A 72,089-nucleotide genomic window follows, 5' to 3' on the forward strand; every position below is an offset into this window, starting at 1 on the left:
GGTACCTCTCTCTGCCCACTCACCGCCAATGCTCCCAAACAGAATTTCAGAAAAATCATGTTCTCTCCCTCACTGAAAGTTATTTCAAAGGTTGCAGGCCAAAACATATTCAAATGGTATTCATTTTAATTTCTCATTCATGTGCCCAGTATTGAAATTGTTCCACTTCAAAAATATTTTTGCTTTGCTATTTTTGTTACTACTTTTTGGCCGGCATTCATTTCTGTCAAAGGAAGGAAGCAGAAAAGCAGTGTTATATGTGTCAGATGGAGGGAATCTGCTAAGTGTCATTGAAATAAAAGACAACGGTCTATATGCTGCAGCTGTTATGCATGAGCACGTAGTCCTGAAGAACAGGGTTAGGGTGAAAGTAAATTATTCCTGAGAAATAGCTTGTGCACACATTGTAATCACCAAATAGTGTCTAATAAAAATTAAGGAGACTTCTCATTTGATCTCATCCTAAGTAAATGGGTGTTTTCCCACTTAGTGTTACTTCAGAAAATAACTTTGTCATATCTTGCAAGCTGAAATACCTTGTCAAGGTGGATGGCAGAGTTCTACAATAAGTTACTCTTGCAGACAGAAACCACAGTGGCTGGCAAACAGAATAAAGTATTGTGTGCACTCTTCTTTTCTTTTAATTTAATTTATTGTTTTTCAATTACAGTTGTCTGCATTTTCCCCCCACTGCTACCCCCATCCTATCCAAATGCACCTCCCTCCCTTGCTTCCATCTCCCCTTTGTCCCCTTTGGTTTTGTCCATGTGTCCTTTATAGTATTCCTGAACACCCTTCCCCCCATTATCCTCTCCCACCTCCCCTCTGGTTACTTTCAGATGGTTCTCCCTTTCAGTATCTCTGGTTACATTTTGCTTGTTTTTTTTTCTTTTGTTAATTATGTTCCATTTAAAGGTAAGATTATATGGTATTTGTGCCACACTGCCTGGCTTATTCCACTTAGCATAACGCTTTCCAGTTCCATCCATGCTGCCATAAAGAGTAGGAGCTCCTTCTTTCTTTCTGCTGCATAGAATTCCATTGTGTAAATGTACCATAGATGTTTGATCCACTCATTTACTGATGAGCATTTAGGTTGCTTCCAGCACTTGGCTATTGTAAATTGTGCTGCTATGAACATTAGGGTGCATGGGTTCCTTTGGATTGGTGTTTCAGGGTTCTTAGGATATAATCCCAGCAGTGGAATTGCTGGATCAAAAGACAGTTCAGTTTTAGTTTTCTAAGGAAATTCCATAGTGTTTTCCACAGTGTCTGTACCAGTCTGCATTTCCACCAACAGTGCACTCGGATTCCCTTTTTTCCACAACCTGGCCAACACTTGTTTGTTGATTTGTTTATGATGGCCATTCTGACTGGTATGAAGTGGCATTTCACTGTGGTTTTAATTTGCATCTGATGGCCAGTGACGCTGAGCATCTTTTCATACGTCTCTGGGCCCTCTGTATGTCCTCCTTGGAGAAGTGTCTATTCAAGTCTTTTGCCCATTTTTTAATTTTTTTTTTTTTTGTCTTCCTGAAGTGGAGTCATGTGAGTTCTTTATATATTTTGGAGATCAAGCCCTTGTCCAAGGTATCATTGGCAAATATGTTTTCCCATGTAGTTCATTCTCTTTTCATTTTAGTGCTGTTTTCTTTGACCATGCAGAATCTTTTTAATTTGATGAGGTCCCATCTATTTATTTTTTCCTTTATGTCCCTTGCTTTAGGGGATATATCAATGAAGATGTTGCTGCATGGAATGTCTGATATTTTCCTGCCCATGTTTTCCTGTAGGACTTTTCTGGTGTCACAGCTTATATTGAAGTCTTTTATCCACTTTGAATTTATTTTTGTGTATGGTGGAAGTTGGTGATTGAGTTTCTTTCTTTTTTTTTTTTTTTGCATGTAGCTGTCTAGATCTCCCAACACCATTTGTTGAAGAGGATATTTTTGCTCCATTTTATGCTTTTTCCCTCTTTGTCAAATAATATTTGACCATAGATACTTAGGTTTATTTCTGGGCTCTCTGTTCTGTTCCACTCGTCTATGGGTCTGTTCTTATGCCAGTGCCAGGCTGTTTTGATTACACTGGCCGTGTAATATACTCTGATATCAGGTATTGGGATCCCTCCTATTTTGTTCTTTCTCAGATTTGCTGAAGCTATCTGGGGTCATTTATGGCTCCATATAAATTTCTGATAGGTTTGTTCTATATCTAAGAAATATGTCACTGGTACTTTAATATGGATCGCATTGAATCTATAAATTGCTTTGGGTAGTATGGACATTTTGATGATGTTAATGCTTCCAATCCATTAGCATGGCACATGCTCCCATTTGTTTGTGCCTTGCTGAATTTCTTTCTTCACTGTTGTGTAGTTTTCTGAGTGCAGGTCTTTTACATCCTTGGTTAGGTTTATTTAAATGTATTTTATTTTTTGTTGCTACATCAAATAGGATTTTTTTCCTGACTTCTGTTTCTGATATCTCATTGTTGGTATACAAAAACACTTTTGGTTTCTCAATATTGACTTTGTATCCCACTGTTTTTCCAAATTCACTTACTTGATCAAGTAAATTTTTGGTGGAGTCTATAGGATTTTCAATGTACACTATCATGTCATCTGCAAACAATGACAGTTTTGCTTCCACCTTTCCAATTTTGATGCCTTTTATTTCTTTTTCTTGTCTTATGGCTGTGGCTAGGACTTCCACTACTATGTTGAATAGGAGTGGTGAAAGTGGGTATCCTTGTCTTGTTCCTGATCTTAGTGGGAAAGCTCTAAGTTTTTGCCCATTAAGTATGATGTTGGCTGTAGGTCTCTCATATATGGCCTTTATTGTTGTTAAGGAATGCTCCCTCTATTCCCACTTTGTTGAATGTTTTTATCATAAATGGGTGCTGTACTTTATCAAATGCTTTTTCCGCATCTACTGATAAGATCTTGTGGATTTTGTCTTTCCTTTTGTTTATGTGATGTATTACGTTTATTGATTTGAGAATATCATACCATCCATGCATCCCTGGGATGAATCCCACTTGGTCATGGTGTATGATCTTTTTAATGTATTGCTGGATACAGTTTGCCAATATTTTGTTGAGGATTTTAGCGTCTATGTCCATCAGCAATATTGACCTAAAGTTTTCTTTCTTTGTTGTGTCTTTATCTGTTTTTGGAATTAGGATGATGCTGGCTTCATAAAAAGAATTTCAGACTCTTCCATCTTCTTGAAATTTTGTAACAGTCTGTGAAGGATAGGGGTTAGCTCTTCCCTAAAAGTTTTGTAAAATTCTGCTGTGAAGTCATCTGGTCCATGGCTTTCTTGTGTTGGAAGTTTTTTGATTGCTGCTTCAATTTTATCTTCTGTTTTGGTCTTCTGTTCAAGCTTTCTGCTTCTTCTTCGCTGAGTTTTGTGAGATTATATTTTTCTAGAATTTGTCCATTTCACCCAAGTTTTCAAGTTTCTTGGCATATAGTTCTTTGTAGTAATTTCTTATAATCCTTTGTATTTCTGTGGTATCAGTTGTAATCTCTCCTCTTTCATTTCTGATTGTGTTTATTTGGGTCCTCTCTCTTTTTTTTTTCTTGATGAGTCTGCTTGAAGGCTTGCCAATTTTGTTTCTCTTTTCAAAAAACCAGCTCGTGAATTTATTGATCCTTAGAATTGTGCTTTTAGTCTCTATGTCACTTAATTCTGCTCTGATCTTGGTTATTTCCTTCCTTCTACTTGCTCTAGGCTGTCTTTGTTGTTGTTCCTCAAGTTCTTATATGGGTAAGGTTAGGTTGTTTATTTGAAATGTTTCTATCTTTTTTAAGTAGGCCTGTATTGCTAAGAACTTCCCTCTCAGGACTGCCTTCACTGTGTCCCATAAGTTTTGGACTGTTGTGAGTTCACTTGTTTACAGAAACCTTTTTATTTCTTCCCTAATCTCATTCTTGAACCATCCATTGTTTAATAGCATGCTATTCAATCTCCACTGAGTTTGAGTTTGGGTTTTTTTTTTTTTTTCTTTGAGGTTGGTTTCTAGTTTCAGTCTCTTGTGGTCAGAGAAAATGCTTGATAGGATTTCAATTTTCTTGAATTTGTTGAGGCTTGTCTTGTGTCCTATCACATGGTCTATCTTTGAAAATGCCCCACGTGCATTTGAAAAGAATATGTATTTTGCTTCTTTGGCATGAAAGGCTCTATATATATCAGTTAAGTCATTTGATCTAGGACATTGTTCAATGCTGCAATATCTTTGTTGATATTTTGTTTGGAAGATCTACCTATTTTTGAGAGTGGGGTGTTAAAATCCCCTACTATAATTGTGTTACTGTCAGTAACTTTCTTGAAGTTCTCCAAGATCTTCTTTATGTATTTGGGTGCCCCTATGTTGGGTGCATATATATTTACAATGTTTATGTCTTCTTGATGGATTCTTCCCATGAGTATTATGAACTGACCTTCTGGGTCTCTTTTTATGGCCCTTTTATTGAAGTCTATATTTTCTGATATGAGCATTGCTACCCCACTTTTTTTTCCTGTCCATTTGCTTGGAATATTTTGTTTCCAGACCTTCACTTTCAGTCTGTGTAGGTCTTTTGTTCTGAGGTGGGTCTCTTGTAGGCAGCACATGTGTGGGATTGGCAACATGATTTCATGATTTCATGATTGGCATCATGATTTCTTATCCATTCAGCTATTCTATGTCTTTTGATAGGGGCCTTTAATCCATTTATATTTAAGGTTATTATTGATAGGTACGTACTCATTGCCATTTTTTCATACCTGTGTCCCTCTCTCTCTCACTGTTTTTCTTCTTGTTCTTAAAGCAGGCCCTTTAACATTTCTTGTAGAGCTGGTTTGGAGGAGGTATATTCTTTGAGGCTTCTTTTGTATGGGAAGCTCCTTATTTGGCCTTCCATTTTAATTGAGAACCTCATTGGATACAGTAGTCTTGGTTGCAGGTCCTTGGTATTCATTACTTGGAATATTTCTTGCCATTCCCTTCTGGCTTGGAGTGTTTCCACTGAGAAGTCAGCTGCTAACTCTATCAGGGCTCCCTTGTATGTTACTTCCTGTTTCTCCCTTGCTGCCTTTAAGATTCTTTGTCTTGGAATTTTGCCATTTTAATTGTGATGTGTCTTGAAGTGGGCTTCTTTGGCTTCCTCTTGACTGGGACTCTCTGTGACTCCTGGACTTGTGTGACTTTTTCTCTCATCAAATTAGGGAAGTTTTCCATCATTACTTTTTCAAATAAGTTTTCTATCCTTTGCTCTTCTTATTCTCCTTCTGGTATCCCTATTATATGCATATCATTACATTTCATGTTGTCCTGAAATTCCCTTAACCCCTCTTCATTCTTTTTGATTTTCTTTTCCTTTTCTTGCTCTTTCTGGGTGTTTCTTTTCACCTTGTCCTCCAGCTCTCTGATCTGATCCCCTGCTTCATCTGGCCTGGTTTTGATTTCTTCTACTGTGTTCTTCAATTCAGATATTGTATTCTTCACTTCCCTTTGGCCCTTCTTGATACTTTCTATTTCCTTTTTCATGTTGATATAGTTTTCAATGAGTTCACTGTAGTTTCCCTGTAGTTTTTGGTAATTCTCTGTGAGCTCATTGAGCTTCCTGATAACCATTGCTTTGAACTCAATATCTGATAGTTGACTTGCCTCTATTTCATTTAGCATTCTTTCTGAGGCCTCCTCCTTTCCTTTCATTGTTGGTTGCTTCTTTGTCTTCCCACTGTTTGTGAGTCTATTTTTGTTACCCTCTGCTTCTTAAATTTATCTGTTTTGACTCCTTGGGTTTCTGGTGTGAACTTCTATGGTAGAAGACCTGTGAGATTCAGTGGTACAGTCTCCTTGGTCTCCTGAACTCACTGGTCTTGGGCAGTTGTTTATGTTGGTTCTCTGTTTATCTTTGGGTTTTGATTGTTGTTGGTCTTTCTTTGATGCATCCTTCCCTCCAGCTGGTTAACTGAAGGTCACTCCTCCTACCATGTCTTGTATTCTGTTTTGTAGGTGTGGACGGATTGTGTTGAAGCTGGTTCCTCTGTCTGTATGAGGTTTTGAGGCTTCTCTTTCACTTCTGTTCAGTTGTTTGTTCTGGGTAATTTCTCCACCATTTAGTTGTATTACCAGATGGGTCCTGGGTGGAGGTTAGTGTGGCTTCCACTCCCTCTTTCACCTTCTTCCATTGTTGTCTGTTGGTGGTTCCTTTGTTGGTGGGTTTCCTCCTCCAGCAGGTATACTGGTGTTCACAGCTCCCACCTACGCTTTTTTGTGATTCAGATTCACTCCGTTTGAGCTCCAGAACAAGGGAGCAGCTTGAAAGGCACCAGTGGCATACAGGGAGGTACTGAAGTGTCTGACATCAAGACAATAGAAGAGGGACAGCTTTCTCCCAGGCAGAAAGAGGTCCAGAGCCACAGAGCCAGCAGGCAAGTGCCATATCTGAGACTCCACCAACCTGGCTCTGTGTGCATTCCTATTAGGAGAATATCAACCAGGAATTTATGCCTAAGCTTAGGAGATGTATAAACAAAGTCATGTCTTCTAAAAATATCATAACCCTACATGTAATGAGGGGTTAAGATAGCTGTTAAACTGAACTGTGACCATCTGCAAAAGTTGCTCTTTTTACTTATTTAGGGCCCTCCTTAAAGATTTTAAGAACTGACCGTCCACTGCCATGCAAGGTACCAGGAGAAGTAATGCAATATTCTTCTACTTTCCACAGGGAAAAGGTCAAGCACAACAGTATAAAGGAATATTTTGTCAAGAGGAAAAATATTTACAAATATTTGCATGTTTGACATCATCAAACATGACATCCTTTGATTGGTTGTGCCTGAGGATCCCCTCAAAAGAATGAAGTCATGGAAAAAATAGAATTGGTGAAGAGAGAAGGTCTTGGTCAGGGTAGAGCAGGGAAGAGGGAGACCCCAGGCACAGAGAGCCCTGAGAAGACTGCATTAGGTCAGTGCTGGCCTGATGCCCTCATGGAAGGCTGAGTATAGGAGTGGTATAGCCCTCTCCAATGAGGAATGTGAATATTGGCTCGATTTAGTCCAATTTTTGCTACAAACTGGGTATTCCTCATCTGGGAAACTCATCAAACTTATTTCATATTGGAAGATGACATTACACAGAAAAGTAAAATGTGATACATAAAAACTACCCATTGAGAGACACACAAGAGGGTTAGAACATAGGTCTTTTGCAAACAGACGACCACTACCCCAGTCTCTGGGTGGTCAGTCATCTCTCTCCAATATGATTTTTCCATAGGTGGGCAAGATAAGAATTAGAATAAATTCTTATTGGAGCCTTAGTAAGTTCACATCATTCTGAGAAAACAAGGCCAACACATCCTGCCAAAGTGGGAGGAGTTTTATCTGAATAATGCAAAAGCCACTGAGGGACAGGCAGTCACCACTGCTGAGGTTCTCTATTGTCTAGGTTCCCAAAGGGAAGTCACTTGGTGGCCTGCCCTGGCTTTCCTGCCCTTAGGCTGCAGGGCCCATTTCCTGTTGGATAGGTAGATTTTTTGCAAGAGGTGATTAATTTCAGTCACACAGAAATATACAGCCTCAAATAAGAGAACAAAACTTTATTAATATCTCTGAAATTGCCTGTGAACCACAAATAACTCCTGCTAAGCTTGACTGACATATATTAGGAGCTTCCACATCAGGATGTGAGTTTCATGACAGCCTTGGGCTTGTCCACCTCATCATTGTCTTATAACCCCTAGAGCACAGAGCCAGCAAATCATGCTCATTATGTACTTATTAAACTAATACACTGTATGTTACAGTTATTTATTTAAACTAAAATTTTCATTCTGGTATCCTGAATCATATTTCAAGGATATTTTCCTTCCATGAGCGGTCAGGTTTCCCTCTCCCTCCATCACATACATTCACAAAACAGCATTATTGTACATAAACCCTTGCTATAATCTAACCCTGGAGTCCCACAGAAATTAAAATTTCCTGAACATGTTTGCCCTCTGAGCTGTCTGGGGAACTGCCACAGTCCATAAACCCTGAGTAGAGAACACCCCTGTGCTTGGCTACAGTTCACCTGGGATGGGAAGCTTCTCTGGGACACATGTGCTAGGAGGAATTGGTTGGTGTTATAAATACTAATGAGTGTTCTAAAAATGTCTGGAGCTCTCTTCATGATGAGGAGGAAAGGTTCAAAGGACATCTTTCACAAACATACCTGAAAGTCAGTAATAAATTATAAGTCTGTACTTGGTCACATATAATTTAAGTACATTTTCAGTATACTTAGATAAAAAGCTTTAGGCCTATCTCTCTAAATGTTTGGAACTTCTAATAAAATAAATTTTATATCTTTAGTTAATTTAAAAATATAGGACTTTTCTAAGTTAAAATTTCTATTTATTCTAGCAAAGTAAATTTGGTGGTTAAAAATAGGCTAGGAAATTATAAAAAGGATTATTCTTTTTTCCATAGTATGTATGATTTATTTGACATAAGAACATTGACTAAATGATGAACTAAATATTATTAGTGAATGTATCAAGTAACAACAGAAAAGACTAGGAGCAAAAATAAAGTGTTAAATTGAATGATATAAATTAGAAACAAATCCATAGATACATTAATTAATTAAAAAATGTGAACCCTGAGTATGACACAAACATTCTGCTAGGTGCTGCATATAAGGTCTTATGTACCTTAAAATCCATTGGGGGAGACAGACATTAATATAATAACAATTAATAATAATTTAATAATAATAATAGTAAATATAAAATTTCAAAATGTGATAAGTACTTTCAAAGAAAGTCAGGTTGTGCTCTGGCTGCCGTGCCTTAGTGGACTGAGCACCAGCCCATGAACCAAAGGGTCACTGGTTTAATTCCCAGTCAGGGCACATGCAAGAGGCAACTGGTTGATGTAGCTCTCACACATCGATGTTCTCTCCCTCTCTTTCTTCCTCCCTTCTTAAAAAATAAATAAATAAAATCTTTTTTTAAAATGTCAGGTTGTTCAGATAACACATAATGGGACCCAATCCTGTCTGGATTAATGCATTAATGCAGAGAGAGGAGGGGTGTTGAGGGGTGTCTTTCCTGAGGCATTGACTCCTACCAGGAGAGCTGAAGGGTGAGGGAGGACAGAGGTAACCAGGTGAGCCAATGGTTATGATAAGGAGAGCACAGTACACACAAAGCCCACGGTAGGAGGTGACTCCTGCTTTTTGTGACCTGGGGTTGGCTAGTGCAGCCTGAGCAGAGAATGAAACACAAGGCAGTGTAAGGAGTGCCTAAGACGTCTGCAGGTCATGCAGGGCTCTGAGGTCATGACAGAGATTTTGGTCTTTAGACTCAGAACAATGGGAAGACTTGAAAGGTTTTTAAGCACAGATGATTCTCATCGGAAACAGACTTTTCTGCTTGCAAAAAGGGGACTGAACTAGACTGTAGCAACAGAATTTGGGAGATAAGTAAGGAGGCTTTTTCCTTGGTCCAAATGAACTAGGATAGTAATTTAGACTGGCATGGCAAAAAGTACATGGATGTGAGCAACATTTGTAAGTAGTACAGTAAGAAAAAGTGGTACATCCTCCATATATTAGACATGGGGGATAAAATAGAGAGGTGCCAAAGGTACTTTCAAAGTGAAAAACACTAAAGAACTCTGAGGCACCATTATGGGTTGAAATGTGTCTTCCTAAAAAGATAGGTTGGAGTTCTAACTCCTAGTACCTCAGAATGCGGCCTTGTTTGGAGACTGGGCCTTATAAAATAATCAACTTAAACCGAGGTCATCAGAGTAGACCGAATCCAATGTGATTGATTAGATGCAGAGACAGGCTAAGAGGCAGGACAAAGTGGAGAAACACACAGAGAAGATGGTTATCAACCAGCCCAGGAGAGAAACTTGGAACAGATCCTTTCATCACAGACCTCAGAAGGAACCAAATATGCCCACACCTTGAATTCAGTCTTCAAGCCTTCCAAACTGTAAAATAATAAATCTCTGTTGCTTAAGGTACTCAGCTTGTGGTACTTCATTAGACAGCTCTACCAAACCAACAGAGGCATGTGCAGGCTAAGTGAGTCATCCTTCCTGCAATAGATACAAGTGAGACAATCATAAACACAGAGCTCTCTTTTCTTTATGTGAACATCTTACATAACCAAAGCACATGAACCCAAAACTAAGAAATTAACATGGTATATTACTATTGACTAAAATGCAGACTTTACTCAAATTCTACCAGTTTTCCAATCTTTTTCATGTTCCTGGACCCAATGCAGAATTCCACATTGCATTTGGTTATCATGTCTCCTTAGCCTCTATTTGTGATACTTTCTCAGATTTTCCTTTTTATTTATGAATTTGACAGTTTTGAAGAGCACTAATCAGGTAGTATGTAGAATATCCTCAAACCAGTTTTGCCCGCTGTTTTCCTTTCATGATTATGCTGGGGTTATAGGTTTGGGCAAAGAACACCAGACAGGTAGCACACCCTCTTCGGCACATCATATCAGGATTAATGATACTAACAAAACTTATCACTGGTGATGTTAACCTCAATAACCTGGTTAAGGTAATGCTTGCAAAATTTCTCCACTATTAAGTTACTATTTTCTCTCTCTATATTCTTTTCTTTGAAAGGAGTCATTATGCCCTGCACACATTCAAGGCAAGGGAAAATTTTAGATTTTATTTTTTCAGGCTAAAAGAAAATTGTCTTCATCACGCATCTATCTGTCTGTCTATCTGTCTATCATCTATCTATCCTTACTACTGACCCAACCCACCCATCAACACTACACTAAAGTAGCAAACATAGTGTGATCCAGCTGGATTAGAGCAGAGCTTCTGGGTGCTAACTACTGCTTTCAGATGGCAAGAAAAGTACTCATGACTGAAAAGCAATGTGGAAATTGCAAAGCAGAATATAAGATCAACTGAAGATGTTGAATATGTTAACTACATAAAATTATTTACAAATATTTGCCTATATGCCTAAAGGTCAGCGTATGTTCTTAAATGACAGTGCCTTCAAATAAGTTCAGGAAATTTGCTAAGCTTTGACAGTCTTGGCAAGAATCAGCATGATTACTAAGGATAATTAAGAGTGGTGGTGAACAAGAGACATGGGATCTACTGTGAGGAGGTGCCCATCACTCTTTACCCCTCACATAGGTTCTATTTTGTATCCTGTCACAAGTGCTGTGCAGTGGTCCCTTTAACTGTTGAAACCACCCAGTGGTCCAGCCACAGGATGGGGGTCCTTAGACCTTGCTTACTGCAAGCATCTCATGATGCAAGTAGGGAACCAAGGTCCATAAAATGTAACTGGCATTCTCAAGTTTATAGGAACAAATTTTATCCTAGAAGAGACTAGAGTGAAGATTCCTGACTTTTCTCAAGTATTTATCCAACTACCTCCTCATGCCTCTTATTTCAGACTCCAGTCTGAAGCCAGGAACAAGGTCCAGGGGATTGTATAGCAGCTGGTCCAGATGAATCACACAGATGCAGTGAACATAGTCTTAACCTATAGTAATGGTATGCAGATAGATTCCATGCTGCCTTCAGCTTTAATTAAACTCCTTGTATTCACCCAGCCTTTAGACCTCTGTTACATAGCTCACAATTAAAGAATTTAGCTTTGTCTTAGGCCAAAACTTGTTCCCACAAAGTTAATAAATCAAAAAATAAGGAGCACCAGGGTCTGGACAATATATAATCTACCTAAGATATATTTTATTTTTGTTTCCCAGTATCCACAGTGTGAATAAGATTGTCCTCATAAACACTCAAAACAAATATCAGCTCTTCTTATTCTATATTTTTATATTATTTTTCAACAGGGAATAACTGAGGAAAGTCTTTTCCACATGAGAAATCTTAAAACACCTACTTAACCTTAGACAATTAAATTCACATTCTAAAAATGAGAAGAGCAGCAAACAAAATGGCTACCACATATTAGGTACCAAAAATCTATTTAGATTATTTATTAAATTATCAATAATACTGACAAAATTGCCAGGTGTTCCATATGTTTGGGTGCAAATTGTTTCAACTAAATAAATCTATATTGTTTATCTTTTAGTCTGGTAAGTAGAGTCATATTCTGAACTTAAGACAGTTCCTGAATGTCAGAAATTAGCTTATGTTTGGACACCTAGCAGTGTACTAAATGGGCTACATTTCTGTAACTCCATGCTTGCATTCACTCATGTAACTTGAACAAGGGAATTTATATAATACAGTAATAAAGAGTTCCCCTCTTTTTGCTAGTTAAATCAGCCCAGCAGGGAATATACTTCCCTTCTTCCTACTCTCCTTCCTCATCTTTCTACCCTGTCTTATTTTCTGGTATCTTCCCCATAATCATCACCTTCACCATCACATCCTTCAACCTACTGTCCTCTATCATCATTCCCGGTTTCTTTATATTCCTGCTATTTGTGCTGCCTCCTTCTCTTCTTTCTGAGCAAACTATGTGAGACTAATTCCAAGTAATCCAGTACTGCACTGGAGGAGAAATGGAATGATTCCTCCACACTTGAATGGGCTGTAAAGAGTTTGGCATCTGGAGGACACCATCCAGATCTCTGGATCTGTTCTTAGAATATCCTCTGAGTGAGACATGCTGATCCTTCATGTTTTCATCCAATGTGCTTTAAAGTTATCTCTAGGTTTCCTTTTAATTTTTTAAAAGATTATTTACTTGGAAGCACATTCCTGAAATAAACTGTTATGATAATTATGGGAATTCTCAAAATAATATAATATCTACTGCCAAGGTAACACAATATGGGCAGATAAATGGAACAGGGGCCATCGATTATTTTCAAATTCTCAAGCTGTAGGAATAGTGTGAAAAATCATAACATTAATTAAAGCATATAAAGGCCCTGACCTATGTCTAAGGCAACTCAAATGTTTCCCCAGACACAATAATATTTAACACTCTTTAGAAAATATTTTTTCAGTTCTTTGGCTTAAATCAATGTTTATATCCTCCACTAACTTATGTATAAATTGTTATATGATGTCTACAAACTTTACCTACAGCCTTGTTCACTTTTATTGGTTTTCCCTTTCATTGATATTGTGGTGGATACACTCAATCCTGGATACATAGATCATAGGGAAGAACATCAAACTCACATATATTGTTGAACATACCAAGGGATGCTATGAGTATCCAAAGTCACAGGTAATCAAACAAACAAACATGGATCTGACATTCAATTTATCTCTGTATGTTGCCAACCTGTCACAGCCTCACAATTGAATATTTTCATACTATAAAATACTAAAAGCATTAAATGATATCCCATTTTATTATTTTTAAATACTTATCCTGTGAATAAATGTGACTATATACCTCAGTTCTCAGCATACTTAGAAATGAGGATTAATGACATTTCCTGATATTATAAAATATGATGGAGGCATTTTAATTTTAATGATTAACTGTTGTACCCTGGGCCAATTATGTTTTAACTGGTCTAATATGTTTATAACAGATAACAAGAACTTAAAAAATAGCTGTGGCTGGTGTGGCTCAGTGGATTAAGTACCAGCTTGCGAACCAAAGAGTCATCGGTTCGATTCCCAGTCAGGGAACATGCCTGGGTTGCAGGCCACATCCCCAGTTGGGGGTGCATGACAGGCAACCACACACTGATGCTTCTCTCCCTCTCTTTCTCCCTCCTTTCCTCTCTTTCTAGAAATAATTTTTTTTAATATTTTAGAAAATTCTAAAATATATTATTGTTATGACTGTCACCAACTTACTGAATATATCACTACCAAATAACTTCATGGTTCACTCACAAAGAATAAAAGCTCATGGCTTTCCAAGTTCAAAGAATATACAAAATCACAGATGTGGGAATTCTAAGGGATTAATATCAAACTAGTATATAACAGTGTTTGTACATATTTACAACATATTTGTCCCCAGATGCTCAACAAAAGAAAATGTATATGTCCAATAAAATAAAGTAATTCAAATTCTAATAAGTGACTAAAATACTGGAAAGACATATAAGGAGAATGGAAATTACTTCATCTGATAGAAAAGCTATGCCTTAATAATTTATATTTCCATGTTTATTAATTAAACTCAAGGGCCCAGACATTTGGTGCCCTAAAGTAGAGAAGGAGTATAGTGGGTGGCTACAACCCAGAAACATTCACAGTAGGTGTTACTGAGGGAGCTGTCAGCAAATACAAACAGGCTCCCATGGGGATTCACCATGTCTAGGACCCCTCTTATTAACACAATGGCCCTCTGAAGCAAGCAGGAAGGGACCCTACCCTGAACATTTATAACCCTTAAAGGCCCTTTCCAAAGACAGAGCCACCAGATTTTCTTCAATCAGACTGTATAACTTTGAGAATTGGTTCAGGGAAACACCAAAGTATGAGCCTTGTAAAATGTGTGTGAAGAGAGGTGATAAAAGGCATTGAATAAGTAACAGCAAGGGCTGGGTGGAAAGGAATGTTCTCACCTTTGCTGGGTCCCCTAACTTAAGGGAAGAGAAAAAAATTTCTGTAACAAATTTAGAACAAAGACCTATACTCTCCTTAGACATATGAAATAAAGGGTAGAAGAAAAAGAGCAATGGACTCAAAATTACAAGGACTGTCAGGATTTTAGTCTTTATTTTAAAAATAGCAGGTTTGCTAAAAATGTGCAAATTATATCATCTTCCTGTGCCTTAATTGTTTTCATCTAGAGCCTTTGGGTCACCCATTCTTTGATTTTAAAACAGAAGTATCAGGAAAATTCTTTGAGGGCAGCTATTATCCTTGTTGTTTGTATTTCCCATCAGGGTCCACCGTGTCTCCTTGCTCATGGAGAGCTGCAAAATGAATAAACAGAGGAACCAGACTCATACCTCCTGGGAAGCCAAACACATGACTTTTCAATGTTTGGGACTCAGCTTTTTCCCCCCTCTTTCCCTCCAACTTGGAAGGCCATTTTGCCCTCATTCTCTCATTTCTATGTGTTTCCTATGACCCATTTTCTCCTGTAGAGAAACATTAGTTTCCTAAATAGATTGATTGCCTTTATTATTATTAAAAAAAATAAGCCATGGGCCTAAGTAAGGTCAAAGTTTTTGTAGAGGCTCCTTAAATAGTGTTCCTCAGTCCCTGTTTAAAATATCTCCAATGCATCCCCAAGTGGTCCTGAGACCATTTAACTTCATAGGTGAAAAGCTAGTGGCATAGAAAGGCAGATGCTTGGAACTTGACATAGCTTGTGAATAGAAGAACAAATGCAAGATGCCAGAGTTAACTGATGTCAGTAGCCCCTAGAGGCTTCTAGCTAGCTGGTAGTGCTGACAAAACATTTCATGAGTCAGACATGAAGACTTTAAAAGTACTCCATAGTTTAGCTTTGGTCAGGCATGGCAGAAACCAAAAACCTAAAATTCCTAGTATGTATGCATCTAGAATTAATCCTTTAATCACCGAGTGACTTACGTAGGTTGGCAGTGTTCCCCATTCTGAATGAGTGCCTTAATGACTGGCCTCAGAAGACAAAGTTTATTGCAAAAAGAACTCATTATAGCACTTCCTTGATTGGAACTCAGGACTAATTCTCAGCTCTGTCTCACCCCCTCTACCACCTTCAAGCTGGGTGTCTTACTGAGGAAGGACAAGATGAAGAATAGGTATACATTCTGGTTATACCATGCAACCAGTAGAACTTTACAAATTTGACACTACTTGAAGGTGCCAAACCTTACTGAGTCTCCAGCCCTTCTCCAGTTCCAGGAAGAAAATGAACTTCTAGACATGATCATGAGGAAATGTGCAGAACATTCAAAATCAAAAAGTTAATTTCCTTGCTTATGATTTTCTACTTTTCTTTTTTGCTATTAACACCAGTAATTAATCAAAATATTTATGTTTGAGTGAGATTTCTGTGCCTCTCTCTCCATTTTCAATGTTGGCTTTGAGATCCCAGAGTCTTCTCTATTTGTGAGGAGCTAGAACTACACCTCAAGGTGCCATAGCTTAGAAGGAAACCATGAATAAGGCCAGAGAAAAAGGCAAAGAAAGCATGGAAAAAAAATCTAGCCTCTAGAATAAAATAAACTTGTTTCAACTAAGGATTATTTAATCAATAATACTACTGTCTCTTGACTGAATTGAATTTATTATTTCAGTGCCAATATGTATACATAAATTACTTGTCTCTGAAAACTTGCTTTATTTCACCCAAATGCAAGGTCCTTGTACTATACAAAGACATTCAAGGGCATGCTATGTGAACTGTAGAAGAAACACTTGCAATGTGTAGCTCATAAGCAATATCAATATGGAGCCTACGTATATTGCTGTTAACTCCATAATCCAGTCTCTATAACATAATTTTATTTGATTCTCATAGCAACATGATGATGGGGTACACAGGTAATGAAACAGCCTTTGCCAGGCCTCGGAGCAGTTAGAACTATTTAATCAATGTGAACCCAAAGGCAGTGCTCCTAGGGACTTTATATTGTGACATAGAGGCCTGTAGGATTTTCTGTGGGTGAGATTATGTGCAATGTGTGATCACAAGATGTGAGCACTGGGTAAGAAGTCAGTAAGTATGAACGTGAATTTGAGTTTTAATGTGCATTTACTATACAACTTTCACTACATCATCAGTTTCTTTATCTATGAAATGGGCAAAACTGTTTGACCTGAATCCTGGGTTATCCTGAAAACCAAATGAGAGATAAACACATACTAGCACTTAGAAAACTAATAGCTATGAATATAAAGCATTATTATTTCAACATTATAAAGAGACACATAAAAGCCTAGTTACTTAAATGATAGATGAGGATGCAAGTTTGAACAAAAGAAAAGAGTTTTGCAGATACAAGGAGCAGTAAAGGAGATAATACAGAATAAGAGAATCAAGATCCATTCATGGGGAAAACATATGAGAAAGCTTGGTGGGCTCCCATGGCAGAGGGAGCTCCAGGTATCCCGGCACAGCCCAGAGGCAGTGCCTACCACACAAGATTCAGAGGAATCAGGCCTTCCTGGGCCAGACAGAGAAGCAAATCTGCTGGGCCAGAAAATTATTTGATATCCTCTGGACTCTTTCAACCTATCCCCTGGGATATAGAGAAATATTAATCTGATTGTCTGTTAAATCTTAGATAACAAAAAATACTGTGTGCAAATAAAGAAGTGAAGTAAGTCTGGGATGTGATTTGAAATAAGAGCAGTCCAAGCCTTGTTCCAAATAGGAAGGTTTTATGTGTGTCAACGTGGATGTAGTTAACTTTCTGCTCTTGAACATTAGCCAATACTAGTATCCTCCTTTTTTAAAATATCCATTCTCTCTTTAACCCCTTGTAATTCAAATTCTATCACCAGCAGAATCGAATTCTGATTTTTTCCCATTTCTTAGACTGGCCCATCTCTGAAAGCTTTCTTCTTTTCCTCCTGACGTTCAAGAGAGGCTGTAATGTAGGCTCATTTCTTGACTCTCTGTTCTTTTCCCTGCACATCCTCAACTTTCAATATGTTGTCTCAGCTTAAGACTTAATACTTGTATAAAAATGGCTTTAAGCATTTAGTGCCAACCTGCCACCTTTTCTGAGCATTGGTTCTGCATGAGGACCACAACCTTCTAGTTCAAATTCTGCTGTTGCCTATAGCTTGTTGTTCATCCTCTCTATTTCCTTATAAATACCTCTGCTTTTTGGCTTTTCTTCATATTGTCAGTTATGTCACCATTTTACTAAACAGCCAAGGTCAAAACCTCTGAGTTGATCACATCAAAATATCAGCCCCTTTGATACAACTGGAAGAACTATGTAGTAATCAGATGAATTTCACATTTAACCTGTATATCACACAGGTTAAATGTGTGATATACCCCTTCTTCTTGGTTCCACAAAGTAAATGGAGCTGCTCCATTATTTCTGTGTAGTATTTCTCTTACCCATTCACCTACCCATCTTTACCTCCCTTTCTCATTGTCACCACACTAATTTAGATTCCTTAACTTGTCTTTGGGTAATTTACAGATTTTTCTAATAGAAACCAGTGTCTCTCACCTTTAATATTTCCAATGTATTCCCCTAATAAATAATACATTGATTGGCTTGCTGATCTTAAGAGGACAGATGTCACCCAGGTATGTCATTCTTTTCAGTTTTCTCTAATTATACCCCACCAAAATACTTAGGTTCTCTCAATCCAATTTTTTCATTGCTTTTACACATCTTGTACAATAATTCCCTGACTTGTACCATCCATCTCATGATATGTCCTAACTTTTCTTTTGTGTACTTATAACTTTTTAACTTTGAGGCATTATGTCTCATAAAAACTTTAAGTCCTGCTTTCATTGCCTTCCATTTGATTTTCTAAAACTATAATCATCACACTTGTTCTATATTTATCTAATTAAATGTGTAATTTACAAAAGTAAATGCATATTATTAAACAAGAATAATTTGTCCCAAAGAGTCCTATCATGATGTAAATTCAGGTCCTCTGAGCCTCACCTGGTAGTTCACTGTCAATTTGAGAAAATACATAGACATTTCATGACCTGAAGGTCAATCCACTCAGGTTCATGAACAATAGTCCTATGTAAACAAACTCAATGTCTCATCTTATCTTCTTACCCATCCATCAAACTAAGAATGCTTAAGCTGTCACAGATGCTTCCTATGGCCACCTCCCATATCTAGTATTCCTAACCTTGGCAGTGATACCTCCTTTTCTTTCATCTGGTAAGAGAAATGCTGTTGGTAGATCACAACCTCAAAGTAGCAGGAAGACAGTGCTGGACTTCAACGTGCCTCCTTGGAGACTCAGCTACAGAGCAAGGCACCTGCTGTTGGACAGGTGCCCAGTGCCAGGGAGTGCTTGTCAGCACATGAGGCAGAGCCCTGCCAGAAATCAGTGAGGTTCCATGTTTCCATCCATAAGTTAAGTTGCAAATACAGCAGAAACAGGAACAAATATAGAACTAACCCCATGTGTTTTGGGGAGTGGTGATAAGATGAGAAGGTAAAGACAAGGAAGGACACCACAGACTATAGGGAGGTGGCCCAGAACACTGCGTCAGGCATCTGAAAATACAAGCTTGAGTTAATTTTCACAGGAATCAAGTCTCATCTGTGAAAAACAAGACTGCTTTAGACAGTATCCTGGTTTATTATCCCTCTTTATATTTTTATAATCATAGGAAGGAAAGTATCAGAGAAAAGAGAGAAGGAGAAAATCTGATTGCACTCTTGACTGGAATCAGGTAGACTTGCCCACATCTATTCACTCCTACAATCTTCTCCTATCTTCCCTATATTAAGAAATTAATGAGATATAATTGTACAAATGTACCACTCCTTTTCTTCTTCTTTTTTGTCTCTTTCTTCTCCCTTGCTTCGTTTGTTCTTCTTTTCCAATACCAGCTTCAGCTGCCAGCAAAAGCTCACTGGGGTCCTACAGAAACAAATCTTGTGGTGAAAGCTCTCCTTGCCAAGTGTAAACAAAGGTTATGTTGAAATGGCAGCCAGGAGATTGGTACTGGCTGAAGTAAGGATCAAGATGAGAACAGCAAAGCAGCATTTATTCCTCGACCTGAAGCCAGCTCTTTTCACATCCCTTATTGTCCCCATGTTATATTCTGCCAGGACCTGAGGCTGAGCTTGGCAATGGTAAACTATGACCAAAATGCTTTCAAATTATCAGGAAAGCAATGTAGCAGTCAGCCAGGCCCGCACTGCTTGTCTAATGTTTCCTGATCCTCTCTCCTGCATTAGAAATATTAAAGTAGAGAAGTGTGACCTCACAAAATCCTGCATCTCAAAGATCTTCTGATCTTTTTCTCTAGATCAGAGTGGCTTAAGCCCTAAACATGACACTTGAAAGAAAATCCTAACCTTAGTTCATTAGCAAATCATTGTTTTTCTCTCCATTTCCGATCACATTTCAGTCAGCATCAGTAGCTACTTGTTTAAAGTATGTGCTTTGGCAAGAGGCTTTTCAAGATGCTCCTAAGCTAAAGTAAAATGATAGGAGATTTATATTTCACATAGCTTTGTGAATAATGGTTGTGTATAACTTGGGGTTAATAATGAGAATATAAGGATATCACCAGAATTAATGAAGGTTGCTAATCATTATGACCTACTTTCTGCCACGGATCCTTACATACCCTCCCTCACTCAGCATGCAGCTTTTCTGTGTTTCCAGAGGAGAGAAAGTGGAATATATATGGGATCGCACACACACATTTCTTCCATGCCCCTACGTACTCACTGTCAGGAAGGGAGCAAAAGATTGTGATGAATAGACTCCCAGGAAAGAAGTTTAAACAGGATCTAGAAAAAGCAGATTTTGGATAGCTTACCACCCAATCCATTCACTTAAGTCAAAGGTAAGCCTAGTTTGTTTTTTTTCCTCAGTATTTCTTTCCATTATTCCACAAAGAGAGTAAGAAACTGCATAGTTAAAATACATTTCTTAAACATTTAATTAATTAATTTATTTTTACAGAGGGGAAGGGAAGGAGAAAGAAAGGGAGAGAAATATCAGTGAGTGGTTGCCTCTCACATGCCCCCCACCAGGGACCTGGCCTACAACCCAGTCATGTGCTCTGACTGGGAATTGAACCAGCAACTCTTTGGTTCATAAGCCAGCACTCAATGCACTAAGCCACACCAGCCAGGGAGTTAAAATAAATTTTATTTGTATAGGAAATATTGTGTACAGTACTATTAGGCACCCACAGGTAAATTACTTGTCCTGTTAATTTATCTTTTGTGTAAAGTCAAAATAGGGACCTTCCAGGATGTCCACTATAGGTGGTTGCAGAATGGGAAATGCAAACAAACACTTAGGGTGGCAGATACTGAAGACAATAAAGATGATGATAACATACCACATATGACGTAGTAATTTATCAAATACTTACCACATGCCAGTCTTTGTGCTAAAAGCTTTGCATATATGGCTGTACCCTTATAATACAGATACACACACACTAAAAACCATGGTCATTTCAATCCAGTGAACCCACTCCTTATATTTTGTTTCTGATGTTGCCAGTATACTACACAGACTGAATGGTTAAAAGGTATTGTGCTAGATTTGCACACACAAAGTTCAAATTCTAGTACTGGTACTCACTATTTATATACATATGAAAAATTCTTTAACCTCTCTACCTACCCCATTTTCATTTTACAAAAGAAAATATTAACATTTTCTTTCAAGGTTATTATAAAATTTATGTTCATCACCTCACAGACCTTGACACAAACTATCAGATTTGGGTGCTTAAAATTTTTGATTATGTTTTATATTCAGATTTGATTTCTAATATGATTCTCCAATCAAAGGAACCAGGGTTCATTGAAGAGATGGCTTGTTCTAGGACTGGAGCAGGTAATAATCAGTATGAACCTGAAACATTTTACAGTGCCAGAAAGAAAGGAAATTCTCATAAGTAAACACACCAAAAATCCATAATGATGGTGAGATATTAAAGAGACACAAGAAACAATTCAATGACCTCCCAAAAGCTAAGGCTACACAATTTAAACAACAAAATTAGAGTAGTATTGGATTATAATCCAAACTATAAAATAAACATGTATGAGTCCATACTATTATAAATGATTGAATAATTAATAAATTGGAAACATAGATAAATTCCATGTCCAGAACAGTTGCAAAAAGTGACATACGTGCTGCATCTTCAAGGAGACTGAGCATAATTTCCCACTCCTTGAGTGTGGGTTGTGGGCAGTGATTTTCTTCCAAAGAGAATAGTGCACAAAGGGAAAATGGCAGTGACTTTACAGTAAAGAAACCTAACAAACACTCCCTCAGCCAGGTGATCAAGGTCAACATCAACAATGATAAGTCATATTGATAGTATATACCCTTGGTATGATGAGTTGAAAATAGTACTTTACCTCTGTGGTTTTCTTTCCCAAAATCCATAACCTCAATCTATGAGAAAAATATCAAACACATTGCAATTGAGAGATATTCTATATGATGCCTGAGCAGTGCTCCTGAAAACTGTCAAGGTCGTCAGAAACAAGGAAAGTCTGGGAAACTGTCACAGTCTAGAGAGGCTTAAGGAGACATGACTAACTGCAATGTGATTTTCAAATGGGATCCCAGAACAGAAAAAGAACATTAGGTAAAAACTAAGAAAATCTGAGTATAATAGGGACTTTAGTTATAATAATGGATCTATCTAGGGTCATTAATCGTAAAAAATGTACCATACTACGGTAAGATATTAATAATAGAGGGAAATAGGTGTGGGATATTTGGGGAAGTTACTATACTATCTTTGAAATTTTTATGTAAAACTAAAACTGCTCTAAAATAAAAACTTTAAAGTTAAAAATAGTATTTTGAAATGTTGGATGACTTTTCTGTTACAACAATTGATGGATAATTGTGAATGCAGAGGAAGCACAGAGGAGGCAGTATCTTTAGGTACTGAGGGCAGCTCTGTATTTAAAGAGGCATTCACTACATGTTTTCCCTTTACTCCCCAGAATCCCTAACATGATTGAGTATGGAAATTTCGGTTAATAGAAGGGTTTCTTTGGGCCTAAACCTGAGAACCCTATGGGGACTAAGTGGGTATAGGAAAGATTTCCAAAGGGCCAAAATGGAAAAAGAAATGGGTTTTTGTTTTTAAGACCCTGTGCTCAGAACACGAGTTGCTGTCATCAACAACATAGATGTTTATTATTTTTTTCAAACAGAAATGATGAAACCCCACTACACACTCAGGAAGGATGCTTACTTGTAGACAGTTTCCACTCCCAAGTGTACAAAAGACTACCTGAGGTGGACAAGGTTAAAGGGAGAGAACAGGACAGGTGAAGGGGGCAAAAGGGAAATCAGCTGGCTGAGAAACAGTGAGAAGACTGATTCTCTACTTTAGCAACAACAAAATGTCCAGGCTCAGGGACATCTCTGTGCTGGGGTCCCCAGAACAGCCTTGTGAATTTCTAGTTCCCTATTTCCCAGGTCTTTGTATCAGCAAAAGACAGATGGTCTATGAGTGCCAGGCAATCAGAAAAACTGCCAAGTCAAGAAAACTTAGTGGAGTGAAAAGATGTGGTAATCCTTGTTAGCTGAAGAATGAGGGTGACTCTCAGAGTTGGGGAGGAGTGTGCTCTACACACAGTAGCTCTTTTCCACTAAAAGGTATGTTTACAAGCCTGAAATTAGCGCCTTTCAACCCCAGACCTCCCCCGACTCCCACTTCTGGAGCTATGAGTAGGGGAAGCCCATATATTATATCCCAGGCATGCAAGCTGACTGTAAAAAATGCAGAGCTGATTTATTTCTGTGTATGGAACACAAGATCTATTGACATCTGCTTTCATTGCAAAAGCTGAGCATTCAGACCTTAAAGCTGCATCTGAGAGAAGTTATGCTAACTTCTTCCAGATGATGTTTTCAAAGATAAACTAGGTCATGTATTCCACAGCTATCAAAAACATCATCTGCATCAACTGACTACTAATAACCTCCCTTCCACCTTCAATGTCACGTAACTATATAAAAATAACTAGGCACCTAATAAGGATTAAGTCCTAGGTCAAGAGAGCAGAACTTGAGAGAGATGGTGGTAAAAGGAAGGGGAGAAGAGTGGCAATCATACCATAAGAGACTGGGAATTTGTACTACAAATGCCATGCTATGACACACCAGGAATATGGAGTTAGAAGTTGCAGAGCTTAGAGCTAAAATGCCTCATTTGTCACTTAATTCAGTGGTACCCAAGTGCATGATGTTCTAGCTGTGAGCTCAAAGCTGTCAAAATTTGGAGGGCCTTCTAAATTTCTACCTGTTCAATTTTTGTGGCCCACGTGGAAATGTCAGGTTCCAGGCTACAAGTCTCTTTATGCAAAACCACAGTGTGATGGAGCAACAGGAAAATGGACAAGTGAGGAAAGAATCTAGGTAGTCATATTGGAATCCAACCTCTCCTTCTGCATTTTCAGCCCAGCCACTTCTCATCCCTTATATCCTAGTGTTGGGAGAAGCATCCAAGGATTACTCTCTATCTCTGTAATCATTCCATCAGCTTGGCAATAACAGCAGTCCCCTGTGACTCCACTTGCATCCTGTGTAACTCATTTGTTTTGAGATCTACCACAGCTTTCCTCCCACATCAAGTATCTTCTCCTTCCTCAGTCTATCTGTCAATGAATTTCCTAACCTGGCCCTGTAGCTCCTTGCTCCCAACCAAGCCATCCATTCTCATCTTAGCAATCATTTCACTGTTCCTGAACTGGACAGCAAGTTCCTTCTCACTTCAGTGTCCCCAGCACTCCTGCTGCTTGGAACACCATTCTTGTCCCTCCTGTGTCAGCAAGTCCTGAACAATTCTGCAGGCTCAGCTCAGTGGCACCTTTCTTCCTGGACTCTCAGCTTGATTCTCATTTTGTGTCATGATTTCCATCACGCATCATTTGGGTACAAATTCTGTTGTTTTTTTGCTTGTTTTAAGAGGTATATTGATTATTTTTATATGTGATCTCATTCTAAAGAAAAATTGAGGTAGTTTCATGTTTTAATCTTTCTTTAGCAGTTAAAAAATTGTTTCTCAAGAGACACAAACTACATTTGTATTGCGCTGTTGCTTACAAAATCCTAGGTCCAAAATCAGGGGTCATGAAAGTTATAATTTAGTTCACAATGGATTGGAATCCTATGTGGTAAAGTGAGGAAGTTCTGGAATCAACCCATACAGTCAAATATTGACTCTGCCGCTTTTTTTTTTTAAGATTTTATTTTTAGATAGAGGGAGAGGGAGGGAGAAAGAGAGGATGAGAAACATCAATGTGCGGTTGCCTCTTGTGAGCCCCACACTGGGGAATCTGGTCCTCAACCCAGGTGACTCTGCTACTTTCTAAGCACCTACATCATCATATTGCTGTAAAGGTTAAAAGAAATGTCATGTGAAGCACTTACAACAGTGCCAAATACAAAGCAAGCACTCATTAATTAGCAGGGGTTTTTTTGTTTGTTTGTTTGTTTGTTTGTTTTCTGTTGTTACTGTCATTATCTGTATTGCTCTTATGTCCAGTTCTGGTCATAAATATGGTCAGAGCATGAATTCATGCTAGATTTTTCTTTCATCACAGACTCCTTCCTAATCACTGTGGCTTTCCCCTGTCTGCTCTCCTTTTTTTTTTTCTTTTAAATAGTCCTGAACGATAACCTTGCTGGATTTTTCCAACATTCTCCAGGTCAGAGAAACACTGGCCCTGGAAAAGAGCTGTCTGATACAGGACAGGGTGATTCACCCAGGCTTTGATGGGTGAAGAGCCTTCAACTCAATCACCTGCTGGTTTGGTTTTCCAAGCCATCTGCTTTCTGGAGAGAGTCATCCTACAGGTAGACATATGTATGCCTCATTGTAGAAACAGTTATCAATGCTGCCAACTAAAATATTGCCATTGTGAGTTATAAAAAAGCTAGAAACAATCTTATTCTGTCTGCAATTATCTCAAACATACCTATGAGGATGCCCATCCCTCCTCTAGACAGACAAAGTACAATCATTGTACAGGGCCATGTAGGGGGTTCACTCTGAGCCAAGGCCTTAAGTGCCCTCTTGCCAGCCATCCTTTCAGTATCTGTTTTCTGGCAAGGTAGTGTTTATCTGGTTACCCTGTTACCAAAGTGGACATTTCTCTCTGCTTGGGCAAGAATAATCTCTGAAATGTTACAGACCTGTCATTCACAGTCACGTGTGAGGCCTTCTATTATTGTCACCACTCTACTGGTCCTATCTTTGTCATTTGTTCCTGCTCTTTTTCTTCTCTTCCACTTTTCATTCCAGCTCTTATTCTCCTGTCAGACAGATTTGGAAACCTCTAGACCTGAGCCCAGAGCTCTAGGACCACATGAGAGGCAGGGCCATCTGGAGAGGCCACTTGCTTCTTACTTGCTCTCACTCACCCCTCTCTCTGCTCATGCTTTACCCCTGGTGGATTGTGTTGAAGGCCTGAAACAATCCTGACAAGGTCACACTGTTTGATTCTGCTGTCAGTTTAAATTATGTCTCAGCTTTTATATCTAAATCAAAATCCAGGAGAATAAAAAAAAGGGGAATGAGAAAGAGGCAGGCAAGAGACATGGCAACATCCTACAGTGAGTGGAGAAATGACATTTCAATTAGCCAATTGATTTCTTTCCTTGACAGCTGCCCCTCTTACTCACCCCAAGCCATTATTTAACATACACAAACTCTGGGCCCACTCTAAGCCATATGTGGGTAGAACATACACCTCCTATCTAGAGGGTAGGGGGGCAATATATTTTCTATGAAGACCAAAATAGTAAATTACTTTAAGATGATGATTTTAGTAGCATGCTTAATCATTTATTGGAAAATCAAGCTTTTTTCCTCAGAATTTATTATTTCTAATTTCTTATAATGTGGGAACTGCAGTGTCTATATTTTGTTCAGTTCAGCAATTACTATTACAAGATTCTAAAACTGTATTGCACTATTGGACTGTTTCTAAATAACATTTTATGAAGCAAAGGGTAAGAAATGGCTTATTTCGTGCCTATGGCTGCTCTCAGTTGGCCCTGAATTTATATACCTCTATTCTATAGAAGGATAATTCTATTTTTGTTTTACAGTTGAGTTTGCTTGGAGATTTTAACTGAAGAGTGCCCACAGAGAGTTAAGATATCTGTCCATTAGTGTTTTATAACTTCAAACTATATTGCAGTGGTTATAAGAGTGGCTGACACAATTAGGGGTGAACAATGTAAAGTACTATATAGGTGTAAGATGCCAACACATTTAAACAGTGTAAATTGGTATTTTACTGATGAGATCACAATCTTATCAGTAAAAAATAACTTACAAACTTCAGTTTTTCTTATTAATTCTGAGATTGTCCTCCATTAGAATAAATAGTCCACTAGATTTGTTACCTTTCCTGAGTCTATTTTACCCTAAACAACGTTTTTAAGTCCTTATAGTGTGCTACAGTTTTCACTGTTTATCCATAAATGGTGTTGGGTTTATTCTTATCCAGACCATGACCCATCACCAGCATTTCTAAAAAGGGGTTTACATTATGATAAGTAAACAAACATTAAAAGACACTCACTTATTGCCTTGAAATTGTGGAGTGGTGTGTGTGTGTGGGGGTAAATGCAGACAACTGTAAGTGAACAACAATAAATTAATTTTAAACATTTAATTAAAAGTTAGAAATGCTATTCCATTTCCACTACTGTATAACTGACAAGTTTTTAAATTTCTCTGAGCTTCTGTTTTTGTTTTTAATTCTAGCCCTCTACATTAACAGGCACCTTGGGTCTCGAATTCTGCAAAGATATCTTTCTTTACCATAAGAAAAAATAACAATACTTTAATTAAGTCAATAAACTCATGAATTGCCTAGTGTAGTGGTCAGTGGTTATAAAAACCCTGGTGGTACTGTAAATATGAAAAAGTTGGTTGTTACTTTGAAAATCCTCTTTGGGGTAATAAGGTTAAAGTGGTAGGTTCTTACAGTCACCCACTAGAGCAGTAACAATAGGAGAGTGTTAGCAGAGTGTTGTTAACCTTACTACCCCTTTGTGCCAACAACAAGAGAAGCACTGACTTAATAGTCCCCATATCCTCTAGCCCCATATCTTGGGCTATGACAATGAAATGGTCACTTGCCAGGCTGGGTAGCATATCTCTCAGGAGCACTATGCTTTAATTTTCTTTGTCTCTCTCACTGAGACTGAACTATGTTTACTACTTATAAATATTAGGTATTAAAATACAGATCTCTCTTGAATATAAGTACCAGAATACCACATACCATTTCCTCATTCAAACTTAACCTTACATCTTCCTTTGGTTTACTGCAATCAAAAAGTCATTATATTTCAAAGAAGGTTAGCATACAAGACTTTTACAAAGTGCTGATGTTGCCGAACTCAAAGCTGAAGTAGAGAAAAGGAGGAAAGGAACTCCAAGAATTAGTATATTTTAGATGGAAACTTAGTTGGTGATTTATTTATTTGCATAAAATAACTACCCTTTTTGTCACACAAAAGACCAGGACTTTTATTCAATTCAACATTCAAGGGGTGGCCAAGACAAGTGAAATTATGGACTGAGCCTTATCTCTCTTCCCTATATCCTAGGCTACCAGCTACCAAAATCAAGATAGAGCTTGGGACAGGTAGCTTAGTCACTGTGGGGAGATCACTGTGTGTGTAGTTGGTTTTGTTTTGTTTTGTTTTGGTGAATCTTCATTAAAATTTCCTCTGCTGTGGCCTGAAGTCAGAGAACACTTGTAGAGATGTTAGTTTGGAAATTAGCCTTTGGGGCTGGTTTAAGCCCTGACTAGTCCCAGATCTACTCCAATAGTTTGTGAAAATCCCCATAGTGGTAGGTAGAGATGGATCACTGGGGAGTAATTTTATAGATGATATCCACCTTCTCAGTAGAGACCTGTTTGACCTTATTTAGCCCAGAGACACAAAGGATAATATTGTTTCCTTCTATCACACTAATGAGGCAATCAGCTGTGGCAGCACTCTGCCATGACTTAGGCACTGTGGATCTTATCTCTCACCAAGAGACTTCTACAGTCTCAGCATCTAGCTGCTTCTGAAGCTTGGTAACTGACATAAATTCTTCCCTCAAGTTTCTTTCCAAAGCTGGGTCTTTTGCTGTTCAAATAGATGTCAATGCCTTTCAGCTCATTTTCAACAATATTGTTGGGGCTCAAGGGTTTCAGCCCATTCAGAATAATGAAGACCAAGTTTCAGGTTAAGCCTGATGGTGTACTTTTCCATACTTGGTACCCATCACAACACTAGGAGGTCCAGATGCTAGAATTGTATCTGATGATACTAACATGGTAGTCAGAATGATGACCTCACAGGCTGCCATTGCCAGGTGTATACCCTAGCCATATTAATGAGAAATACTGACTGACCCACAGATGGAAAAGCTACCAACTCAATATAGGCATCATCAATTCTGCCCCATCACTACCTCCTAGCTTACCAACATCATCACATACCAAGGTGATAAGCTCTCATCAATGGTTAGCAAGGTGAGAGAAAGCACTAAAGCATGCAGCTTTTTCTGTTGAGGTGAAGTCACCTTAACTTGGATCTAGTCAATCCCAGCTAATCAGCTTCTCATGAGGATGAGCCTTGTGTGGGCTTCATGTTAAGGCATCCCCTCATAAACACAGAGACAGACCCAGCTCTGGTGGGACCTGGAGTTCATACAACAGTTTTTTATACAACGTTAAAGGCTTGGTTTAAGAAAATAAATACAAAATTTTGTTAAAAAAACCCACAGAATTATTAAACAATTGAAACTTAAGTGATCATGCTTTTGGAATTTTACAAAATCATACTGGGTTGGCTAAAAAGTTTGTGTGGTTTTTTCCCCATAAAATAAAAGAAACGTTTCTCATTTTCACTAATAACTTTATTGATTTGTATATTTTGAGTATGTTGGCTATCTCCTGTATGATATAATGTGTACTGTTCTCAATTAATGTCTCAATTTGATCGCTATTAACTTCAACTGGTCTACCTGACTGTGGATCATTGTCCAGTAAGAAATCTCCAGCACAAAACTTCACAAACCACTTTTGATGCATTCAATCAGTCACAGCACCTTTTCCATACATTGCACAAATCTTTTTGTGTGTCTCAGTTGTGTTTTTACCATTCCTGAAATAATAAAGCATAATATGCCAAAAATGTTGCATATTCCTTCCACTTTCAATTCTAAAATGGTTACACAAAAATTCAATTTTGATCAGTTTATTTTTTTAATGCACACTGGTAGGACAGTGGTCACAATACAATCTAATGAAATTGTTTCAAATGAAGTTAAAGACAATTAAGCACTTCTAGAACCAGTTTACTGAAAACTGAATGAAACTTTTGGATAACCCAATACAAGCATATAAATGCATTGCTAGGGCCTATGCTAGGGCTTTGACACAATGAAGGAGGTAGGAGAAGATATATGAAGCTTAATCTTCATTAGCCTTAAGGCAAAGTGACCTCTAATGGCATCATTCAAACTTAAGTACTTTGGAAAACAGAAGAAAAATACTTATCCAAATATGAAAACATATCAGATAATAAACCAAGGAAACTTATATGTATGAAACTAAGCAATGCAGTATTTGATTGGACAATTCAATTTTTATTGTTTACCCACAATGACATACTAGCTAGGTTCTCCTTTTAGGAAGGTTCACAGATGAGGAATTGACCCGCACTATTAGGAGTGCAGAGGACAGCAGGGAGTGAAGCATATTTCTAGGTAATTCAGCATATAATCAAGTAATAAAGCTTTGCTAAACTAGTTCATTTGGCATAGGTAATCTATGAAAGCTTCTCTTAAGAGGTGGATTCTGAACTGGGTCTTAAATGCTAAATGATACTTGCAAACTCATGTAGGTAGAACAGCTTTTGGATAAAAGTCTAGGTAAAATAAGGCCTAGAGGCAGCAGATGTAGAACAAGTTTGGAAAATAAAGTGGTATGGCTGGAATCAAGACCAAAGGATGCAAAGAAAACAGAAAATAAGAGATATTTGCAAAGGAAGATAAAAAAGGAAAGGTTAATTAGAATTGAACTTTGGAGATAATTGATATGCAAACACAGAAATATGTTTATTTTTTATTTTCTTTGCACCATATGAAATCTGCAAGGTTTCTTTCAACTAGAAGTTGACTTTGGGCAGAATCTCTAGTTGAGGGTGACCAAGGACTTTAGACTTTTACAATTTATGGTCCTGATAAGAGTGGTGAGGACCTCTTCTAACGATGGGATTGTGGAATAGAAAAAAGAGAATATAAGTGGGATGCAAAGAACAGAACTGAACAGACTAGCTAGATGAGGGGATATAGGCAGAAAAAAAGAGAATGTAAAAAAGATAATAAAACTAAAGACTACTAACTGTTAGTTAATACTGAAGTACAAAGTTACTGAAGTACAAAGATGATAGGAAAGTGGAAGAGAAGGAAAATAGGTGGGATTCATATTAGATACCCACAGAATATCCTGTGTGTTTTCCCAGCAGGCATTTGGAGAGACTGAACACTACACTCTGCAGCAAAGAACACTGTTCTTTCTCCTAAGACCTTAAGTGGTTTGATTCTCTTGAACTTTTAGGTCCTTCTCCTAAAACAGTTAATGATATTCTCCAACTAAAAGGATGGTTCCTGCACTCCTTTGAGTAATTCTGTTCAATGAATGATACGTTCAAAATGAAATCCTCTATGATTATCCCCAAAGTATTCCAATCACACATTTTGTATTATAGTAAATTGATTGGATATTCATGCTAACTTTGTTTCTGTTTTCACTTACTTCCCTGTAGGTTACTCTAAAACTGCTATTAGAATAGGCTGTAAGCTTTTTAAAATCAGAGAGCCAGGCACAATTTTCTACTACACCTCTACAGTGACTAATTCATAACTCTTGGCAACTAGAGGGTTAAAAATAATCACCATTATTGTTATCACAAAAACTAATATTTATTGAGCATCTACATTGTTCCAAGCACTACTATATATACCAAATCCTATCCTGTAGTAATCCTACAAAAGTTTTAATGCTATTTAGATGAGGAAAAGAAAGCTAAAATAAATTAGAAACTTCCATGATACTATTCTAGTAGGGCAAGGTCCCAATACAAATGCATTCTGCTCTAAAACCTATAAACTTTCCACAAGGGTACAAAAAGATCCCACATATAACAATTCCCACTTAACCTTATACTGAACACAATTTAATTTTACCCTAAAAATGGAAAATGTCACTTAAATATTTTACTATGCCTTATTGTTGGGCTACATATAATAATGATCTAGTTCTGTAGCTGTAGTGAAATATTCATTTTTGACATTAAGCTATTAACATAATTCTGCTTAATAGTATATCATATTTTATGTACCAGTTTTTAAATAAGAGTGAACATTACAGCACGATTATACCTAAATAATAATTAAACATTTTCCAAATTATGTTACAAAATTCAGTTTGTAAGTCAGTTATTCAGAACTTAGAGTGTATATTTTCCCATTAAAATTACATTGTAAATAACTAATGTCTTCTTCTAGATTGCTTTACTTTCACCCATGATTTATCATGTATCATTTTTCCCATAGATTATTAGAGTTATGTATGTTCCTTCCTTCCCTGCCCAACACAGACTGTTAGCTTCCTGAAGCAGATCATATTCCTTGCCTTCATCTTAACATGCTACTTCAATATCTAATACAGTCCCTTACAGTAGACCTCCATCCATTCTTTCATTTAATCTAGAATTCATCACATGTCTGTTGTGTGCACTGGGATAGATGCTAAGGATATAAGGTGGGTTACAGAGACATGTACTGCGCTCTTAGAAGCTTATGATCTGATGAGGAAGACAGCAAATATTTATAAAATCATGTAATTACAATTTATTGTATGTGCTATGCAGAAAAAAATAAGAGGGATCTTGAAAGTATAAATAAAGGAGACTTAAGTCTGAGGAGTTAGGATAGAACTGAAATAATTTTCTCATATAAGAGCTGATATGAATTACATTCATAGGTATGCCTACCACAAACAATTTTTTAAAAAACTATACTTAGCTTTAATGGGATTTTAAGTAATCTATAAACAAATAGTCATTTATAACAGCATTTCAATGGAAAAATATATCCTGAGATCATTTTTCAAAGGCTCAAAACACAACATAGATCTGTTCTAACCCTCCTTACTTGGCAGCACAAACAGGCATTACTTTTTCTTGCTGAGACTTATTATCATGAAAGCTGATAAGACTACAAAGACAGGCCGATTTCATCTTGTCACTGAAGATAATACTATAGTTGTGGACCATAGGGAAGAGAGTGATGGCTTCCAAGGCAAAGTTCATGCTCTAGAACCATTCCAGGGTAGCCTTAATTGAGGATTGTTGGCAACTAGCAAGAGGAAAAAAAAACATACCACCAGAGCATTGTGAAAATAGGGGATTTGCTTCTAAGTCACTTTCCACCCAATTCATTACATGGCTTGAGTTGTGCTCAAAGGTTTTGCCTATTGGTCTCTACTGGCACAATTGTCACTTCATGAGTCAGTGTTGAGTGTTGGCATGGCTCTAACAAACTTGCATATGTTAGAGAATCCTGTACACTTAGGCACACAGTATATTCGATAGTCACTGATTTGAGGAACATGGTAGACATGGCCAGTGAAGTAACTAGGGATGTTGGCTTTTAGCACTGAGTTTTAGGTAAGCCACAACTGACAGTGAACAGCAAGCAATACCATACGTAATTAGTGAAAAAAAAAGCAAAACAAAAAAAAAATGAAAAGCTCTAAATGTTTCCAACTTAAATAAACTAAAATTCAAACTATTATATTCCATCTGTAGTCTTCATTCAATATTTTTTTCAAAATAAATTTTTATCTTATAAAATACCTGATTATGTTTTCTTCCCCTGCTTGCATGTTCCTTTACCTTCTCTCTCCATAGAAAAGTTATTCTACTTTCAAGCATTTAAGAAGTGCCTTTTATTTTTATATTGATTTTGAAATCATGTATTCCCAAACTTTTCTTATCTAAGCAATCTTATATCTTCAATCTTTGTTTTTCTTAATTGAGCAAGTTGTTCCAACATACACAATATAGCCTTTCTAACTGAACAGCAGTGACTAACACACTTCTCTATTGAATAGATTCTTGAATAAATAATACCATAGAGAAGAACTCAGTATCAGTTATAATGTTCTAGACCCAGAGAAAAATCTGATACAGCTTACAGCTCAAGGAAGCTGGATGACAGTTCCTTATTTGGCATATAAAATGGACAACTCCTTAGTGTCCCCCCAGTGCATTTTACATGTTCCTATTAGCACTTAATTTAAGAGGATGTCATTTTCCCCCTTTTTTCTTCACTAACCTGAATATTTGTGAGAAAAAAAAGATAGAAGGGAAGGGGAAAAAGGAAGTAACCTCAGTAATAAGCAAGGGTTAGGGGGATCTAAGACAATAATTAGAAAACAGCCAACTTTATGGGTTACCGATGTATCTACTCTGAAATGGCTGGAGTTGATTATCTTTAAATTTCTCCTAGCATTGTATTTTATGGCAGTGAATGAGGGAATTACATTGTATATTTATTTTGCATGGCATGTATGAAGTGTAGTGTTGGGTAAGTTAAAGAAAACAACAAATCCACAAAAAGAGATGACTGTTTTAACAGAAAGTTTCTGGCACAATTTTTGCAATTAATCAATATTTCAGGTTTTTCCTTTGAAAACGTGTAAGTGCATACATTCTGAAGACATTTACTTGTCATAATTCAGATAATCTAAAAGGGGCTTATCAGAGTCCCAAGCAAGAAGCAGATAAGAGAAAGAAACAGATGTTTATTGTAGACATGCAAGGCGCTGAGCAAGGCACCTTGCCCGATTTATCTGACTTAATCCTCCTGAAATCCTCATTAAGTCATCATCTCTCTTTTATAAACGAGGAAACTGAGGCTCTGCAAAATGAAGCTACATGCAGTCTGCAAAGCTAGTAAGTAACAGACCTGTCAATCTGATCTTGTTCTGCATGACTCTGAACAAAATGCTGTTTCACTCTGCAAAACTGCATCTGATGATAAAAGACAAGCTTTAAATTTTATTTACATCACAAACCATTTCAATAAATATTTTACATACTCAGGAACACTGCCTCTCAGACATTTCCTTCAAAGTATCCCAGAGGCAAAGGAGAGGGAAGACATACTTTGGGGCTGAAGCTCACTATAGACACCTGATGCATCTCCTCTAAAGAGAGCAATCTTTTTTTTGTAAATCCTCACCTGAGGATATGTTTGTTGATTTTTAGAGAGAAAGAAGGGAGAGAGAGAGAGACAGAGAGAAACAATGGTAGGTTCTCTGCCCCTCACATGACTCAACCAGGGGTCAAAACTGTAACCTAGGTATTCACACCGACTGGGGATTGAACCCACAATCTCTTGGTGTACAGGACTACTTTCCAAAGAACTGAGACACATGGCCAGGGCAAGACCAATCTCTGCAAATCCATGTGCTTCCTTAACATGAATACAAGGCTTTACACTCTTGCATAAGAGATCTTTGGTTGCTTTAATAGAGAAATAACAATCCCCTTCCTTAAAATTGGTGAGTAAAATTGATACCCGAGAACACATAGGATGTTTCTCAGTGACTCAGAAAGCTCATTCACACACTTAGTCACCATTAGGCATATCCACATATCCAATGAAGAGGAAGAGCCCGAGTCTCTCATGAGACATAGGAGTTACAGGATTTTCCCACAGTTAAGCTAAGGAATGTCTTTTTTTTTTTTCCTTTTGAAAAATCCATTTTATTCAAGTATCCAAAGCTGTGTTGAATGGTTTCTTGAACCTTTATAAATAATGACCCTGGATCTTATTCTTTTCTTTTCCCTCCCCTTGGTAAAGATATTCTTTTTCTTAAAGAAAAAGATTTAAAATAGTAAAACATAGAACTTAACATTGTGGAAGTCCTGGAAAATGTTTTAGAATATTAGAAATTAAGGTATCCCCCTTGTTCCTACTCATATAAATATGAAACCTTTGAAAATGTTTTCTTTGTCTTTTTAATGTAATTATAATACATTCTTAAAAATATATTTTATTTATTTATTTTAGAGAGGGGAGGGAAGGGAGAAAGACAGAGGGAGAAAAACATCAGTGTGTGGTTGCCTCTCATGCCACCCTATTAGGGACCTGGCCTGCAACCCAGGCATGTGCCCTGACAGGGAATGCAACCAGTGACCTTTTGGTTCACAGGTGGGTGCTCAATCCAATGAGCCACACCAGCTGGGACACATTCTTTCCTCCTTTAATTCAGTGGAACATGGATACTTGGAGCAAGAAGAAATCTTATAGATCATTTATTCCAACCTCCTTTTCCATATGTGAGGAAATTAAGACCCCGTGAATGGAAAATTACTAGTCCACTGGCACAGAACTAATTACAAATAGATCCAGTCCTATAACTCCAAACCCATGTTTCCCAGCCCAGTGCTTTCAGCATAGAGAATACTTCCAATATTAATCATAACTTGGCTAAGAGAATATCCAACCTTGCATTTGAATTATATTTAGGCAGACAAAAATTCTGAATTATAACTAGGATGTTAGATTGCCAGTTTGGCAAGAGTCAGCAGGACACCCAATTGCCATTTAGTAGCTGAAAGAGGCCAATATGGCTCAGAAATGCTTATACTCATGGTTATCAGTGGGTTGGCATAGTTAATGAGTGGAAAAATGTGTTCTCCAGCTGATTTAAACTTTGCATTTTCACTATCTAATACTCTTGCTTTCTAATTTTGCTTGACAAACAAAATCCAAAGTGAATTATATAATATCTCTTGTATTTTAAAAGAGCATGCCATGGAATTAGACATGGCTGATCCGATTCACTCTGCTGTCTGCCCTCAGGGAGTAGTTTACAGTTTTTACGATTGCATGAACACAAACAAGTAGTAGAATGGAGTGGGCTCAGTATGTTTTTGTCTCACAGTTGTAAAGATTAAATGAGGTAATACATGAAAACCTTTGAAGCAGTTTCTAGCACATATTAAGGTCTAAATTAACTGTTTGTGAAGAAAATATTCAAGGATCAAGTGCTTGAGGGAGGAAAGGACAAAGTGATGAGACTCAAAACTAGGCTGGAGACTCCTTAGGACCATTTGAAAGGGCCTCTGGTAATTTTCTGCTCTCTTTACAGGATTGCTCCTCAGCTTAGATCAGTTCTTCAAGATCCAGGAAGAATTACATTTTCATAAAATACCCAAATGGCCAAAAGGCTTCTTCCAAGACACCAGGAATCCATAGATATTTCCTACCTGAACTAAAGTTCTGCTCATTTAGCCAAATATAACTACACAAATTATCTGCAACTTCTATGGATACAATACCCACTGCAGCAAAGCCCTGAGGTTATACTGTAGTTTTTAAGTAAGGAGCTCAGAAGCCTTCCTGATTCTTGCTATTCTCCTCTTAATTGAATGAGTTCAGAGAATGAAATCACCATTTTCCACAGTGATTTCAACACCTGAAATTCATAAAGATTTTTCCTTTATTCTGGACCATTTGGGTTTACACAAATCAAAATTTATAACATTAAATCAAATCCCCTTTCTTCTTTTCTGAAAATGGAAGATGAAAAAATACATATAATCACTGAATTTTAACACCAAGATTTAGATATGTATTCATATATGTTAATGGAAGATAAGCTTATTTTAATTCATCATTCCTTTCTTGGTTTCCCACAGCCTGGATGGAATTATCTGAAAAGTTCCCTGTTTCTAAATTATTAGGCAAATACATTAAGAATGGCTCCATAATCTGACTTGTTTAAATGAAATAGCTCTGATGAAGAATAAATATATCTAATAATTATTCAATTTCTTGTTTCTCCAATTTCAACTGCATATTTTTTAAATTAAGCTTAATATTATAAAGGTAATACGTGTACATTATTGAAAATCTCAGTGTGCAGGAAAGTGGCTGTTTTAATGGATTTTAAATCCAAATTTAATATTTTTATTAACTATGGTTCATAATTAGAATTACATGGCCTAGAATATAAGATGCATTGTTTTCAACAGCAAAGATCAGGTATAAAAATATTACATTTAATATTGTGTCCCCTTTACCTGAGATCTGCAAGTTTTGATTTTTTTGAGGGAAGGGGTGCAAGTATTCTTGCACATAACTCTATGCTCACAACATTCCATCACCTCCTAACATCCTGCCTCCTGTCTTCTTATAGAGAGAGCCTAACAGCTGTGGTGAGCAGACAAAGGCAAGCAATGTTCCTACACTTTTAAGGAGTCATGTTGAGGTTTGGATAACTATTTAACTGAATCCTAAAAAGAGCTATGATAAGTATCTATTTAAGGAAGAGAGTTCTTGATTAAGCAGATAATAAAACAAGGTCATCTGCAAATGGAGAGAAGACCAGGATACTATGTTGAGGATGTCAAGACCTCAAGGAGCTCTTGTTCTTTAAGGCATGACAGGAAGACAAAATATATAGTGTATCTACTAAGTTATCAGATTAAGTGGGGGGAAGCATATAAGCAAGTACATTTTGAAACTTACAATTTCCAATGTAGAAAGACATAATTATGAGTCCAGGTAGTCACGTAGCTTGCTAGTTGAAGGTCAACAGAAGGCCAAGTAGGAAACAAGTAGGTTAACATGAAAGGAAGAGAACACATTATAATCTCTCATCTATGGAAGGATTCAAAGGCCAGAAACAGTGTATTCATGCTAGTTTTCCTATTGTGCTTATGTGTGGTGGTAGAGAGACAAGAAGGTGAAGAAATGGGGGCAGCTGGGAGGGAAAGAGGCAAGTTTGCACTATGTGTTTTCAGTTTAGAAGAAATAGGGCTTTGAAATTTGCAAGATGACATTGTAGTTAAAGCTCAATCAGAGGCTAAGCCTTTGAGAACAGGCATGTTACAGAAAGCACTGGAAAGTACATTATTAGCATCAGTTTGCAAAAAGCCATTTGCTGTTTAAGAAGAAAGCTAAAATCACTGATCTGTTGATGACAAGGTACTGGGTGTTAAGTTCTGTGGGGGAGAATATGTAACCGTGACCCAAAACTGAATAAATATCTCATGATCTGCAAATGACTTTCCATGAAGTATTATTTTTCAGTAAATATTATTATATACAGAAAACATGATTTTACATTTACAAGGATATTATGAAGATCTTCTTATTACAACAGTGTTTTGAATTCCTGATACTCTATTAATGAAATATGAAATTATTTATTTCCATGGGCCAGTACTTCAGACAATGACTTTTAGATGTATTTTAAGCTGAATTTAATTACCTTTTCTGAAACTTGGAAATAGTCTATTTCTATTTGGACAAAAGCCAGAGCAGCATGTCTAGCTTATGTAGGCTGATTTATTCCAACCAGCTTTCCTAAGTTAGTATCAGCTGGTTTATAAATACCAGCTAATAGGCATTTGCAGGTTTCTCAGAAATTAATTACAGTATATGTAAATCAGCTGCTAAGTTGCTACAGAAATTCCCAAGAAACCCTCAAGTTTTAAAACTTACAATGTGGTAACGGGTAAATTACAGAGAGCCAGGACTGTAGAAAGGCCCTCTGTCATGGTTGTTACCCTCACCACTTAAACTGTAACTGAAGAAAATATTCCTACACTTTCAGACTATCTTTGTCAAGTTAATAAACAAAACATCTATTTAGTTGACAAATATGTAGGGAGTATCCTTAATGTGCTAGACGCTGTGCTGGATACTGGAGATAGAAGTATAAACAGACAGAAATGGCCTCTGACCTGTTTAGTTGATGAAAGTATTGTACAATAATGTAACTTAGCTTATCTTCTAACAAAAACTTACCGGTTTAAAATGTATACAAGGAGGGGGTTGTGAGTCAGGCTATGACTACGGTGGCAGAGATGTATGTTTCTCTGGCTAGAAATCCCTTAGTAAGTATCTGGCTTGGTGAACTTGTTAGATAAGCAGGTTATATAAAGAGTCAGCCCATCAGGTCACATGGTCATTCAAAAACATGCTCCTAGGAAGCTTGCTTAAACAAAGAGACCACATTTCATCTATTTGGAATTGTTTACGCTGAAAGATTTTAGGGAAAGAAATTACAATAAAAATCAAATAACACAGAAGCGAATTAGTACATGGTTTTCCATTATTACCTACAAAATCTGAATAATCTAGGAAAGAGAAAAAAGTTCTGTGCTGTAATGATTTTATAAATGTTAACCCCAGTTAGGTTTTTCCATCACAGGCTTAGTAAGTAATGGAGTAGAGAATGTGATAACTAAGATGACACCACCCTGGGACAGTCAAATAAGAAGTGAATTACACCAAAGTGTATGCAATCCAAACTGCGTGTGAGAACAATGGGAGGATGATCCCGAAACCATTTACTTTGCTCTAGACACCTGTTTGATGACCTGAAACAGTTGATGATTTAAAGGTTAAGAGGTAGAGAGAGAATGAAGAATATTGAAAGGGGAGAATTGAAAATGCCTAAAGACTAAACATACCAAACAAGAAGGAGCATGCACAAATTAGAATTTTTTGTAAAACCTCACTGCTTGTGGATGCCTGGAAAATGATCTAAATAAGTAAATATTTAAAAATATATATTTAAAGAAATGTTTTAAGACTTTCATATATAAATGCAGTGACTAACTGCTGACAAAGTTTATCCAAGCTTGCTGGACTAGTTTTAATGGATAGATGAAACTCATTGTAATTAGCAGCACTCATCTACATAAAATGAATATCTGATAATTTATTTAATTGGCTCCCCCTTCCTTTAAATGGCTGTAGAAGTGCTTACCTTTAGAGTGAACTAAGCTTAATTTTGTTTAGAGGATATTTTGTGGATGTGTTGAGACATGTTCAGAAGTAAAGGGAAGTATTTTGAATTATGAAGTTGAAAACCATTTACTTTTAACCCTATTTATTGACCTAACAAATTTAAAGATTTTACAATAATAAGAGTAATTGTAAACTAGATTATCAAATCTTATAAGACATTCTGGTGACATTTGAATTATAGATTAGACAAAATACCAAATGCCCCAAATGTGAACTAGTAAATACAAAAAGATATAAGCATAGAATTTCCCCTGATTAATTTTTCAGGCAACATAATTCCAGATGAAATGTTGCTAGAAGAGCAATGCATAGACAATCATTTTACTTTATTCAAGGTGAAAAGTACAAGGTATTAAAACAACCAGAAAAATAAGGCAAATCCAAATTAAAATTAGCAAAATGTTTTATCTTCTAAAAATAACTTTATTCATTATATAACAATATATTTTCATAGAAAAGGTCACATAATATAGAAATGTAAAATGATGTATTACCTCAAATTCCACCACCTAGAAATTACCATTATTGATTTTTTGTAATAACTTTTTGATATTGATGCATGTATACATATTATCATAAACACAGATATACACAACTTGGAAATGTCCTATATATGATCTTCTTTTTTCAACTCAACAGTATGGTTTGGAAAACTTTTTAAATAAATTAATTCTACATAATTATTTCAATGGAACCACAAAATCCAATAATACTATGAGCCATCACACAATTAAATAATGATAGATGAATATTTACATTGTTTTCTTTATTATAATTCCTATTATTAAGCATTATGTTGTGAATATTTTTATAGTTATAATATTAGCTAGAATAACTTTCTACAACTAAGACTTCTAGGTCAAATCTATGCATTGGAATATATTATATATTAGTGCACAAGAATGGCCCATTCTCTAAATCTTTGATCAATTTGTTAAGTGAAAAATGGAATTTTCTTTTCTTTCTTTCCCTCTTCCTTTGCTTTCCCTCTTCTGCTCTTCCCTCATATCCCTCTTCTTCACTCTCCCCTTCTGTCACCTCCACTCTGCTCACACTCTTCCTCAACTTGCTTTCTCCAGTTCTTTCTTCCTTCCTATCTATCAATCTCCCTACCTACATATGTTAACTAGCCACTCACATGTCATCTTTTGCGTATTTCCTATTTTAGAACCTTTGCCAATTTCACTGTTGAGAATACCATTGTTACCCTTATAGATTGGTAAAAGCTTTTTACATATTAAGGAAATGAATGTTTTATCTATGATGCTATTGCAAATATTTTCCATTAATTTTTATTGATTTCAAATTTACCATATGTTGTTTTTGTCATTACAAAGTATTGTGTGTTTATGTGATAATATGTATAAATCTTTTCCTTTATTGTTTCTAGTTTTATAATGTTATTCAATGGGGCTTTTACTTGTTTATTTTTTGTTTGTTTTTTTTCTTGTTTTATAAAATGGGATATAGGGGAAAATGATAATGGAAAGAGACTTATCTTGGGGTGGTAAATACATAATACAATATACAGACGATGTGTTATAGAATTGCAAACCTGAAACCTATATAATTTTACTAACCAGTGTCACCCCAATAAATTTAATAAAAATTAAAAAGTTAAAATAAATGAAAAACTATCAAAAAGTGGCATCCAGGGGAAAGTAAAGTTGGAGGCAGTGCTATATTTTACATTGAATCAGTATGTATTCTTTCTGAAACTACATTAGGATTTATACCAAAGGCTCATTGAGACTCATGCTACATGATATTCAGAAGACAATGCTTTTTTTGCACAATATTTCCAACATCCTTTATCGAATAGACTGTCTTTGCCACATTGTATGTTTTTGCCTCCTTTGTCAAACACTAATTGACTATAAAGGCATGGATGTATTTCTGGGCTCTCTATTCTGTTCCATTGATTTCTATGTCTGATTACTATGGCCTTGTAGTATAGTTTGATATCAGGTAACATGCTTCTCAAACTTTGTTCTTCTTTCTCAACATTCCTGTTGCCATTTGGAGTCTTTTGTGGTTCTACATAAGTTTTTGGAACATTTGTTCTAGTTCTGTGAAACATGCCATTGGTATAGTTATAGGAATTGTGTTGAATCTATAGGTTGCTTTGAGTAATATGGAGATTTTTGTTAAATCAATTTTTTTTCTTACTGTTGTTCAAATACAGGTGTCTCCATTTTCCCACCACCACTTTCTCCCACCCCATCCACCCCCACCTTCCACCCTCAGTCCTATCCCACTTTAACTTTGTCCATGGGTCCTTTATACATGTTCCCTGATGACCCTTTCCCTTCTTTCCCCCATTATCACCCTCCCCTCTAGCTACTGTTGGTTCTTTATTTCAAAGTCTCTGGTTATATTTTGCTTGCTTGCTTGTTTTGTTGATTAGGTTTCACTGAAAATTCAATTATACTTTCTCTTAATTTTTTGATTATTTTTAATTTTTACATTTCAGTCTTTTCATTCATCTTTACTTTTATTTAAAGAAATACAAACTATTTAATCTAATATAAGTAAGAAAGGGATCAAGCTTTCCTTTCTTCCTGATAGCTAGCTAGACAACTCATACAATTTATGGAATAATCTACCTTTGTCAGACAGATTTGAAAAGCTTTTATTGTCATACATGACATTTTCTTATACTCTTAAGTCTTAGACTCTTTGTTCTACTGATCCATTATATCAATTAAGTCAGAGTTTTAATTACTTAAGTTTTATAAAAATGTAATCATTGATAAAATGTTTTAAATTTAATTTGAATTTTTGCAATCTGTCTTAAAGTATATATATATGTGCTTGATTTAATCATGAAATAAATAATATATGCAGTGTATTATCTGTGAAACATATCCTTTCAGTTAAAAACTTTTAATTAAAAGTTAAATTGATTATTTGATATTTTTATTTTCCTGCATTATGATTCCTTGACATAGATCAGCAATTTTCAACCAATGTGCAGCAAGAATTTTTAAAACATGTGATACCTAACTATTTAGTCAGGGGGCGCTGACCTCTTTTCCCTTAGATTATCCAATAAAAATGACAACATCCAACATAATAACAGACATCTGGTGGGAATGAATCACAATTTTACTTTTTTTTTCAGATTAGCAAAAGTTATGATCTATTTTTGGTGTGCCACAGAATTCTAGTAATTAGTTTATGTGTGCCATGAGATGACAAAGATTGAAAATCACTGACGTAGGTTATCCTAATCAATAATCAGTAAAATAGAACATTAGATTTATCAAGTTATAGATAGTTGAATCAGTTATATATGCATTTTCTTGCTTTTCTTTAAGTCAGCCATCAAGCAACTCATATCTTTAAAAAGCCACTATAATTAAGTAATTCTTATCTATTGTACCACTCCTGAGTTTGAAAGCAAGACTTCAACACAACTTATTTTAGATTCCTGCTCCGTTAGTGATCTGTACTTTGTGTTTGATCCTTTCTGTCTTCCTTTCTCAAGCTCCCTGCATGAAATAGCAAGAGGGATCTTCCTGCAGGAGCATCTTTCTCTGAAGTGACAGGGAAGCAGCATCCTTCACAGCTGGCAGTGCATGCCTGCATAATACCTGGATGCCGGAAGTGCTCTTGAAGAACAAACAGGCAACCTGTTTCCTCCTCAAGCAGCAGCAAAAACTGTCAAAACCACAGGTGCACCAGGAACCACCCTTCCATCAAGCTGTTTACATTCCTCTTTCAGTCTAGGATTTGGCAGCTGAGGTTGATTCTGGCCTTGGCAGCAGACACAATCTATCTCTTAGGACTGAAGTCATACAGATGGTGTTAGAATTTAGCACTGTGATGCCTACCTCCCACAATGCCATGGAGTCAAGTCCCTAGGCCAGACAGTACAGCACTTTTATTTAGAAAAAAGGTGGCTAGTGTTATACAAGCTAATTATGCAATACTTCTGTTGGAGGATTTTGAGTTCATGTTTTTAACTATGCAATCTTTGCATAAACTCATGACTGGTGGCTAATGAGCTAAAAATAGAATAAAATATAATGCACTTACTCTTATGTTAAAAGTATACTTAGAATTATTAAATTTGCATAGTTTCTTTAAAGATGACTTCCAGGAACATTAGTATATAACTCAGTCTTTATTTACACTTGCAAAAATTTCTGACCTCAACTTTCCATTGGCTTGTCTTGTGGAAACTATTAAGTCATTTATTTGGAAAAAGGCATATATCTTTTCACAGGTATAATATGATGTCTGTATTCCAAATTTTTTGATATTACTTGCAATGTAAGAGATCATTCCATTGAAAAAATAATGACCATGACTTTACTTGTGTTAGAATAAAATATAAATATACTCGTATAAAATTAGATCCCCACATGTCTTAGAAAATAGTGTATATGTTTGATAGTCAAGTGACATTCAGGGTTTAATGATAATTTATATGAAAGCCAAAAAATGGATAAATTGCTTATTTAAAGATATTTCTACTTTATGAAGACAAAATTCAACATAGTATGAACCATATACTCTATTTACTTTGGTTAATCAAAATTTAAATTCAATTATTTAATATCCCAAATTAAATTTGACCTAGTTATTATACTAAAACTTTTTCTTCTTTTTAAAATGTTTATTCTGCGTGTTAATCCATTTTGTTCATTATATTTTACATATGAGTAGAATCATATGGTACTTCCCTTTTTTTGACTAGCTTAATAGGGACAGACTCAAAGATAAAGAGCTGGCTGACAGCTGTCAGGAGGGGTTGTGGGGACTGGGTTGGGGGTGGAGGGATTGAACAAAAAAGAAAAACAACTCATGGACATGAACACCAGTGTGGTAACTGCCAGGGGGAGAAGGGTGGGAAATATGTAGGAGAATATAGAAGAAATAAATGGTGATGGGAGGAGACTTGATTTGGGGTGGAAAATATACAATACTTGTGGGGGTAAACATATAGCACAATGATGTGTTGTGGAATTGAACCTAAAACCTGTATAATTTGGTAACTAGTGTCACTTCAATAAATTAAATGAAAAAGAAAAAAAACATCAGAAAAATGATAAAATAAAATAAAGTTTATTCCAATATACTAAAAGGAATAACTACATTTTGAAGAGGTACAATCCCTTATTATAATGCATCTCTACTTTGTGATTTGCTATGTTCAACTACAATATGTTGTACTTACCAAATGTTCAGGGCTTCATACAAACCATAACCCAAATACAGTATGTGATATTCTATTCATAAAAAAAACAGTGTATGGAATTAGGAGTTTAGAAATCCACCAACAATCTTTCTATCAAACACAACCTTACATTATTAGGTTTCTGCCAGAGGGGGACTTCGAGTCTGTGGACTGTGTTTGGCCTGTGAAACTATGTTCTCAATCTACATAGATGAGGCCAACTCCAATAGAAATATGTTGCAATGGTTAGAAGGTAGATTTTGTTACTTTGAAGGCAGAATCTGGCCTAAACCTCTATCGAATCACAGTACATAGGTAGCTAGCTGTCCAGAACCAGTTTGGCTCATGAATTGTTCCTACTCAAAATGAGACAAAACTTTACTGAATTTCCAAGGGAACAGAATGCTATAATTATCACTTCTGGTTTGGTATCTTCCCTTTGCCAGATTCGTGTATCATCATGGATCTAAAATATATACCGAATACTTCCTTGGGGTTGCTTGACTTTCCTGGGGCTTGACCTGTCAGAGGTCTATGGGAAAGCTGATCACAGGGCAATCTTAGTGGAGTTGATGAGCTTTCTTGGCTTCACATCTGATTCATAAATTTGCTTTAAGATTCCCAAGACAACTCAGAGGGCTCTTTACCCCTATCTAGCAGGTGGTTAGTTGAGCCAATTCCTGGATTCTTAGGTAATACTGTCAGTGAAAGACCAATGTGGGTCAACCCATGAAACATCTAGTCCATTTTAAAGCACATTGTTAAAAAGAAGAAGGAGGAAAAGGGAAAAAAGAGATCATCATGGGAGTGGGAGGTGGTGATGGCAAATGAGACCATTTTGTCAGCCCTCAATAGTCAGGGCACTTCAGTAGACACGCATAATACAGGTAACACACAAACCCCCATTCCTGAGAATTGGCTGGGATAGAAGAGAGAAGGAAGGAAACGCCACATAAACACAGAGACCTACCCCAATAGGTCTCTCCAGGCAGCTTGAGTTCTAGCAAGAATATGGAGAGCTACTGAAGCCACAGGCTTATTTCACAAATTCCCACATATCCCGTGGAACTGGCAGGGACAATATATTCAGCTGCTACATTATTGATACACACATTATGTGCTATGATAAGATAGGTCCTAGAGTGATGCAGTTTCTTTTTATAAAGTCCATGTTTTGAAGAAAGGGTTCCTGAGCAGAAAAATGGGTATTCACAATATCTATACTACCCTGTTGCTTAGCCTAGGAACTAAGTGGTATTCTCACATCGTTGAGCAGGCTGCCTTTGAATCAAGGAAAGGCTATTGAGTGCACAGTCTGGCCCTATTATGGTAGCTAATGTTAACAAAAAGTTCTCATAATAACTACAGAGCTAGACCACACATGTTCAAGCCATTCTGACAGTGATAAATCAATGCTGATCTCTCCAGTCTTCCTCAGAAATGCCAAAACCAGCTTTACCCTGATAGAATACATTCGCAATTAAACTCTCTGGGTCAAGGCATAGACATTCTTGACATCAACAATTTCCATTTTTACTTAAGGTAGAAATGAGAAACTTCCTTTTTCAATTAACTTAAAATTCAATAGGAGTAACACTCTTGCCTCTTTGCCAAAAAAAAAAAAAAAGACTGTTTCTCTAAAGACTGAAGGGGTGGCCTCCAGTTTATCTCCTTTCTGCTTTAGGTCCTGTTTCTAGGTCCATCTCATCTTTTTTTCTGTTTTTAACTCCCTTTTGAGTAAATGTTTATGTTTCTTATTCTTATTTGTATAGCATGAATAAATTTGTTCCTTTTTAAAAATAAAACCCTAAATTGTGTTCAGTTTTACTTGTAATTATATTTTCCATGGTTGGAGTGAGAGCAAGTTCCTCTGTGGACTTAATGCTATGGCATTAAGGCAGCAGGACCAGCCCTGCTATATTCAGTGCTGTCCATATGATATAGTCCATTGATTTTCCTGGCTCAGGGAGAATAACACTAGGTCTGAAAGATTTCTGAGAACAGCTGTCCCTAGGCAAAATTGAAAAATAGGAAAGGTTTGTTTGGTGTTCAGGCATCTTCTTACTCTGTTTTCCCCCCTCCAGTTCCCCCTTTTTCTTTAGGGAACTAGGGTCTCTCTTCTAGGTCAAATCAGTTCCAAAGAAAGGGGCAATACATTTTCCCTCAACTTCAACATTTTTCTTTACCTACAACAAACCTCATTCTCTACTCACATATAAAAAATAACAGCCCATTTTCTTTTCTGACTTAATTAAAAGCCTCATTGAGAAACTGAAACGTAAGTCTTATGGCTGGTTTCTTGATGAATCATTATCCATCAGAAGTCTCTTTCTGTCTCACCATCTGCAATCCTTCCTTCTTCCTGCTTTATCCAATTTTCACAGATACTCAGTTGCCCTGACCCCAACAAATCAACAAGCAACCAAAACAGATTAAGCAACCAAAGAATACATGCACACACAAGCACAGAGTCCCTGTTCCCTTAAGTCATCACTCTCTCCATTCAATTCTGTTCTCTAAGCTCTTAAAGCCATTTTCTGCAAACACTTCCTCTACCTTCTTTATTGTTCTTCCTTACTAAGTCTACTGTTTGAAGTCTCTACTTCTTCTAAAGCTGTGTTCTTGCAAGACTCCAAGAAGTCTCTAATAATATAATCTAATTGTATTGGGGAGGTTTCCATTCTATCTCTCTTTAGCATTTATTTCTTGCTTTCCCTTGCAATTCTTCTCTCCTGTCATTATTCCAATTACCTGCATCTTTCTGTACTTTTTAGGTGTATGTACCCACTAAAGCTTTTCATGAGACTATAGTCGTTTCCTTAGTGATTTCATCAATTCCCCTACTTAAATATTACTTCATTGGATGTGGGTGTAATATCTTCATTTATAACCCATCTGGCTATCTCCATCCATGGTCTTAATACGTTTTGTAAAAAATTTACCTTGGTAAACATCCATTCATAAACACCCCAAAACCAACTTCATTACACCTTCCTCTCTCTCTTAATAACTCTTGCTATTCATTCTGCCTTCAGTTTTTAGGCATCCTGAACAATACAGCTCCTAACACCATGCTTCATTTTCCCTGTATTGCCACATTCAGTGTGCCACTATGGTCTTTGTTGGTTACCTATAAAATGAATTTCTTTCCATGTTAGTATTACTATAATTGAGACTCAGTTTGTCCCTCACCTGAAATACTTGGCCTCCTCACTTCTATACAATGCTGATGGATTAATCTTTTTATAAAACAGCCATCATCTTGTTATTCTACACTTAAAAACTGTCATTAGCCACTCCCTACTTTTAATTATATCCTAATTACTTTACTGACACTTAATATACACTTAACATAGAATTGAAGAGGCATGACCAAAATTCCAGCTAAATAAAGCTACAGTCTCCTTCTAAAAAATGACCTAGAATTTTTGTAATCTCTGTGGGTTTGCTGTTATTATGGATACCTAAGAAACACTGCTTCCAAGTCTATGTGAGAAACTGATTTTCATCACTCTGGGCCAAGCTAAATGCCAGCTTCTTCACAATAGATCTCTATACTTTCAAGTCAGATGAAGTTGCTCCTTCTGAATCACTGAAGGATTAGTTTGATCTCTTGGTCCCTTATGAGAGTTCTTTTGAAATGATGGGAAGAGAAAGTACTTCAAAAACAATAACCATTCTAACATAAAGAAAGTATTATACTTTTAAAAAATGACTTGGCTCAGTAGTGTATAACACATAAACAGTTTCTCAAAAAAACATAGTAGACACTCAATAAATATTTTTGTTAAGTTACTCCAGAAATAAATTTGAATGATTGAGTTGACCCAACATCTCTTTCAGTGATATGTAGATTAAGGCCTTCTTTCTAACTGTGTAAAGAACTCCCAGTCTTTTATTCAATAAATTTCTTTTATCAAGTGGGTTAGGAAGTTATTTTTTCTCATTGCCTTGTTGATTTTAGTGTGCAAAAAGGCTCTCTAGGTGCTGCTAAAGTCACTCTTCTTTCTTTCTTCTCCTGGGCTTAATGCAAGCCCTATTTCTAGTATAACATTGTTTAATAGTTTTGTGGGGAAGCTCTCTCCCACAGACGTTCATCTTGCACATGTCCAGTATGCAGCAGCTTTCACAAGTGTGTCCCATGTGATACCAGTGGGATGCCAATAGGTAGGTTGCAACTTGTGGGTTCCAAATGAAATATGTGACTGACTCAAGCTGAGCACAAATTCATTGTCAAGAAGTAAGCAGTTAACTCTAGGAGAAATGAATAGAGATGAGGGGATCAGCTTCTTTCTGTTTCCGATAATCCAGTTTTAGTCCACTGTACCTGTATCGACTTAAACCGTGTGTCAGTGTGCAGACTGAACACACGTTGGCTGGGTAATATTTGAAATGAGATTAGAAAGTATTATAATTATTTTGCTCATGCAGAAAAATGCAGGGAACATCTGACCCCATGTAAACAATGCAGTGTGGGGACTTAACAGAGGGCTTAGTTCTTCTTCGTCGCTCATTAGCACCTCATTAAGCTACCCTAATACTAAAACTTTCGTTAATGGCAGAGACTGCTTAAGAAATCAACAGAGAAATGCCCCTAATAATAGTATTTTCAGAATACTTGCTCCTGGTTATACCCTCCTCTCATCAACTTGTTTTTAAAACACAAGCAGGACTCCAGGGCACACTTTTCTTCCCACGTTGCCCTGTACAAAGTCACTGCATATTTAAATCTGAAATGTATCACACACTGCATGCTGATTTAATGCAGAAAAACGTAGAGCCGCAATCCCAAGTCTAAAGCCCTCCCTATATGTTAAAAGCACGAGGCAGAGAACGAGAAATGGAAAATTCTCTCTGGCAAGACAAGCTTATGCACCTCTAGTTCCAGCAATAGGCAAGGCTGCTCTGGTGGGTTTCAGTTCTGCATCATGCATGAAGAAAGCAGTGGGTTTTAGGCTAAGCAACATTATATCACAACAGAGTAAAAAGTCAGCAAATGTCATTTTATGTGGAAAGCTGGAGATAAACAGGGTAGGTGACTTTATTTTTACTGTTTTTAGGGAAATGAACTGTGACATTTTGTACTAATTCAGGCCAGGTCTCTTGGATAATTGCTTTACATTTATCTGACTAAAAGCCCAATAGCAGGGACAAAGTGACCATACTTCAGGGAAATGAGTGCATGGGGCTGGCACAGTGTCTAAAGAGTGAAACCAAGGGTAGGGACAAGACAAAGCCGGATGAAACACAGAAGGTGGCTCTTGAGTGGAGCTAGGTGTTCAGGTTAATTGGCTATAAAATGGTACCTCAGGCCTTTTTAGCATCTTCTGTGTATTACATATGTGCTGGAGGGACTTGAAAAACATTTGGGAGGAAAAGGATCAATTGACCCCAGTTATGGAATACTCACATTTCCCACCTAATGTAAAAGGACTGCTTTGACAGAGGGAGGGGACAGGAAGAAAATGACCATTTATTCAGTCTTTGCCATGTGAGTCTATGTGTTCTCCAACACTGTACTTTAACTTTGTACATTCATTTTATTTAATTTTCATCAGTTTCAAAAGGTCAGCATTAAAATAGTCCCTATCATAACCAGTCACACTTTTAAGGAACCCAAGGAGAGTATAAGTTACCTGCTATGTCTGCCAAGGGAAGGAGATGTGCGTGGGGATGTTGTGTTCAAGAGAGTCTGCTTCTGGGGGTTCAGAACCAAAAAGTTACTGTGATTCCCTGGTGCTCAAAACTGGAGGGAGCTGGAGGAAGAAGTATCACATGATGTTATGTTCAATATTATAATTAAAGTTGAAAGTATTATGGTAGATCCCTTTCTACTTAGTAAAATATAATCAGACTATTGTATGACATTCAAACCTGTTTCTGTGACATATGAGACCCAGGACAATATTACAAATGGAGGTCTACGCACTATTTATCAAAATAATATTATCATATCCTCCTAGAATGCAGATCTCAATTTGGAATCCTCAGCACCTTAAGTTCTGCCTGAGGAAGGTGAAGCTGGAAGAGCTGCCCTTGACTGGTGGTTCTTGCCCATGGATGTCTCTCCTTCTCATTCCCAAGCTTCAGTTCCACAGTGCATTCATTTGCGAGGGCCCCTTATCCTCATATGCGCATTCTGGGACAGCAGGTAAAAAGTGTCTTTGGCTTGCCCTTTCAAGGACAGGCAGGGAGGCCAGTGCAAACCTAGAAAATGGATCTGAGATTCTCTGGGCAGGGATGCCAGGCGGGCATTCCTTTAGGCTGTTGACTCTTCATCTTATAAGGAGGGATATAGCTGTGGAAGGACCAGATGGAGGAATATGAGTATGAGACACAGCATAGGCCTCCTCTTTCCTGGGCCTAGGGAAGAACTCATTCAATTGCTAATCTAGCTCAAGTAACCAGGTAGGACCCACAATAAGAAAACTTCTCAGGTAAGAAACCTTTGAACTCCTATAAATACTGTGTGGATGAGCAGAATTTTATATTTACTCCCTAGGTTGCGAAGACAGAATGTCACATACATCATGTCATTCTTACCTACAGATGAGTAACTTAATCAACAGAGAAAATACATTTATTCCTGGATAGGAAAAAAGTTTCCCTAAATAAATACTGGAAAAAATAAATCTCTCAAAGTCAATTCACCTGCATGATTTTAGTTAATTGACTTAATTTATATGAGTTTCAGTTACCACAGCTATAAAAATAGAGCTAACACCATTTATTTTCCAGGTTTATTGAGAATATAACAGTAGCTTATTATGTATAAACCCAAGTATCTCTGTGAATGTATTCTAGATGCTTAATAATCATTAGTTTCTCTTCCTCTTCCCCTTACCCTTATTTTCTTAAGTCCCATTTGCAAAAAGGCCTTCTAATAAAGTGATGAAAAAATATTTTTATTCCAAGATTCTTGAGGACTATTTGACACAACACATTTTGTATCTATGTATTTATTGTTTTCATTAAGGAGAAGCTATCTGTATTTATTGTGATGTACTTATTCTTGTCTCCTTTAGTTTATCCCTCTCTTACTGAAATACACATTTGCACATATGCTTGCACACGCACAATAAAGGTATGCACTGATCCAAATTTATGCAAATTAAAAATTATTAAATGGACTACTGAGGCTAGGCTAGAACATCTTAGAACTCTGTTTTCTATAATTTTTCCCTTATCCTACTTCTCCCTCTCCTTTCTCACCATGCCTTTAGCACTTCTAACTACAGAAAGGGAACACAGAAAATTCACTTAGTGTGAGGAAATAGAAAATGGGAAATTATATGGCCATGGCTGAAGGGCTAGATGAAGAAACATGATGCAAATTGGTGTCAAATGGGTGGCCCTGCCTTGGAACCATGAGACATTGCCACCACCTTTGAGATTTGGTGTCTTATTTCACTCTTCCTATAGAATATGCATTTAGAACATTCAGTGTTATTCCTCAATATAAATGGACAATATGCTATGGCTTCTATTTGATCCCTTAGAATGTAAATCATCAATTCTTTAGGCCCCTCTAAAAAGGAGCATTATTAAAAATATAAAATCATGGCCTCCTTAGACCCTTTCACTTCCTTAGCATACAGATCAATGCTTCATATTTATTTGAGAAGCTGAACCATTTCTATATGAAATGTGCATCACGTAGTTTCAGGCTTTTAAGATTTAGCTTGGTTTGAATGATGCTTCTCATGCATAAAGATATAAAATAAGGCAGTGGAGAGATATGGATACATCTTCTAAACTGAAATGCACACACCATTCAGCAACTGCTACTCCTTCTACCTCTCCCAGAGGATATGGGCATTGATATACACAATTTTTCCCCACTATCCAAAAATAGTATTCCTTTGAAACCTCTTGTAAACTGAAATGGTATAAAGTGAACAAGCAATTACGTACCGTTAATTTATATGAAAAATTTTTTAGCATTTCCAGACTCCCAAATCAAGTCGTGCACAAGGTCTTTACTTCATTCACCATGATCAAAACTATTATGTCCAGTTTTACACTAAACATAATACTCTTACAAGCTCTCTGAGGTTTTCCTGATACCTTAGGATACATCTAGCTAATGATGCACAAGATAAATCAAGATGAAGCACAGATGCTCACAGGCACACTTCAAAGCTATGGTGCTTGATACTGAGATGCTGAGTGTAGTTCCCAGGAAAGGAGCTTGGCAGGGCCACTCTCACTGTTCAGATGCATGCAGCCTCTATCACCCCTCTCTGTAAAACAAAGGCTGAGCACTATTTTCACAAAAGCAAAAATTCTCTTTGGATGTCTTTTAGTTAGTGAAGATACACACTGATGTAGGTCTTTCAAAAACCAAACTTTATATGTTGGGCACTAGATTTATTGGGATGATTACTTTGTAAGGGATATAGATGTCTAATCACTGTGTTGTACATCTGAAAGTAATATAATATTGATGCCAACTGTAATTGAAAACTAAATTTTAAAAAGCCAAAGTGGCACAACTCAAACTTTCAAAAAGCAGGAATACATGTACATGTCATATAAGAGGTTAGAGAAGCAACAAAAAGTTTTTAAAAAGTAAAAGAAAAAAACACTGCTTACAAGTTCATTTAGGGCTAAGAAATAGACACATACAGAAAACACATTGGAGGATGAGCAAGAACTAAAACAGTAAAATGGACAGAAAAAAAAAAACAGGCATAGCAGGACATTGAAATGTAAGAGGAAAAGGTTTGGGGAGAAATCTCAGTTGTAAAGTCATAGAAGGGTCACAGATATAGTCATCTTTCAGAAAGGACAGTAGCCTGTGATTTCCACAAGGATCGTGTAGTTAAAAAATAAAAGGAGACAAGGAATTTCACACTAAGTGGTGACCAGTGAGGAAGGAGGATTTATCTACTGGTATTGCCACGCTCTAAGAATGGAATTTCAACTCCCAGTGGGAAAGGGAAATAGGTAAAAAGGCCCAATTAAAACCATAGAGAGAAGGTAGCTGCTGGTGTAGAAAATATTCTCTTTCTCCCACATGCAGATACACACATGCACATATAAACACATACATTACAGCAATATTCATGGACTAGCGGGTGAAAGTTGCAATCAGCGAGGATATTTATGCCTGAATGGCTTGTAGGGGGTAACTATTGAATTAAATGCAATGAGAGAGAGAAAAGAGGCAGATTATAGGACACGGAATAAATTATAGTGTTAGTCCCTGAAAAATTACAGGAGGTGTGCACCCTGGCAGTATTAGAAAATGGATATGTATGGTTCTTTCTCCCTTTTTTGTGATACATGGATATTACTTGTGAACATTTTCCTCTAAACCACACAGAATTTCAGGAAGAATGTTTCTGAAGTGACTTCTCAGAATTCACATTTGGAGCATGCTTATTGCCCTTCACATTAGCTGAAGCACAGAGCTGGAAAGAGTTTGGACTGGTTGAAAAGAAATCAAATTATGACCAAAGAATATTTAAAAACCTAGGAAATGCATTTCTCAGCATTGATCTTGAATTTCTTCATGTCTTGAGTTTGGCATTGGCTCAGTGTGCAAATGAGGTAGGGTGCTGACAAGCTTTTGCAAGCTGGGGTGTTTTCTAATCTATCTGCAAAAGTAAAGTAGGCAGTTTCTGGGAATGAGAAGAAATTAGTAGATTAGAAATTAGAATCTATTTTCTTTTTTTATTTCCTTCTTTATTCATCCATTCATTCTGACTGGCATTTAAAACATACTTATCCTAATTTATTTCTATTCTTGTAGAGCAAGTTGATGTCATTTAGTTTAATTTAGCCTATTTAGTTCAATACGCTAATTGGTTAATAGAACATCTGTACGCATCAGGTGACAGGAATGCTCATGGGCATGTGTCAAACCACAGGAGACACACACACGCACACACACTTGTTCAGTAAGACTGTGTGGGGTATATCAGAATAGTTCAGCTCATCCCCTAAGAGACTACAAAGGAAAGGTTTTCCTGTTTCCGCTCTGCACTGCAGCACTGCCCTTCATATTCAAAGTTCTGCTTGGTAGAGTTCACAGGCCACAGCAGTTCAGGAATTAATTTCCATAATTATCTTTTTAACTTCCTCATTATAAAAGGCATCATCCCTGGATGGCAAGAAGCCAACCTGCTGACCCCAACAGGACAGTGCTCCACACAGACATCCAGATCAGCATGTGACTCTTTTGTCTCCTTTCATATCACATGAGTCAACCACAGGAATGCCGTCTTTACTTTAAAATGGTTTTATCAGAGAAATAATAATGTGAAATAATGATCCTCTGTCACAGGCATCATGGCACCAGGAGGAGGATGTGGACTTCTCTGTGAGATAACCTTGAATTTGAATCACTGCTCCAAATTCACCATCCTGGCCCATCACCATGCGAAAGTGAGTGGACTTGTTTGAGCCCCAGTTTATTCCTCTGTTAATGAAGGATGACAATGTTAATGAACCAGAGCTGGTGTAAGGTTTAGACATCACAGCATTTCTCCAGAAATAGTGTATTTGTTAACAGACTAAGGGCTATTTGCTGCAAACATTAATTTAGTTGGGACTTTGTAAAAGAAAGCCTTACAGAGACATGGGAACTACAGAGTTATACATTGCAATGATGATAATATGAGGAGTGTTTTTTGTTTTGCCTTTTGCTTTTGAGTATTGAAAAGGAAGGCATCTTAAAGCATTTAAATAGAGTATTAAAAGAACACCTATATAATAACTTATAGTGGACAAAATTATTTTCAAAATATTTTACTAAATTATATTTTATATCATGTTTTCTTTAATTAGATATACTAAGTAATATATCTGTTCTTTGTCTTAGGAGGTTTATGACACAGAGCTCCTAATACCCTCAGTTTCTTCATAATGATCCACTTTTGATCATGCCTGAGTTCACACTGATGAGATGATGTAGGGCAGGACCCCTAAACAGCCTCAGAATGGAGCAGGTTACCACAAAGGATGACCTGGATGTAAAACTGCTCAAACAGGGAGGTATGATAAACTTCTGAACTGGTGCACAGGTAACCATAAATAAAGCATCTTCCTGAGTTCTGTGAGCTATATTTGAAAATCACTGAACTTCAGGAGAGGGTCATGGGAACTCCCAATGATAGCCAGTTAGCCAGAAGTATGGAAGGCCCAGGAATTACACCTGTTCTCTACAGTGGGTGGACAATCTTGTGGGACTTTATCCTTTACTTGTTGTATCTGACACTAACTGTAGGTAATGTCAGATTTTAATTAAATGTTCATATTTCCAGTTGGTAACTGAAGAATCAAAGTATTGGCTGTTTGGTGTTGGGGAGCACCCCACATTACAACAAATTTGTTAAGCAGTTAATAGTTTTTATTGCCATTTATTAAGTGAGTAAAATAAGTCTCATAGTGGACAAAGCACTGTCTGTCCAAGATCACATATTAGATTTGAGACTGCAATCCCAGTCATTGGACACTTGATGCTAAATATGTTAAATAGCATGATACCAACTCTTTGGTGGATAATTTCACTTCAATAAACTATCATGAAAATAATAAATCCTTACCAGTCTATCACGATCATTATTTATGTGAATAAAGGAATGGTGAGTAGTGGTGGTAGAGATGACTGTGGCGGACTTTCTAGAGAAAGAAAATGATGAATAAATGTGAGAAAGATGTTCCAAGGGAAGGGAATACCTCGAGCTTTTAATACAAGGAGAAAAAAATTGTATGGGAAGAAGAGAATAGTAAACACCCATATGTAGGCAAACCAGGGCCAAATCAGCAGGCAATAGAGATAAGTTTAGTTGAAGGAAAGGCAGGCCACTGGATCTCTGTGACCATGCTGAGAAGTGTGGACTTGGTAAGGTAGGCAACTGAAAATCCCTGCAGAGCCATTCATTTTTATTTCATTTGTTTATTCATTAATTAATTCATTCCCACATTCAGTTATACATTCATTTGTAGACAGAGTGGTTATTATATACCAGACACACTCCTGGATGTTATGTATACAAAGACAAATAATAGTACTTGCCATGAGTAATTTAAAATACACTGAAGTGACAAATATGTACATGATTCTATCTGACCAGTCCCAAAAGATGCAGGGATAATTGGGAAAAGCTTCAGAGAGGAGTTAATGTTTGCTCTGGGTCACAGAAGATGATTGGAAGTGCTTTATAGGCCAGTGTGTATGATTGTGGATTGGAATGGACAGAAACTAGGGTAACAAAGGCTTTTAGACCCCTTACTGCACTTCAAAAGTGAAGTGATTAGAGCTTAGGGTAGAGTTATGGCTCTGGAGATGAAATTTAAAGGGAGATATCAGTAACATTTAGTCACTGATTAGATTTGGAGGTCAAAGGAAAGGGAGCAAATGCATACATTTACAATGATGAGACTGGGGTACTGAGAGGACCATAGTGGAATTATAAATAATTAGGAGATGAAGAAGGACTGATGGTACTGTTCCTTGGCGCTCCCAACACGGCCCTTCTCCCCATCCAGAAGAGAGCTCCTAGACCTTAAATGCCACAGCATAATTTGGCCTTTATCTGTCCCTCCTGAGTACAATTAAAGGGCAGGGCAACAGGAGAAGGCTGTGAAGGAGACATGAGCCAGCCCCTATCAGGCACTCAATTGATGTTTGTTCAGTTGAATTTGGTCTGAGGGGTATGAGAGGCAAGGGCATCACTGATGATAAGACAGAGGGAATTCTAAGAGGCAGCACCACAGTGTGCCAGAAGGCACAGGCTGTGGACCCCTGACCAACTGGGACCCCTGATCTTCTGAAATGGAGTTTAAGCTCCCCCAGAAGTAGGAAATTTAGGACAAGTGTCTTCACCTTGTTCTCTCTCAATGTAGTTGTCTGTGCATTGGAAAGCATAGTACTCTTTACCTTAAGGGGCACTGGGAGAATTCAGTGCATTAATGAAACACTTTAGTGACTTGACTCTACATTTAAAGTGACTAGAACAGCATTTGGTACATAGTAAGTGTTCAAAAACTTTTGCTATTGTTATTACTTACTGAGAACATTGTTAAAGGTAAGGTAGAGACAGAAAAAATGAAAGCTGGATATAAGTACTGGATATGATATTAGAGAAAACCATTTCAGTGAAGAGATAAAAAAATGGAAGCCTGGTTTATGCCAACAAAAAGGAAGGGGACAGTGAACTAAATGAATCATCAAGTAGAGGAACATTCACAAATCAAACCTTGGAGCATAGGACAGGATTCACGAGAACAGAGGTAGTTTGGAATGTTTATACTGCCTCAAAGTCTTTAAAGAAAAGCAGCAAAGCTCAGGGAGAAAAGAGTCACCAGAAAAAATAATAATGCCACTGCTGCTGCAGCTGCTACTACTGCGGCTACCACTGCTACTACTACTACTACTACTAACAACAACAGTCATCATCATAATCATCATCATCATCATCATCATCATTTTAAGCAAGAACCATAATACCTCTCAAAGAAAAATAAATGTGAAGAGGAAAATAATCACCACAGCCAGGAAAAGGATGCATCTTTTCTAAAATCACATATATGAATCCAAAAAACATCTTGTACATAGCAAGTACATGCTCATCATTTAATTGTTCCATTTAAATGCATGCACTAATAGTAAAAGAGAACTGAGTTTCTGTGTTATCAGGTAAAATGGCAAATAAGAGCAAGCCTATAAATAATGGAGAATGGCATTCACATGACAAATTAATAACACCACAATTCTGGAAGCAAACAAACTCTCTGTATGCCAGCTAATAATGAGAAAAGCCACACATGTGATGTGTATTCACGTGGTTGACTCCTAGAGTGGTCACAGCTAACCTAACCCTGGGGTCTGTAGTCTTTTCCAGGTACTCTCCAAAGTGTTCTTTAATATTTCCTCTCTTCCCTGCTGACAAAATCTAAACAATCTAAAAGCATCTCCAGTGAGTACAAGAGGAAAGAACACAACTGTTAGCAAATGTGCATTTTAGCTCCTCACTCCCAGGGTTTTTGAGGTAATAAAAACCAATTAGATAACACTCAGCAGCTGTAGTAAGGGAGAGCAGTGCAATCTTACCACTACTAATAGGGTTTTTAATAATAGATAGGTTTCTCTATGCAGAGCTGGAATTGGAAGAGAAGAAGTATCAATTGCACAGCATTCTGCTGACCAATACTCAATGCAAAAATGTTACATTAATGCAGTCGATCTATCCATTTAAACTGATCAGTTAGAGCCAGAGCAGGACTTACAGAATGACCAGAGAACCATGCAACCAGGTAAGAAGTGTGAGAAAAAAGAAATCAAGCATTCTTCTTGTAGGGAGGCCCAAGTCTGAAGCACTAAAAGGTGCAAGTTAAGGTCAAATTCTTTAGGTCAAGGAATGCTGAAGATTTTTATGCTGTGAAGATGTTGACCCTGATTCTAAGTAGAACTTTTATCTGCAGGAGCATTAATACTGTACAAAACTGTCTTACCTGATGGTAACCAAATGCCTATAGGGTTTTGACTGTTTATTTTTAACAACATTCATTATTCAAAAAAATTATGTCTGATGCTCCTTTGCTTAAAACACAACGTATGTGGAAAGTATTTGTCTCACTGTCATAGAAACCACCATTAAAATAATTTGCCGCCTCTACTTAGTTCATCATTCCCTCCTCCCTTCAAAACTGCCTAAAGAGTGCTCTTTAAAGAGAAAAAAATGGTGTCTTAGAGGAGGCAAAGATTGGGGAGGGGTCTCAGCACAGGTTCCTCTGTAGGCTTCCTAAATGCAAACTGGCAATAGCTCCACACCCTTCCAGCTCATATGCTCTTCTTTCTTTTCTTCCACACCATTCTTTTAAGTATAATAACTTAGGTATATGAAAGGAATTTCCTCAGGGAATTGTGGTTATCCTGCAAATTTTGTATGATCAGATCAAGCTTGTGAATAATACATTTGTCTGTGAATAAATTCCCCAGGACATGTCCTCCTGTCTGAGCCTCTATAATGAACCATTTGACTGTAATTCAGTTAAGAATGCAGGAGATGTAAATATATGTGGGTGGAGAGAGTGTACAAGACTTCAAACCACAGTGAAACCATTTCCTCCGTAGGATCCAGTGTTGCATTTTAATGCTACTTAGAGAAAGTAGCTGCTGGTGGCATGAAGTAAAATTCCAATAGCATTTCAGAGTAAAGGAGTGAGTGAAATGAGTTAACCCTGACCAAAAATACTGGGTTAGGCAAGATAATCACAACGAAGAACTGATGGGTTGTAGTCAAGAGAGATCACTTTTATTTTCTACCCCTGCCAATTTCATTACCCAAGACAATATGTTGTGCCTTTTGAGATGTCCCAACTACAAAGCGAAGCTTCAAGACCAGTTATACTCAAAGGTCCTTCAAAAGAGAAGAAAGTGTGTGTGTGTGTGTGTGTGTGTGTGTGTAGTGTGTAAACTTTTAAGCAGTAAAGGAGACAAAGTAATGCTGATATATTCTGAAATTTCCTGAAAAATGTCAGCAATGTGTTCATTTTTAAATAATGCTTCAGAAGAAATCTTTTCTTCTAACCATAATCATCTATAATTTTCATACTTTCCTCTGACTATGATCATGTAATGGTTCAGAAACAGTCAGCCCAAGATGTGCCTCTGTGGTGTGCAGATTATATTGGGCTAAAGACTAGCAAGACCCTGTGGGTTCAAGAAAATCTTCTGTACCTTCTGATTACCTAGGAGAATTCAAATTAGGGGCCTTGCCCACCATAACAGTCATTACCAGAAATAACGTTTTATGACCTATCCACAGGGCAGAGCACATTTCTAATTACTGAACATCTGCTTTTCTTACGGTCCTGCAAATGACCTTCCTCCCCTCTGAAGCCCCAAGGCAACTTACTTCATCCTTAGCTCAGAGTGCCATATATTACATCATTTTAACTCTCTTTCCCTGGATGTCTCAGGTATGTAGGATCTCTGACTATATCATAGATGTGTAGTTCTTATACATATGCATATAATCAAATTTGGTTATTTTTATCTCGTTAATCTGTCTTATGTAGGTTTAATTATTAGACCAGCCAAAACAAACAACAACAAAATCATTGAAGGAGAGAGGAACATTACTTCTTTCTCCACATTCATCATGCAGTAACTAATACATATCTCTGACTGACTCATACTTCCTTAAGGTTAGAACTCAGGCATGCATTCATAACATCTAGCCCAACATTTGGAACCGACTAAATACTAAGAAAACTATTTTGAGTGGATGAATAAGTAAATGTACGAATGAAGAGATGACCAAATAGGAAACAATGCTTATGTGCAATTCATAGATATCTTTATTTATGAGGTGGTAAAATGTGGCTGCAATGCCAATCGAGCTTATATGAAGGTGACACTGGACAAGAAGCTACTGTGCTGGACAGGCTCCAAAATTCCTAAGACTTAAAATGTGCTCTCCCTTTTCCAAACACAGGCTCAAACAAAGACCACTGTTTCAGGTCCCTGAACTCTCCCTCTCAGGGGCTACAGCATATTTTTTTCTCTGTTGATTTCACAGCCACAATCGCTAGGGGAAAACTATTTCTATGGTTAATCTTGCATCCATTTACTCAGCTTCTGTTATGTCTAGAGCCCTTTGCTAAGGTAAGTGGTTAATGCCAAGATGTTTAAGAGATAATTCTAGTTATCATAGAGCTTAGATCTCTTTGGGAAGATAGAATATAACATAAAAACTATAACTGACCAGAAATACATGTTTATCAAATTACTAACATTAATAAGTCACAATGGGAAGTAATAGTCATTGACCAACTACCATGTTCTCTTACTGGATCAATCATTTTTACCTATATTTTCTCAAGTCCTTGCCATAACCATGAATATTACATAATAAATATTCTAATTATTAGAAATCATAAGACTCATAGATGTCTTAAACAACTTGACCACACTTATACTACAAATGAGTAAGTGCTGCAACAGAAAAGTCTTCCAATTCACTGAGCTGTATTTAAAAGAAAGTTTCGTGGAAAGGGTGGTTTTTAATGATGGAGAGAGGTTACAAGGACATAGATGAAGCAAGAGGAACATTCACAAGCTGAAAAGGGAAAACTAAAGACAAATGAGAGTTAGAATATTGGTTTACTTAGAACAAACTAAGGGTATCTAATTTGTTTTAAGTAAACTTAGAACTGAACTGAACTCACAAGTTTGAACCTTACCCCATATGTAATTAGTTACCACTGAAAGTTTGTAAGCTGGGAGTGAATAATAAAAGAGGCTTAGGAAATATTATTTGTTGTTTCTTTGCTATGCAGAGGATGGCAGTATATAGCAAGAAAGGAAAATGTATTTCTTAATTGCCTAGATGTAAATGAATTAGTAGCTGAGAGAGCATATAGGCCCAAAGTTAAAATCATCACTTCTAAACCTGGGGTTCAGTAAATGAAGACTGCTTTTCAGTTGGAATACAGTATTGGAAAATCAAAGCAATGAGTTATGGAGGGTGCAAGGGAAATAACTGAGAAGTAGTCCACAGTGCATGAAGTTAAAATGCAGAAGACTCTCTTCATGCAGGTGTGCTCCTCTGAATTAACACCTGCATTGTTAAGACATACAGGCTAGGAAATGCAGTTATGATAAATTTGATCATATCCTGCAATATTAAAAAAGAACACTGCCAAGACACAAACAGAATCCAACAGGTAAAGGTAAAGAGTATGATCTGAAAATAATTTCTCTCCTAGAGTTAATCAAGATCAGCACATGAATCATTTGCACTTTAATACTCGAAAAGAACACATGACTATTATAAAGTTGTATATTTAAGAAAATATACTCTCTTAGTTTTATTGAAAATAAATTTAAAAGCTGTATCTAAAGAAAGAGGAACTTGGGCAGTGGGATGGATAAAATCAAACATTTTCCATTGTATGTTTGCAAAGAAAATAAGTGTTTGTAAAAATTACAGTAAAGCCTCAGCAATTATCATTTGCCAGGTAGTATACTAAATAATTTACATTATTTAACTCATTTAATCCTCACAACATTGTGGGATAGTAATATAATACTATTATTGTATGGAAACTGATAAACAAAAATTAAGAAAAAATTAACCCAGGTCACAGAGCTCAAGAAGTCTGCCTCCCATATCCATGCTTTTTCTTAATCACTACCTTCTCTGCCCTCTTTGACATCATCCTAAGCATACTGATGTGCTCCCTGGAGTTAGCAGGTTAGCAATGAATTGTTGGGATCTTCCCATGTGAATCAGCAACTCTGGACCCGAAAAGAAACACAGTGGAAGGCTGGAGAACTGAGATGACTAGAACCACATCCTGAGTCAGTGTGGCACAGTAGACAAACTTTGTGGTCTGGAGTCCAATGACCCATGTTTGAGCCTTGTCTCCCTTAAAAGGCCTCTGTCAAGCTACTTAGTCTCTAAAGAGCCTTAGTTCTTAAAGTGCTAAAAAGATAAAAACTAATATCTGTATCGTAAGTATGTTGTGAAGACTAAACAAGTGTATGTGAAGACATTTAGTTAAAAATCTTTAAAAGATTTGGATTGACTACAAAGTGCTACATGAATACTGCTGTTGAAATATTTATTTTAAATGCTTTTATCTTACCACAACTTTCTCAGAAACAAAACCCCTTACTCACCATTGCACCATGAGCTCAGGTGCCTTCAAGAACTTTCCCAAATGTGTTTGCATAACCTTTCCCTCTATACTTGACAGAACCAGAGCTTGCCCAGGGGTACACTACAAAACTCATTGCTGTTGACCTCTGAACCAGGCTTCCTATGAAATTATGAACACCCTATAGAAAAATCTGGTACTTCCAAATTTTTTCATAAATCAACCATTCAGAAAATTAATTCCTACCTTTGTTTTCTATATTTGTTCAAGCATCCTGAGTTAATGATCTACTTCTTTCATGTATCAACCCTTGGGGAAAAATTAAAATAAGTCACTCTATAAGCTGGGCCCCAAGCTTAAAGAATTAGAAACATATAGTTTCCTGTCTTAACCATCAGTTGAGTTATTTTCAGAACTTGATTGACAATAAGTTCTTTCTAAATCAATTAGGTTGGTACAAAATTATATTTTGTAGCAAATTTTCTCTTTTGGGGGAAAGAGAGACTAGGATCACAGTTCACTATATAAATTTGACAACTTACAAGTTGCAAAATTCAACTGTCATAATTAACATGGTGAATGAATGAATGAATCTAGACAGACTGTTTTTCAAAGAGGTCTATCCTTCATGTTTGTCCTGGTGAGCATCGTCCTCTACTGGCCAGGATATTAATTATTTGCTATCACCTGAATTTATGTAAGTGTCACTTTGCACCCAACCACTACAATAATACAGTACCCCCAGATCTGTATAAAGATATAATTTAAATACTTTATGCTTTATTTTGGTACTTATTCTCCCCAATTTTTTAATCTAGAGGAATTATTGATACAAATCCAAGTATTTTGTATAGGTGTTGAGGTAGAAGTACTGACAATGCCCCAAATTATGCAATCATTTGTATCCTAACTCATAATCCTTTTAAGTGACTTCCTACTTAAAGTTAATCTTCTACTGGAAATGTTTCACACTAACAATCCCCCAAATTTCTCATTTTACAGTTCCTTTTAGGGACCATAGCCACAATGAAACCTGACACCCCGAATGTCCATGCTTTCTTGTCAGGAGGACTGGGGAATGACAACTGCTACTCCCAGTCTCTGTAAGAAATAAATATGGACCCAGCCTGTGTGGCTCAGTTGGTTGGGTGTTGTCCCACAAACTGAAAGGTCACTGGTTCAATTCCCTGTCAGGACACATGTCCAGTTGGGGTGCATGTGAAAGGCAGCCAATCAATGTTTCTCCCTCTTGCTGACTTTTCTCTCCCTCTCTTCTCCCTCCCTTTCTCTCTCTCTAAAATCAAAAATAAAGTAAAATAAACTTAGAAAGAAATAAATATGAGGAGTACCTCTACTTTGTTAAGCATGAAGAACACTCCTTCAAATGGACAACTGTCACTTTTATACACAATTACTTTTAATAGTGATTATGCCATAAGAATAACTAGGTTTTCCCCTTCTTTTCCTTTCAGAAACCTGCTGTGTGGGCTAATGTACATAGAGGGTTCTTGTCACCATGGCACTGAAGCTAGCAATATCACATTATAAAAAATCAACTGGAACTTAATTTTTAACATAGTTACTGATGGGATTTGGGAGGAAAGTATGTGTGTGCATGTAATATGAAAATTGAGAATTTCCAGGATATATTTATTTATTATCTGGTGTGCTACCTGAATACTACTGAGAAACTATTCAAAGTAAAACAATCATTCCAAAGTTTGATATAAAAATTATATAAAATATTAAAATATTCTTAGTTAAAATATCAGCTCTGAGACAACTGTAAAATTCTATCATTAATGCGTTATCACAGTTTAGGAAAATATTAGTAAAGGAGTAAACTAAGTTATTGTTTGTAGGTGCTGTTTCCACTCTAGTCTTTTACATTACTGAAGATAATGAGACATAATAACCACTGAAGGATAAGCATTTCCTTATTTCCTTTTGTTAATTATATTTTATTTTATGCTATTACAGTTGTCCCAGTTTTTCCCCTCTGCCTCCCTCTATCCAGCAACCCCCACTCCCTCAGGCAAATCCCACACTACTGTCCATGTCCATGGATCATACATATATGCTCTTTAGCTACTCTGTTCTTTGTACTGTGCTTTACATCCCTGTGACTATTCTGTAACTACCAATTTGTACTTCTTAATCCCTTCACCTTTTTCACTCATCCCACTGATCTTCTCCCATCTGGCAATCATTATAATGTTCTCTGTATCAGTGATTCTGTTTCTGTTCTGCTTGTTTGTTTATTTTGTTTATTAGAATAAATTGTTGATAGATATATATTTATTGCCATTTTAGTGTTCATATTTTTGGTCTTCCTCTTCTTCTTAAAGAAGACCTTTTAACATATTTAAAATCATGGTTTGGTAGCAATTCCTCTTAAAGGGACCATGCACAGACATATTTGGACTCCCTCCCTCTGAGCTTCAGGATGGGGGCAGCAGTTTCAAAGGCATCAGAGACATACAGGGAGAAACTGATGTGTCTGGCATCAGGGTGAGAGCTGGGGGTCAGCTTTCTCCCAGGCAGAAGTGCTGGCAAGAGCCCAGTGTCACTTTTATGAGCCCTACCCACACAGAGCCACAGAGCCAGCAAGCAGACTCAGATATACCTACTATACCTGAGTCTCCATCAACTGGCTCACAGTTTGCCACACCCTGGTAGTTCCCTGAGGCCCCTGTCCCACACAACTTTCAGGCATATCCAAGCTGTCTCCAGTAGCTTTTCTATGCAAATGACTTGTTTTGGCCCATGCTTCAGGTTTTCCTAAAGTCTTTGAAATATCAGCATCTGGCTTCAGTGAGGACCCTACCTATACCTCTCACTAAGTTGCCCCAGGCCCAACACTAGCAGCAGCTGGCCTCAGCTCACAGCTTGGCCTCAACTTGGGCACCTCCAAGTCCTAACACAAGTAGCAGTCATCTGTAGATTACTATGTAGCTTATGCTGTGTGATTCTAGCAGAACATAGTTGGTGGCTGACCCAGAATGTTCCAATAGCAATCGAAGCTCAACTACAATATGAGTTTGTACACAGCACACACAGTGGGCACACCTTGAGTACTTAGCTTGGGTGAAAGGGGAGGCTGTTCCACTGGACTCCATAGGACACCTACTACATTAGGCCACTCTTCTAAACCTGGGAGATATAGCAACCCCACCTAATATATAGATACAAACATAGAAAGGCTGACACAATTAAGAGACAAAGAAACATGGTCCAAATGAAAGAACAGCTCAAAACTCTAGAAAAATAACTTAACAAAATGGAGACAAGCAATCTACTAGATGAAGAGTTCAAAACACTGTTTAAAAGGATACTCAAGGAAATTAGTGATGACTTGACGGCATTTAAAAAATCCAGTCAGAAGCAAAAGATACACTAATTGAAATAGAGAACAATTTATAGGGAATCAACAGTAGAGTAAAAGAACCCAAGAATCAAATTGGTGATTTGGAATACAGGGGAGCAAAAAACACCCTATCAGAATAGCAAGAAGAAAAAATAATAAAAAAAAGTGAGGATAGTGTAAGGAGCTTCTGAAACAACTTCCAGCATACCAACACTCCCATCAGGGAGGTGCCAGAAGGAGAAGAGAGAAAGCAAAAATTTGGAAATCTACTTGAAAAAATAATGACAACAAACTTTCCTAACTTGGTGAAGGAAATAGACACACAAGTCCATGAAGTTCAGAGTCCCAAACAAGATGAATCCAAAGAGGCCCACATCAATAACTAAAATGCCAAATGGTAAAGACAAAGATAGAATTGTAAAAGCAAGAGAAAAGCAGTTAATCACCTAAAATGGAGCTTCCCTAAGACTGTCAGCTGATTTCTCAAAAGAAACATTTCAAGCCAGAAGGAAATGGCAGAAATATTCAGAGTAATGAAAAGCAAGGCCCTACAACTAATATTACTCAATCCAGCATTTCCTCATTTCAATGGGAAAATAAACATTGTTTCCCTCTGAGGCCTAGAAACAATGCTAAAAGAATCAATGCAAGTTAGGTTTTTTTTTAATTTTTAAGTATAAAATTATTATGATTTTTCTCATTGTGGAATGAATTTGATGTCCAGGTTATTTTCTAGGTGTACCTACATACCACCTGAATGTGTTTCTTTCTGAAAATGAGAACTACACCCACAGTCAGAAAAACAGGATGGGCTCTCTAATGACTATAAACCTTTTCACCCAGCCAGCAGACATTTGATAACACACTCTTTAAATATCAGTAAAATCATCACTTCCTTGTTACCTATGCTAATGATACATTTATGTGAGGAATATATTTTTCACTGGTGGTACAGGGAAAAAATAGGTTTTGGTATCAGACATACCTGATATAAAATATTTGCTTGATAATTAAAAGACAATGAACTAAGACAAATTACTCAAATTGTCTGATTCTCAATTTCCTTGTTTTAATTAAACAAATAATATTCAAAAATTGCCTATCCATAGGCCAGATATTCTATAGGTCCTCAACATATGGTAGCTGCTACTAGTATGACTACTATACTCCTTCTTCTATTTTGTTGTAATATTTATCATCACCATCATCATCATTACATGCACCCTTTCTTTCTTCATACTATTTTTCCCGTATCATAATGTAGGTAGGTATGACATTATCATTTATAACCTAGTCAGAGACTATGTCCCACATGTGCATAATTACAGTGTCACTTTTCCCTGAGCATCCTAGCAACTGCTAAATAATGGTTAGAGAGCAGCTTTTCTACCACTCTATGATTCTTTATCACCTAGAATAAAAGTAGTCTCTTGAAAAGCAATTTGTACTATAGTATTATATACACAGGTTTTCTTCTTGTTATTTACAGGCATTTACCAAAAAGCCCTAGGAGTAAATTCATTAACTTAAAAAGATCCTGAGCATGGAGCTGTATGAACAGCTCAGGATCTCTTACTTCTCTGAGGCTTGAGCAGAGACGTGAGCTGTCAGGGCTTGGAACAAGGTAGGACATAATGAAACTCAGGCTTTTGGGTCAGTCTTTTATACCCAATACCTCACTAAGTCTATTATCAGAGGAGAAAAGGTTCAAAGACACTTTTAGAATACTAACCTTTTAATCTTACCTTGTTACAAAATTGGCCTCATGTAGGAAAGGAAACAAATGAAATGCCCTTAAACTTACAATCCTTCTGTGAAATCAGGTAAATTTTTTTTAAAGTTTTTCATCCAATAAGTTCACTGCTTAGGATAGGGTTAGGGTTAGCTTATTACACTCACCTTTCCCTATATATTTATTACATTCATTTCCTTTAGCTTCTTCCTTCAAGAGTTAAACAAACTGTACATTCCAGCGTGAAAAACTCTCTGGGACATGGAACCTGTAGGGGAAGACTTGAAAATGCCCTGTCTCTCTGTTGGCTTTCCACTTCCTGTTTTCCAGGTCTTTTACCTCCTTTTCTCCTCTTGGTTTGCTTTACTAACAGCCTTCCAAAAAGAACTCAGCAGCAGGTGTGATGTAAGAAAGTCACTGCACTTACAAAATGCTAGCCACAATAAACCAGCTGTGGCACCAAAATAAAGAAGAATAAAAGGAAAGGAAAAAAAAAACATGTAAGTTTACTATACTGGTGACCCTGGTTACAATGGCATGGATGGAAAACCTTAAAGATCTATGAATAAAGAAGTATGAAATTTAAAAAAAAATAGCAATGAAAGAGAGAATTTCCTGCAAAATTTATGAACATATGATGGAAATGTTTGGGAAGACCAGGGATGACATGAAATGGTACATGGACAAATGTGAAATTCAAGAATTGACAATGGTGTCTACTCTTCTTGCTATAGGACAGGATAGATCTTCCCTATCATTCAAAAGGGGCTGGGCAATTTCAAAGAAAGATTTAGAGAAATCTAGGCAAAATGGCATCCTAATTATCCCTAGTTTGGCCCTCTATGCCCAAAGCTCTTATTTACTACCTCGAGAGGTAAGCCTATGTTAATGTGGAAAGACAGTATACAGGTTAGAAACAACTATTCTGGGGCCAGACTGCTGAGTTCAGGTTCTACCTAGGAAAACAGATACCTTATCAGTAAACAAGAGTTGAAGCACTATATACTTCTGCCATGGCCAGGTGGCCGTGTTAGTTGGAGTGTGGTCCATATGTCAAAAGGTTGCAGGTTCAATCACCGGTCAGAGTACATATGGGGGCAAACAATCAATGTTTCTCTCTCTCTCTAAACATATCCTTGGGTGAAGATTTTAAAAAAGTAAAAAATGATACTACTTCCTAGTTTTGTTCTAAAATATAAGTGGATTTATGTTAGTATCTGAAGTGTAAATGTATATAATGTCAGCTACTATTAGAGAATGTAATTGATTTGTAATTTAGAAAATGGACCAAACAATTTCCATTACATTCTATTCACTTGCCCAAGAGAAAACAAACCCATTGCTATAAAGTGCCCATAAAGCAGAATATCAGTTTCAGGGCTTCCAAATACCTACCTCTTTCTGACTTTTAAGTAAAAAATTATTTGTTGTCTACATTAAGAAATTTCTTACCATCTCCTAAGTCCACAGAGTTGTAATCATTTCTGAAAAATATAAGGGCGACATTTGTCCATGATGGAACCATGAGCCAACACAGATAATCACTGCATCTGGATGACTACACTGTGTACCAGAGACCCTGAGAACTTGTAGGCCAGCATTTATTTCTTAACCAGTGACATACTCTATGACATATGACCATATGAAAACAGGAAAGTATGCTCATGAATGATGCATTAACATTTAGAATGCTTTGATTTAAGAACTCCTTTCTTTTTAACTCTCCACAATGTCCAACTAATCTCTCTAAAGAAGCAGAGATGTTAGCATGAGCAAAAGCCCAAAGCTCACAATGTCTCTATTTGAAATACCCTAGCCCTGGCTGGCGTAGCTCAGTGGATAGAGCACGGGCTGCAAACCAAAGTGTCACAGGTTCGATTCCCAGCCAGGGTACATGCCTGGGTTGCAGGCCATAACCCCCAGCAACCGCACATTGATGTTTCTCTCTCTCTCTATCTCCCTCCCTTCCCTCTCTAAAAATAAATAAATAGAATCTTAAAAAAAAAAAAGAAATATCCTCCTCTTTCTTTTCTCTGCATCTACACCTTAGAAAACACATCTTACGTAGCCGATGATAACTGTAGTTACCATTCATTGAGCCATCTAATAAACACTGAGTTGGGGGCTTTGTATTTAATCTCCACAACAAATGTATGAGGTAAGTGCTATTGTTATCACCACTCTATACATGCAAAACTGAAGCTAATAGAAGTTAAATTATTTGCCCAAAGCTACACAGAAAGTGGAGAAATAAGGATGATATCCGAAGTCTGTTTCACTCCAAATCCTGCATGTTCAGAAATGCAAAGTATCTATAATATCACCTTTCTCCAATTTCAGGTATGATATCTGCATCTAAAAGAACATTTTTTTGTCTTCTGTCTTCTCTGTGGGTAATTTTGTTCATAATTCCTTCCACATCAATAAATTTGTACTTTATACATGTTTGATTATGTTCTGTGTCTTCCATAGCTTCCTTTTTCACCTTCTGAGACACAGACATCGAAAATCAAGTCTCTATCCTTGCCAAGTTTTGAAGACAGAATAATTTATTTTCCCTGCCCTTTATTTTTGATTACATTTAAAATCATCATTAACTCTAGTGTAAAAACTAAACATCAGTCTCAGATCCAAAAGGTGATGAATGTCCAAGGAGGAATTAAAAAATAATTTTTGTACCACTTTAAGGGGTGTGAGGGAAAATT

The sequence above is a fragment of the Phyllostomus discolor genome, chromosome 2, assembly GCF_004126475.2.
Source record: "Phyllostomus discolor isolate MPI-MPIP mPhyDis1 chromosome 2, mPhyDis1.pri.v3, whole genome shotgun sequence".
Lineage (NCBI taxonomy): Eukaryota > Metazoa > Chordata > Mammalia > Chiroptera > Phyllostomidae > Phyllostomus > Phyllostomus discolor.